General features: G+C 35.5%; 1 protein-coding gene and 1 pseudogene across 1 annotated transcript; both read left to right on the plus strand.

The window, feature by feature from the left end:
• The first annotated feature begins 6,389 nt into the window (after positions 1-6,389).
• Positions 6,390-14,625, plus strand: LOC120084629 (annotated as a pseudogene).
• A 14,988-nt stretch (positions 14,626-29,613) lies between these two features.
• LOC120084476 (R3H domain-containing protein 4) lies at positions 29,614-33,753 on the plus strand. Its single transcript, XM_039040264.1, has 7 exons — positions 29,614-30,006; positions 30,137-30,204; positions 30,847-30,955; positions 31,922-32,004; positions 32,144-32,302; positions 32,540-32,638; positions 33,291-33,753. Exons 1-7 carry the CDS (start codon positions 29,934-29,936, stop codon positions 33,441-33,443), a joined length of 744 nt encoding a protein of 247 aa, XP_038896192.1. The 5' UTR covers positions 29,614-29,933; the 3' UTR covers positions 33,444-33,753.
• Positions 33,754-57,751: the final 23,998 nt, after the last annotated feature.

Raw genomic sequence — 57,751 nt, forward strand, 5'->3', positions numbered from 1 at the left:
CCTTAGCCGTGTTTTTTCTAAGTAAACTAAACCCTAGGTTATAAAATACTCAGTGGGAGGAAAAGATATATATGATATGTCAATTCAACTCACGTTTCTCCCTGAATGTTCACGTCGTGAGATTCATGCTTGGCCTCGTGGTTAGGAGCATCCCCCTTCATGTTTGCATGAGTCAATATCAAGGTGGACGGAGAGAGTATTTATAGTAAGTGGGAGAAGGATGTGTGTCAACATGTCCTGCGGTCTCCTTCATTGGTTTGCACCATGAGATCTTCTTGCACGGCCTCGTGGCACCTTGGAAGCATCCCCCTTAAGATGGTTTGTGTGGTTGGTCAATATCAAGGTGAACTCCAGAAATGGATAGGGTCGCTTTAAATTTTGCCCTAATCGAATTTTTTCCCTTCGGAGTGACTGCTTGGGGTGGAACTCTAGGATCTAAAATGAAAGGTCACATTTATGAGAAATTGTTAAGCAAGCTAATGATTTCTTGACCAAATCAATGATGACTAGTCATTATAAGAAGAGTTGTTCTGGTATTAATGACTGATTGAGAATGTCTCAATTCAGAGAGGGATAAATTGACTACCTTCAGTGGCTTTTGTCCTAAACCACTGAAGCGTCATTGCAAAACTAGATGTGACATGGGGTTCATTTAGATTTTGCTAAACCAAATTGGATTATGTTTAAAGAGTATTTGCTAAAATCTAATGTAGATCAATGTGTTCTTTTTTCAGCAACATGTATGATTTTCCGCAAGTTTCCTCTTTTAATTTTACCAATTACATACATTGGAAAGAGTCTCTTAAGACATGTTTCATGGTAAACGACCTCGAATTTGTCATGATTGAGGAGTGTCCTCAAGTCCGACCCTTGATGCACTGTGAAATGTTCATAATGAATATGAGGTATGGATGAAGGCTAACTCGTTGGCCCGACTTCACATCTTGGCTAGCATACCTGATGTATTGGCCAAAAGGGTTGAAAACATGGTCATTGCACGTGAGATCATGGAATCATTGCAAGAATTGTTTGAACGAAAGTTCTCATTTTTTGAGCAAAAGGGGATGGATGACAAAGAAAGCAGTAGTGTCAGTTCCCAAGATAACCTCTAGTCTTTCTTGAATGTCAAGGGACTAAGAGAGAAAGCAAGTGTTGCTGACTCAGATAAAATTCATCGACGAGAATTGTTTTCTGAAATGGAACTTGGAGCTTATTTGGATTTTGATACTGATCCCACTACTCTTTAGAAGAGGAAGAAGTCTAAAGACAGTAAATGTGATTCATTTGTCTTGAAGACGTGTTTGGTGGAGAATGATGATTCTGCCTAGATACTTGATTCAGATGCTACTAATCACGTAAGTTCTTCCTACCAAGGATTTAGTTCCTGGAAAACATTGGAAGATGGAGAGTTGACTCTTCGAGTCGGTACTGGTGAGGTTGTTTTAACTATTGCTGTAGGTAGGCTAAAATTATTTTAGGACAAGAAACGTTATCTATTACTGGATAATCTTTTTATAGTTCCTCATATCAAGAGGAACTTAATCTCGGTTTCTTGTATTATTGAATAAGGTTATATTGTCTTCTTTTCTGAGAGTAAAGTGGTTTATTTTCAAGAATGGTATGGAGATTGGTTTTGGTTCAGTGGAAAATAACTTATATGTACCAAGGCTGTTAATCATAAAGGTCTTGCTTAATACTGAAATGTTCAAAAAGGCAACAACTGCAAAAAGACCGAAGGTTTCTCCTAAGGAAAATCCCCATCTTTGGAATCTAAGGTTAGGTCACATCAACCTCAATAGGATTGAGAAGTTGGTGAAATGTGGACTTCTAAAAGGTTTAGAAGAAAACTCCTTATCGGTATGTGAATCATGTCTTAAAGGCAAGATGGCTAAATGACCTTTTACTGGAAAAGGTTATAGAGCCAAGGAAACCTTGGAACTTGTACATCAGACCTCTATGGTCCGATGAGTGTTAGAACTCGAGGGGGGTATGAATATTTCATCTCTTTCATAAATGATTATTCAAGATACGGGTATCTATACCTAATGCAACGTAAGTCTGACACTCTTGAAAAGTTCAAGGAGTATAAGGCTGAAGTTGAAAACTTGTTAGGTAAGTAGATAAAAACACTACGATCTGATCGTGGTAGAGAGTATATGAACTTAAAATTCCAGAACTATATGATAGAACATGGAATCACGTCCCAACTCTCGGCTCTAGGTACACCTGAGCAAAATGGTGTATCAGAAAGGAGAAACAAAACCCTATTGGACATGGTTTGGTCTATGATGAGTTATGCTCATCTTCCAAACTCGTTTTGGGGATTTGCAGTGGAGACTACATGTTATATTTTGAACAACGTTCCCTCGAAAGTGTTTCTGAAACACCTTTTGAGTTGTGGAGAGGCCGTAAAGGTAGTTTACGCCACTTCAAAATTTGGGGATGTCCGGCCTACGTACTTGTGGCTAACCCTAAAAAGTTGGAACTGCATTCAAAAGTTTGCCTCTTTGTAGGCCACCCCAAGGAAACGAGGGGTGGATACTTCTATGATCCAAGTGAGAACAAAGTGTTTGTGTCGACAAATGCTATCTTCTTGGAAGAAGACCACATCAGGGATCATAAACCACGAAGTCATCTTGTTTTACATGAGATTTCTAGTGAGACTACTGAGAGTTCAATAACATTTGTTGAACAAACTGGTAGATCAACAAGAGTTGTTGATGTCGATTCATCTAGTTAACCATCTCAAGAGTTGAGACTACCTCGACGTAGTGGGAGGGTTGCGAACCCACCGAAACACTACATGTGTTTAACTGAATCCCAAAACATCATGTCTGATGATGGAGTTGAGGATCCATTGTCTTATAAGCAAGCAATGAAGGATGTTGACAAAGATGAGTGGATTAAAGCCATGAGTCAAGAAATGGAGTCTATATACTTCAATTCTGTCTGGGAACTTGTGGATCAGCCTGATGAGGCAAAACCTATAGGGTGTAAGTGGATCTACAAGAGAAAATGAGATGTAAATGGAAATGTGCAGACCTTTAAGGCTAGACTCGTGGCAAAATGTTATATCCAGGTTAAGGGAATGGACTATGAGGAAACTTCCTCACTTGTTGTCATGTTGAAGTCTATTAGGATTCTCTTGTCCATAGCCACATTTTATGATTATGAGATATGTCAAATGGACGTCAAGACCTCCTTTCTGAATGGTAATATTGAGGAGACCATCTACATGGCTCAACCAGAGGGATTCATTGTTCTAGATCAAGAGCAAAGAGTTTCAAGCTTAATAGGTCCATTTATGGGCTGAAACAAGCGTCTAGATCATGGAATATTAGATTTGATAGTGCAATCAAATCATTTGGCTTTGATCAGATTGTTGATGAACCTTGTGTTTACAAGAAAATCATCAAACCATCAACAGCTCAGTAGCTTTCCTAGTATTGTATGTAGATGATATTCTACTCATTGGGAATGATGTAGGTTTTCTAACTAACATTAAAAAGTGGCTAGCCGCCCAATTCCAAATGAAATATTTAGGAGAGACGCAGTATATTCTAGGGATCTAGATCATTTGGGATTGTAAGAACAAGAGGTTGGCCTTGTCTCAGGCATCATACATTGACAAGTTGTTGATCAGGTACTCAATGCAGAATTTCAAGAGAGGTTTATTACCTAGGCATGGAATTATTTTGTCTAAGGAACAGTGTCCTAAGATACCTTAAGAGGTTGTGGAAATGAGAGGGATTCCCTATGCTTCGATTGTTGGAAGCCTCATGTATGTAATGTTATGTACTAGACCTGACATTTACTATGTAGTAGGGATTGTCAGTCGATATCAGTCCAATCGAGGATTAGATCACTGGACGGCAGTAAAAAAGACTACATGTTCGTGTGTGGATATAAGGATTTGATCCTTACAAGATACACAGACTCTGACTTTCAGACTAATGGAGATTCTCAAAAATTGACATCAAGGTCAGTGTTCACTCTGAATGGAGAGGTTGTAGTTTGGCGAAGTATCAAGTGAGGATGCATCGCGGACTCCACTATAGAAGTCGAATACATAGCTGCTTGTGAAGATGTTAAAAAGGTTGTTTGGTTTAAGAAGTTCCTTACAGATTTGAAAGTTGTTCCAAATATTTCTTTGTCGATTACTCTCTATTGTGATAACAGCGGGGCTATGGAAAATTCTAAGGAACCTCGAAGTCACCGAAGAGGCAAGCATATTGAACGAAAGTATCATTTGATCAAGGAGATTGTGCATCGCGGTGATGTGATAGTCACGAAAATCGCGTCAGAGCACAACGTTATTGATCCGTTTACAAAGGCTCTCACGGCTAGAGTGTTCGAGAGTCATCTGTAGAGTCTGGGTCTACGGGACATGCGGCACCTTGTCTAGGACAAGTGGGAGATGATACTGGGGTATAGAATATGCCCTAGTTTATTGTATATTGTATTATTTTATGTATTGCACATTAGTGTCCCGAGGCATTAGGACAAGTGGGAGATTGTTGGGACTGGTATTCTAATTCTCCTGGTGGTCTCATAGTTTGTAAACACCTCTATAAACACATTGTTATTAATAAAATAAGTGTTATTTTATTTGTATTTACTCATATCTAATAAACTAAGATCCATGGTTATTTCATGTAACTTAAGCATGTATGTGAGACATAAAAGTCGATCATGCCTTAAGTAATAACCTAAATGGTCTGTAGTATAAGGATAAAAGAGGGATACTTTATCCTGGTGACACTACAGATATAACCCGCTTTGTAGATATTTACAAGTGTTGTAAAGTGCTACAAATGGTCTGATCTTGACCACTGATGTGAAGACATGCGAGTGGAGGTGTCCTATACAAAGAGTTTGTATAAGACCGAACCACGAGATGATTAGTCTCTTTATATAACGTCGTTGATAATTGAGACTTACATTTCACTAATATGATCATAGGTGGCATGACTTTAATCCTGAGTGTTTTGGGAACTCCTTCTTATGAAGGCGGTCCTTTGATTAGTATGGGTGAGAATGGCCAGATTTCCAACTCAACAAGCCTGTCTTTTTGGGAATTCGTCTGATTGGAGAGCTGGAAACTTTGTTACACAAGACGGAATTCACTTATTTCCCAAAGTAGGGGTAAGTATATAAATTGCTCCCTTAAGGGCTAATTCCGGGTCTTAAACATAGTGGTCATACCCTCTCTTTGGAAGAGATGACTCAGTTATAGTAGGACTACGACTTATTGTTCATTAGAGAAATCAATTGTACTTAAGGAGTTAGATGAAACTATAGGGGGAAAATGGTAAATTGGCCCAACTGTACTTACGAGCGATTTGTGAAGGATTATCGCACTGTTGATTGGTTATATGGACATATAAATATATCTGTAGTGAGAAAAATGCAGTTGTCAGCCTTTAATGGAGTGCCCGACAGTTAATGGATGGTGGATCTCGTGACTAAAAAGTTTAGTCAGCTATTCACATACCGTTAGAGCTTCAAGTTGCAGGTCCATGGGGTCTTCTTGGTAGCTCAATGTGTTCAAGTTGAGAATCATATTTTGGGTTAGTTTGAATTGTTCAAATTAACAAGAGAAAATTCAATTATATGTGATATAATTGATATGATGTATTAGATACATTAATTGGAGAAATTAATATAAATATGATTTATATTAAGTACCATAAAATAGAAAAAGAATTATGGTTTATATGTTTCATATAATGAAATATTAAAACTATAGGTTATAAATATAATATGATAAGTTGGTTATCATATTTATTTATAATATATTGATTATATGATAATTAATTCTTTTTCTCTAATAACCGAATTGAGTGGGAGGCTATTGGAAGTTTATGGTAACCGTGAGATAAAAGAAAATTTGTTTTCCAAAATTAGAAGTTGGTTCCATTCGGAAAAATTCTCACGGGAAAAGGCTATCAAGTAAAATTGTTTTTACTAAACGATAGACGTTGAGAGCATACATGATCGCTTAGAATTGACTGTACAATAGTTACTCGTTGATCGTTACTACATGATCAAGTAGAAAAGTCTATGTGATAGGCTTCCGTTTACTAAATGATCGAGTACATCGTCTATGCAACAGACAGTGTTCATATCTCCCACTTACTCAATCATCTACTCGATTGTATACCTCTTGTCTTCCTCAAGCCAAGATCATATAGAGCTTACAACTTCTGGATTCTCACACCGAGAATACTAAGATAACACTTGTGGTGGTGTTCTAACTTAGTTCGTGAATCGAGTTGGACTCGATTGGGTTCGAGGAGCATTCAGACGTTCGTGGAGGTCGTGTGTTGTTCGTTGCGTTCGAGTGCTAATTTAGACGCATTGGATTCTGATCAAGGGATACTTGACGAATGGTTCTTCAAAGGTATGCATACTCTATCCTATGTATCCCCTTGTAGCATGCTGTAATTTTTATTGATGCATAATCTGTTCTTTTCTGGTTAGATTATAATTGTTGTGTTCAATCTGAATGAGATTTGGAACGATCCACTTCCGCTGCTCATGGAGATCTCTAGTTTAGATTTCCTTCAAATTCAACTTTGCACCCCAAACACAAACTTTCTGACTCAACTTAATTCAACTCAGCACCCCAAATACAAACATTTCATCTTAACTCAATTCAACTCTGCAAACCAAACACAGACAATCTAACTCCACAAATAATTTAACATCCCAGATAATATTACCAATACAACTTTGTTTTGTTCGTCAAACGCCCCTTTAATGTGAAATCCCTAACATTTGAAAAGTAAGACTATGCTATCAAAGAAAATATGAATATGCCTTTAAAAGAAATATGCTCTTCATAAATACTTTTCTATTATAAATATGCTAAATTAGGTGTAATAAATGACCATTATTAGTGTCTATTGGTCATGTGTCACTTATCCATTACACCATGTGTTGTCCATATATCTCAAGATTACACACTATTAGTATCCACATAATGCACCTTCTACTTGTCAACTTGCCTATAAATAATGACATTTGGTGGGTTTTGAAAGATACACACATATTGGTGATCAATTCAAAAAGACTGAAGAAAGTGAAGAAATTCATTCTTTGTTATTTTATTTACTTTTTGTTATTTATTTATTTATCTTATATATTTATAAATTATATTATATTATATTTATTTTATTATATTTTCTCCATATGCATTTTCTCCTTGTGCGCTGTTGTGTTCCTTAAATTCACATTACGTTATCACCATCAGCTCCTATCATTTTCCTCGCTAAAGATAGGTCCTAAATGTATGTTGGTTTTTCTCTCTTCGTTATAATTAATAAATTGAATGTTATTTTTCATATTTAATATCTATTAAATTTCTAATATAAATAAAATATTTTATGATAATGCTGCCATGACAAATATCACAAAATTAGAATTTGTCGCCCTTGATATTAACGGCAGTAATTATTTGTCATGGGTACTTGATGTCGAAATTCACCTGAATGCTATGAATCTTAGAGTGACTATTAAAGAAGAAAATACGACATACAGTCAGGAAAAAGCAAAACTATGATTTTCCTTTGTCATCATCTCCACGAGGGATTAAAAATCAAGTATCTTACAATAAAAGATCCTCGTTCTTGTGGAAAATTTTGACAAAGAGTTATGATCATAAAAAATCAGTTATTCTTTCTAAAGTTTATTATGAGTGGATACACTTGAGGCTACAAGATTTCAAATCAGTAAGTGATTACAACTCAACATTATTTAAAATTAGTTCGAAATTGGAGAGAAAATTATTGATGCTAATATGTTAGAGAAGACATTTTCTACATTTCATGTAGCAGTAATATCGAGAAAAAGGTTTTAAACAATATTCTGAACTAATTTCATGTCTTCTCGTGACCGAACAAAATAATGAGTTATTAATGAAAAATCATGAATCTCGACCAACCAGGATGACATCATTACCTGAAGTGAATACTGTGAATTTTAATAATAATCGTCAAGGTCGTGGTCGTGGTCGAGGCTGTGATCGTGGCAGAGGAAGAAATAATTATTGTTTTCATGGTGGCACTACAAGCAAAGGGGATTTTTATAGCCTTTGAATATAACCTTTTTCATTTTAGGCTATAGAATAGAAAGGGGAAAAAAATGAGAAGGCAGAGGCAGAAGATGGGAAAAAGAGATAGGCAGGATTTGAAAAGTGTCTTCCCCTCTTTTTCTTCATTTTCATTTTTCCATTTACTTTCTTACTCATTTCTTTCAATTTTCTTCCTCCTTTCCCGTTTCTTTTCTTTTCCTCTTGCTTTTCTTCCTTCACTTCTTTATCTATAGCCAAACACCAACTCAAGATTCTTAAGCTCGTTTGCAAAGAAAATGTTCTTCCTTCTTCCTCCGTTTGCAAAGATCGGTGGTAGAAAAGAAAATTGGCATTGAAATCTATATATTTGCACAAGCAGGACCGTAGCGGCAAAGCACGACTCCTGCAAGGGTGACTATTGATTCTGACTATTGCTTAATGTAGTGTTTTAAACTAGTTGATTCTGACTATTGCTTAATGTAGTGTTTATCTTTTGATCGTTGCTTTGATTTTCTTGTTAAATTTTCTTATTCCTTTGTAGGTTGACTGTTGATTCTAACTATTGCTTAATGTAGTGTTTTAAACTAGTTTCTTAGTTTTGCTAATCTGTTTAGACATCGAATTGTTGATAGGACGTGTGCCAGAGAAGAGCTTAGACAGGAAAACGCAGAATTGGAGTCCAGAACTTTGAAACTGGAGAAAGAGAAAATTGAGTTGCAGGTAGGACTAGAGAAAGAACTAGACAGGTGGTCAAGTGACTGGTCATTCAAGCTTGAGAAATACCAATTAGAGGAGGAGAGGCTAAGGGGGCGAGTTAGAGAGCTAGCTGAACAGAGTGTCTCATTACAAAGAGAGGTTTCTTCTTTAAACAAGATGGAAGCAGAGAACAAAAGCATGACAACTAATCTCGAGCAAAACATCCTGGATCTAACAGCTAGAATTGATGAAAAAAATGAACAAAATAAATATTTACAGCTAAACCTTTCTAAATTAGAATAACGTTATAGGGGAGCAATAGAAGGCATAGATTGCATCAGAAAGAATTTTGAGGAGAAAGAGAAGGAGTGTGGAGGGTTACATAAATCAATCACAAGGTTATCGAGGACCTACAACGAACAATAGAAGACTATTGATGGTTTATGGGAAAGATTAAGTGAGCAATTTGGCAATATTCAACCAGTGGAGAAACTTAATAAGCAATTTGAAAGATTGAAGATGGAACAGGTGAGATTAACGGAAGTGGAACTGGCTTTGAGAAAAGAGTTGGAATCTTATAGAGTTGAAGTTGATTCTCTTCGACATGAGAATATAAAAATATTAACTCGTTTAAAAGAACATGGAAATGATGTTGGGATTGGTGTCTTAATTCTCCCAGAATCTCGTAGTTTGTAGTCTATACACATTGTTATGAATAAAATAAGAGTTATTTTATTTGGCTTTTACTCATATCCATTAAACAAAGCTCCATGGTCATTGTATGTAAACTTAAGTATGTATATGAGATATACAAGTGGATCATGTCTTAAGTGATAACCTAAATAGGTTTGTAGTATAAGGATTAAGGAGAGATATCTGATCCTAGTGATACTACGGATACTGCCCGCTTTGTAGAGGTATGCAAGTGTTGTGAACTACTACAAATTGTAGAACCTGACCATTCATGTGAAGACATGCGAGCGGGGGTGTCCTATATAAAGAATTTGTATAAGACCGGACCATGAGATGACTAGTCTCTATATATAATGTCGTTGATACTGGAGACTTACATCTCATCTAAACGACCATAGGTGACATGACCTCAATCCTGAGTGTTTTGGAAACTTCTACCTTTGAGGGCGGTCCTTTGATTAGTATGGGTAAGAGTGGCCAGATTGCCAACTCAACATGCCTACCTTTCTGGGGATTTGTCTGATTTGGGAGCTGGGAACTCAGTTATACAAGATGGAATTCACTCATTCCACGAAGCAGGGGTAAGTAGAAAGATTGCTCCCTTAAGGGTTGATTCTGGGTCTTGAATATAATGGCCACAGCTTTTCTTTGGAAGAGAGAACTCAGTTATAGTAGGACTATGACTTATGTGTTGAGGATGATGCCCTAAACTATCGTGTACTGTAGTTTGTAAACACAGTTTTGAACAAACGCTTGTGATGTATAATATATGATATTTTCTTCACTTATTGTCTATAAACATTGGATGTTTTATTTGCTTCACCAAAACCAATAAACTAAGATCCCTGGTTGTCGTTTGTAACTTAAGCATGTATGTGGAGACATACAAGTGGATCATGTCTTAAGTGATAACCAAAATGGTCTGCAGTATATGGATATAGGAGGGAAACCTTATCCTGGTAACACTATGGATGCGGCCTGCTTTGTAGAATAGTTATAAGTGTTGTGATTTGCTACAGATGGTATGATCCCGATCATTCATGTGAGGACATGCAAGCGGGGGCGTCCTATACAAAGAGTTTGTATAAGACCGAACCACGAAGTGTTAACGTCTCGTTATATAACGTTGTTCATGACAGAGACTTCACTTCATTAGAATGACCATAGGTAACATGATCTTAATCCTGAGTGAGTTGGGAACTCCTACCTTTGAGGGTGGTTCTTTGATTTGCATGGGTGCGAGTGGCCAGATCGTTGATTCAAACCTACCACTTTGGGGATTTGTCTGATTTGGGAGCTGGGAACTTAGCTACACAAAATGAAATTCACTTCTTCCCCGAAGCAGAAGTAAGTAGATAGATTGCTCCCTTAAGAGTTGATTTCAGGGCTTGAACAATGTGGTGCCACACACCTTCTCATGGCCCAAAAGGTGTTCACACATAGTAGGACTATGTTGTATTGTTCATTAAAGGGATCAGTGGTACTTAAGAAGTTAGATGTAACTACAGGGGCAAAACGGTAAATTGGCCCAGCTGTACTTATGAGCATTTGTGAAGGGTTATCGTACTGTTGATTGGTTATATCTGATAGACATAGAAATATATCTGTGGTGAGAAGAGTGCAGCTGTCGGTCTCTAGTGGAATGTCTAACAGTTAACAGATGTTGGATCTCGTGGCTAAAGAGTTTAGTCATTCACGTACCGTTGGAGCTTCAAGCCATAGGTCCATAAGGTCCCCCTGGTAGCACAATGGATTATTGACAAGAGGGAGTTCAATTATATATGATATGATTAAACTGGTTAATTATATATGATATGATTGACATTATGTATGAGATACATTATTTGGAGGAAAATTGATATAAATATGATTTATATCTAGTAGAGGAGAAAAGACTATGGATAATGTATTGCATATGATGTGATATTAAACCATAGGTTAATGAACATAATATGATTATATTTATTATTTTTTAGTTGGACAATTATGGGATAATTGTGCCGACATTTTCTCCGTAACCGTGTGATAGTAGGAGGTTGCTTTCAGTTTTCGCTAATTGAAGAATAAAATGAAAGTAGTTTTCATTTTGCAAGAGATCGGTCATTTGCTTACGTATTGTGTATACAGCCTATCGCATAGCAAACCAAGAGCCTACACAATAGCTCAACATTTCTACATGATCGTATACACGCACGCAACTTACTAAACGATCATATAGGATTTGCTAAATGATCGTCTAGCTTTTTCCTAAACGATCGAGTACCTGAGCGTTTATTAAATGATCCTCTATACGATTGTAGCCTATTTACTAAACAATCGTGTACCTCTTCCTAAACGATCAAGCATCGTCTATACAATAGACATCAGCCTTCTCCCACTTGCTTGGTCGTGGTATACGATCTTCTCTTCGTCCTTCTCTCTGCCAAATCCAATAGAGCCCACACCTCTTGGATTCTCACACAAGAATACCGAGGATTCTAAGTGTTGGTGTCCTCCTCATTGTTGTGTTTGTGTGGAGGCCGTTCGTGGGTAGACGACTGTGATTTGGTGAACGACTGAAGTGGACGTTTTCAGCAAGAGCGAGAGGAGCAGTTCATTTAGAGAGAATGAGTTTTCTATGAAGAAGGGTTCTTCAACTGGTACGTTTCTTGTTTTCTTTGTCATTTAAGTTTCAAAGCATGCCGGTAATTTGTTATTAAATACATATCTATTATGTTTGATTGTGAATGCGTTAATTCTGTCACAATAAGTTTGGAACAATCTCGCTTCTGCTCAAAGGTACTCTTTGTAAAATAATTTTATTTATCTTACAGATTAGGGTAATTCTAGAAGTTTTTTGATTGAATTATGATACAAAGAGCAAAAAGAATCGAATAATTATTCTATGATTCATAAATTTTAACTAGATCTATGTATGGGATAAACAGTTGTTGGTGAAAAATTGAAAATTGTAAAAGTCGAATTTTTATAAAAAAAATGGAATCATAAAGTTCCTTCATTATGCTCATTAGAGGGATCAATGGTACTTAAGGAGTTAGATGTAACTATAGGGGCATAACGGCTATTGGCTCAGTTGTACTTACAAGTGATCTGTGAAGGGTTATCGCACTGTTGATTAGTTGATATGGACACAGAATATATCTGTAGTAAGGAGAGTTCAGCTGTCGATCTTTAATGGAGTGCTTGGTAGTTAACGAATGGTGGATCTCGTGACTAAAGAGTTTAGTCAGTTATTCATATACCGTTGGAGCTTCGAGCTACAGGTCCATAAGGTCCCCTTGGTAACACAATGGATTCAAGTTGAGAATCAATTCTTGGTGTTGATTTGAAATGTTCAAATTGACAAAAGAAAATTCGATTATATATGATATAATCGGTGTGATGTATGAGATACATCAAGTGGAGGATTAATGTAAATGAGATTTACATTAAGTACCATGAAATAGAACAAAAACTATGGTTTATATGTTTAATGAGGTGAAATATTAAAACCATAGGTTATAAATATAATATGGTAAGTTGGTTATCATATATATTTATAATAATATTAATTATCGGATAATTATACATTTTTCTCTAATAACCAATTGAGTGGGAGGTTATGGTGGTTTCATGGTAACCGTGAGATAAAAGGAAAAATGTTTTCCTAAATTTAATAGTTGTTGGATTGAGATTTTCTATTCTCGGAAAGACTCATGGTTGGCTGTCAAGTGAATAGGATTCACTAAATGATAGCTGAAGAGAGACTAAACGATCGTGGAGTGACACTATACGATAGTTCACTTAGTTGGCCATTAGCTAAACGATTGCGAAGCTTTTGCTAAACAATCACATAACATTTGTTAAATGATTAGGTATCGTCTATACGATAGACCTTTGTCATCTCCCACTTGCTCAATCGTTTACACGATTGTTATTCCTCCGGTCTCTTCCTCTAACCAAGGCCATACAGAGTCCACACTTTTGGATTCTCACATCAAGAATACCAAGATAGCCATTGTGGTGGTGTTGTACTCAACTCGACGTAGTTCGAGGATTTTGGAGGCCGTTCGTGTGGTGGTTTCTGATTGATCGTGTTGTGTTGCGGTCGCTGAGTTCGAGCATTCGTGTATTGCAGTCTTGGAGATTGAACGAGCATTCGTGATCTAGGGAGGTTGAAAATGAGTCTTTAAAGGTATGTATATTTTATCCCTTGATCTTATTAAAAGCATGTTGTAATTTCGTATGTTTCATGACCAGTAAGTTTCCGTTTCTTGATTGTAATTGTGAATGTTCAAATACAAATGGAATTTGGAACGATCATTCCGCTGCTCATGAAAATCCTCATATCCGATTTCCTTCAAATGAGAGTGGTTCTATAACCTTCAAGTTGGATAATGAAATGTTAGCTCGTGTTTACCATCTTCAAAGTCAAGATTTGGTATTACTAAATGAGAGTACTCAATTTTGTTCCAAGTTACTTGAGTTCATTAAAGAGAAAGTTGGTGAGTTTCATCCAACTAAGCATAGAATGGAGCATATCAAGAATGGTTTAGATGGAAAATTTTATCTTGAACCTAAAATGAAAATTTGGGGCCTCAAGCATGGGATTGAGAGCCTGACAATGAGTTTAAAGAAAATATCTATGTTGTTGCAAGCAAAGTCTAACCCCACTTCTCAAAGTTCGTGTAGACAATGCACTACAACTCAATTGTCAATATCCAAAGGTGAGTAATTTCTGATTTTATCTCTGGAAATGGGACATTATACTGAATCCAAACTCTCGCCTTTGGTTTTCCTCCAAAAAACAAACAAAAAAACAAAAAAACAAAAACCTAAATGTAAACCATAGAGTTGATTTTTAGTTCTTCCCTTTTGTGGGGAAAATATTTCTAAATGATAAATCCATATGGCTTATTCTGGTTTTATAATTTGTTTTTTTTACTATGGCTGCGACGTTTACAGTTTTGTGTTACTTTGTAGGATGGTTTAAGATCTGAACTAAAAGCAGAAACTTTATTTTCAAGCCTATTGAGAGAGAAACTATACTCTAAGAGCTGGAAGTAGAGCAATTGCAAGCTGAACTGGTGACAGTAGTAAGAGGGAATGATATACTAAAATGCGAAGTCCAGAATGGAACGGATAGCCTTTCCTGCCTTACCCATAAAGATGAAAGATTTTGAACTTCACTTAGTTTTTTTAATTTCAACTTGATCTTGAAGATAAATTTTGTTGAATATGATGGCTTCATCATCATTATGCATGACTCATACTTTATGAAATTTTAGGAATGTTCTAGCATGTGTTATTTTCTACCTATCATGTCTAATATCAGTTCTGTTTGATTATTATGGTTCCACATAACTAGTTTTGACCATTAAAAATTTGGAAAATATATAATCTATTGTCTTTTTCTCTATATTTTTCTGCTTCTATCCCCTACATTCATCATCAATTTGTGGTCGATGTGCTCAGAATTATCTTTCACATTACAATTTCTTACAGTCTTCTACTTGATTTTATCCTAGTTTGTTTGAGATATGCAGCTTATAATGACATCAATTTGTGATGTCTTTTCGGCTTATTTTTAGTTTTAATTTATTCACATATCTGTCGGTATGTTCTTATATTTTGAACATTTTTTCGGTGGGTGTGAAAATGATTAGAGAGGAATAAATTGTAATGAAGCCTGAGAAACATAAAAATACAAAGAATATATATGTAGGCTTCAATGGCCAAACTACTATAATCTTTCTTGTTCTTCTTCTTCTTCTTACTTCTCTACTTCTTCTTCTGATATTGAATAATTTATATTTGGATATGTTAGCAATTTGAAAGAGTAAATATAGAGTTTTAGTAAAGAATACGTGTAAAGTCTGAAGTTCTGCCATTTACTTTCATTTAACAATTGTTTTGTTTGAAAAATGAGCTATTTGTGTTGAGTTTATCTCTATTTCTAAGACTTTTATAAATATTTAAAGTTATCTCTATTTCTAAGACTTTTATAAATGAGCTATCAAAATGTTTCAAGTTTGATAATAACAATTACAAATAGTCATTATTTGGTATTACTAGTCTAGATTAGGATTATTAAGGAAAATTTTCAATTTTGACTTTTGTCTCATTAAGTAACTTCATGAGACAAAGTTCAGGATCACGAGACAAAGTTTGTGAAGACATCTCATGAAGTTTGTCTTGTGAAGTTACTTCACGAAATAAAAGACAGAAATTAGCCATTTTTAATTCAATTATTAGGGGGAAACGTGTTCTCTGTAAAGTAAATCTCAATAATAGTATAACATTGTTTACTTTTATTAATTTGTGGATTTTGTTACTAAATAACCTTTCATTATTTGTAGACTTCTTTCCTCGAACAATTTTAACCCTTTTTAATAAATGAGAAATATTTATAGGTTGCTTGGGTAATATGCAATTTGTGGTGTCAAATTGAATTAAGAATAGGATAGGAGTTTCTATCTTTTATTTATGAATCAATTATACTATTGTATGAAGTTAGTTGTCTGTCTAGAAGAAGTTTGTGGTGTTGTTGTTTCTAGTACTCGTTTCTTATATACTTATTTTGCTATATCTTTCTTATTATTAGTTAACTTTATTTTGTTTCATATGAAATTATCGTAGGTTGAACCAAGTGATGAACTTTCAAATGCTATTGCAAGTGATTATTGATATGTTATTTTATAAGCTTATTTATCTACATTTATTAAAGATTTTCTATATTTGATTAATGTACACTATTATTGGTTTGTACAAAGTCATACATTGATATAAATTTATGTAGGTGAATGAAATGATACCTTACCAGAGGAAAAGAGAACTAACGATAACAACTCAACTATGTGATAATATAATCTTGAATACTTGGTGAATTTTGTATTTCGAGGGCTAACTAATGTCGTTGGTACATTCACTAACTACTTTATCTAGCTTGTATCATTTAGATGACGACTTTATTCTAGAAAATTATTGAATACTTTATTTTGTAATGTTAATAGATTATGAATGGAAGTTATTAGTATTTATTGTGCTATGAAGTATTTTATGTGTGTCGATTTTAACTGAAGTAAAAGTTATCAAAATCTAATTAATTCAAAAAATATTTTTGAGAAAAAAGTTACCTCTTTTGTAGCCATGAGTTAAAGCTATAGAAAGATTTATATAGTAAAAACGAAATGCTATCAAAAGGTTATTATAATAATTATAATAATTGAAAATGATTAAATAACATTGTTATAACATACAATTAAAGCTATAAATACTATATTATAGCGTTGAGAAAAGGTTATTATATGTTAAAGATAACACATTATTTTAGCTATATAAACATATTATAACTTTAATTAAAAAAAACGCTATCAAATGCTTTTGTAGCAACGTATATAAACTATATCTTCATACTTTATAATAGCATCCATTATAGTTTTAGAAAAACACTATAAAAAGTCACATACGTTTAATACCATGGGTTGTCAGGACTTTTAAAAAATGCTATAAAAAGTTTACTATAGCTTTTTTCATTAGCTATCGTATATGTCATTTCTTATATTATGGTCATTCTAATCATTCAAATTTCAAAAGAACCACACAAAATGATGATCAAAAAAGAAAAGCTACATAAGATAAAAGTTCAAAAAGTGTTGAAAATAAATGTTTCTGATATGGAATGACTAAGTATTGGTCACATACCTGTTGTACGTCAAACCACTTAGTTGATCTCTATATAGCATCCCTAAAGGAAAAAGAGAAAAATGTGGAAATAAATTTTTCATACCAAGATAATGACATATTTGACCCATCCCATATGACAAATTTGGATGTGGCAGACTTCTTTGAATCTTCTAAAGAGAAAATCGGCATAATTGATGGAACGTCAAGTGTTTCCTTTGACTTTGAAAATATCTAGACTTAATGTTTTTTTTTTTATTCATCTCCATGTTTTTTTTCCTCGATGTTAACATTTGTATATTTCAAATATTGTTTTTCTCATTGTAATTATTTCTTTTAATAAAGAAATTTGGATCATTTTCATATGTTGGGTGACTAAAACATGAGTAAAGAATATCTATATTTGGCAAGCAGTGCAACTACACTTACAATATTTACAAATAGAAAATATTTTTCCAAACTGACAATACTGGAAGCAAAAGTCAATACAATATAAGGTTCTACAAATCTAATTGAAGGGTTTGGAAAAGCAAATATTATTTTGCCTAGAGGAACAAAATTTACAATTGACAATGCTTTGTTCTCTAGTCAATCAAAGAAAAATCTACTTAGTTTTAAAGATATAAGTTGCAATGGTTATTATATTGAGACTGAGAAAGAATAATATGGAGTATTTTTATATCATATCTACTGTCTCATATGAAAAACTTATACTAGAAGAGTTGTCTGCTTTATTTTCTCGATTATAATATACTCATATACAAGTAATTGAAACATATGCAACAATGAACCTGAAGTTCATGAATCCTGACATATTTACAATTTGGCATGATAAATTAAGTCATCCAGGGTCGATAATGATGAGAAAAATTATTGAGAATTCAAATGGACATTCATTGAAGAGCCAGAAGATTCTTCAATCTAATGAATTATCATGTGATGCTTGCTCTCAAGTCAAATTAATCATCAGACCATCACTTATCAAAGTGGAGACTAAATTGCCTACTTTTTTAGAATAAATTCATGGTGATATATGTGGATCTATTAACCCACAAAGTGGACCATTTAGATATTTTATGGTATTAATAGACATATCTAGCAGATGGTCACACGTGTACTTAGTATCAAGTCGAAATCTTGCGTTTACAAGATTTCTTGCTCAAATAATTAAGTTTAGAGTACAATTTTCTGTTAACAATTAAGACTATTTGTCTTGATAATGCTGGTGAATTTACATCCCAAGCTTTTGAAAATTATTGTATGTCAATTGGGATAAGTGTTGAACATCTTGTAGCTCATGTTCATACACAAAATGATTTAGCATAAACATTCATAAAACGTTTGCAGTTAATTTCTAGACCATTGCTTATGAGAGCTAAGCTTCCTACATCTATATGGGGACAAGCTATTTTGCATGCAGTGTCATTTGTACGCATTAGGCCAGTATTTTATCATATGTACTTGCCATTACAATTAGCTTATGGTCATGAGTCAAATATTTCACATCTGAGATTTTTTGGATATGCAGTATATGTTCCAATTGCTCCACCACAACGTACTAAGATGAGTCCTCAAAAGAGATTAGAAATATATATTCGATATAATTTCCCATCAATTATCAAATATCTTGAACCCCTGACGAGTGATGTATTTACTGTACGATTTGCTGATTGTCATTTTAATGAGACAAATTTTCCAACATTAGAGGGAGGAATTAAGAAGTTTGAAAAAGAAATTATATGGAATACATCGTTATTGTCTCATTTAGATTCCCGTAAAGATCAATGTGAACTTAAAGTTCAGAAAATAATTCATTTGCAAAATATAGTAAATCAGTTACTAGATACATTTATAGATGCAAAGAAAGTAACTAAATCACATATATCAGCTGCAAATATTATAAAATTGATATCCTAACATAGCAAATTGTCACTAATAAGTCTGGAACATGTAGAAGCATGGTAGACCAATGTGTTCCGAAGATAAAAATCCTCGAAAAAGAAAAATAATTAATAGGTAAGAAGACTTGGTTGAGGATGTAAATACCATGAAGAAATTTATGACATGACTAATGAAGAAGGTGGAATACATAAATATAATAATGAGATTTCAAAAATTATGTCATGATAGGAAAAAGATGAAACCAAACTCATGTAGTTATTGACATCATTTTTGCGTATATTACTTTTGATATTATATCTAAAAATGAGGATTCTGAACCAAAATCTGTTGAAGAGTGTCAACATAGAAAAAATTGGCTTAAATGGAAAGAAGCGATCGAGGCAGAATTAAACTCACTCTCAAAATGTTAGGTTTTTGGACCAATAGTCCAAACACCAGAAGATGTCAAATCTGTGGAATACAAATGGATATTTGTGAGGAAGAGAAACAAAAATAATGAAATCCCAAGATATAAAGCAAGACTAGTTGCATAAGGTTTTTCACAAACACCTAATATTGATTATGATGAGACGTATTCTCTGATGGTGGATGCAATTACACTAAGATATTTAATTGGTCCGATTATGTATGAAAGTCTGGACATGCATCTTATGGATGTAGTCACAATATATTTATATGAACCTCTTAATAATGATATTTATATGGATCTCTTAATAATGATGTTTATATGAGAATCCCATAAGGATTTAAGATACCTGAAACATATAAACAAATTCCTGGGAATTGTAATCAATAAAGTTATAAAGATCGCTATATGGACTGAAACAATCAGGACGAATGTGATACAATCGCCTGAGTGAATATTTGTTGAAAAAATGATATCAAAATAATTCAATATGTCCATATGTTTTCACAAAAAAATCATAGTAATGATATCAAAACAATTCAATATGTCCATATGTTTTCATAAATAAATCACAGTAAGGATTTATTATTATAACTGTATATGTTGATGACTTAAATATGATTAGAACTCCTAAAGAGTTTTTAAAGACAATAGAATATCTTAAGAAAAAAATTGAGATGAAAGATCTTGGAAGAACAAAATTTTGCCTTGGCTTGCAAATTGAGCATTTAGCAGATGAGATATTTGTTCATCGGTCAACTTATACAAGAAAATTTTTGAAAATGTTCTATATGGACAAAACACATCCATTGAACATTCCAATGGAAGTTCGTTTACTAGATGTGAAGAAAGATATATTTCGACCTCGAGATGATGATAATGAAGAACTTCTTGACCCTGAAGTACTATATCTTACTACAATTGGTGCATTTATGTATCTTGCTAATAATACAAGACTAGATATTACATTTTCAGTAAATTTATTGGCAAGATATAGTTCTTTTTCAACAAAAAAAACATTGGAATGGAATTAAGCATATACTCTATTATCTCCAATGAACGATCGACATGGGTTTGCTTTATTTAAATAAATCAAATTTTGATCTAGTTGGTTATGCAGATTCTGGATATTTATCTGATTTACACAAAGTCTCAAATAGGTTATTTGTTTCTATGTGGAGGAACTGCTATATTATTACGATCGGTGAAACAAACCAAAACAACCACTTCTTCATATCATGCTGAAATTCTTGCAATTCACGATGCAAGTCGAGAATGTATATGGCCAAGATCAATGATTCAACACATTCGTGGAATATGTGATTTGTCTTCTAGTAAAAATATTCCAACGATATTATACGAAGATAACACAACATGTATATCCCAAATAAAAAGATGATATATTAAAGGAGATAGAACAAAACATATTTCACTGAAGCTTTTCTACATTCACGATCTTGAAGAAAATGATGACATCACTGTACAACAAATTTGTTCGAAAGATAACCTAGCAGACTTATTTATAAAGACATTACCTACCGCAAACTTTGAAAAACTGGTGCATAACATTGAAATGCGGCGACTCAAAGATCTCAAGTGATGTTTCCATGAGTGAAAGTAAATATATTTTTTAAGAGTATTAGATTATGTGAAATATGTTTTTCCTTCACTAAGATTTTTTTCCAGTGGATTTTTTCCTAATAAGGTTTTAAGAAGCATATTTTATATATAATGGGCATCTAAGAGGGAGTATTATAAATATGTTAAATTAGATGTAAAAGTGTAATGACCATGTGTCACTTATCCATTATCTCATGTGTTGTCCATGTGTCTCAAGATTACATACTATTAGTGTCCATGTAATCCACCTCCTACTTGCTAAATTTCCATAAATCGTGAAATTTGGTGGATTTTGAAAGATACGCACATATTGGTGATCAATCTAAAAAGATTGGAGAAAGTGGAGAAATCTTATTCTTTGTTATTTTATTTACTTTTTGTTATTTATTTATCTTATACATTAATATATTATCTTATATTTATTTTCTTATATATTATTATTAAATTATATTTTCTCTATACCCGTGTTCTTGTTGTGTGCCATTGTGCTCCTCAAATTTACAACATTTTCAAAATATTACTTTTTACACCCCATTACTTTTTAATTAATAATTTTGAACAACCTATATTTGTTTTTTTTTTTTTTTAGTATAACTAAGCATGAGGATATGAACTCATGATCTCAAAAGAATAAATTATGTCAATTACTAGTAAATACTCATGCTAATACTGAATTTTTTTACAAACTTGAAACTCGACGTATTATATGTGACGTTAAATTCTGATATTTTCATTATAATTATATTTTGTAACAACTAAACGTAACAAGTTGCCATTTTATAGGTGAAATTTTTCGATTTCTTTCAACAGTATATGAGGTGGGGATCAAACACTAGACTTCGAAATTGATAATATGCCGGTTGAGCTAAAGGCACTAGCTTAACTTTGAGTTCGGAATGAAAATGATTTGATTTAAACGTGTTCTGTGTTTCTTTCTCTCTGGCCTTCCAAAAAAGTATCCAAAATGGTGAATGATTTTTTTTTTAACCTAATGGAACTAAAAACTATCCAAAATGTGTGATAACCATTGTTTGGGTTTTTTTTTTTTAATTTTAATTTTTAAAAAATTAAATTTAGAAAGTATACATAAAATAGTTTTCTTGCTTTTTTTTTTTTTTTTTTTAATAAAGCCGAATTTTAATTAAAAGCTACTTTGAACTAAACAAACTTTATACTTGGGACTATACACAATTTTTTTTTTTTTTTTTTTTTTTAACTTCAGAACTAAAAAGCACATTTAAAAATTTAGGTATCAAATATACCTATTCATATAAGAATATATATTTTGAAAATTCAGGAATGCAATATGTCACAATCATAATTGAAGATAGTAGATTGTGACCCCGTTAGTACAGACAATGTAGTAGCGACATGCTATTGTCGACACATCAGATAAAGACAGAGGGATGAGAGAAATATCGTGATGTGACTAAAAAGGACGGTACACCATTCAACACACCAAGATAAGTTGGCAAGCAAGCCATGTTGAGCAACAAGCAAGAAGACAAACATTAATGCCATCAGAAGTGTCGGTGACAAGCTCATTGAGGACCAGATAGGTCCTCGGGCCATGGTTTTGAAAACTGGGGTTCTATCTGGAATTTGGATGAGCGACTCTGGAGTTTGGTGCATATTGATGAAATATGCAAACACGTCAAAATTTTGTATGAATCAAAGTTCAAACGAGCACTCTAAGCTGGCAAGGGACGTTTCGTCACATTCCATTTGTAAGGGCGTCAAAGAAGATTTTGCTTAGAATGTATTATAAGGGAAGGCATGGTGTCAACTTTTTACCACCCCTAGGCCTCATGAAGCTATCACATGGCACATGCGTGTGTCATAACGTGGGCAAGTATTACAAGACAAGTGTCTTGACATCTTCCATCAAGAATGGGATCTCGTGAACAATGTTGGATTGCACTCGTGTACTGGGATGACGGCCATGCCCATGGGTCGAAGGTTTTGGTATAGCACCGAACAAGCACATGGTATGTAGTTTTTTACTCAACATGGACAAAGGAAGGTGAAGGAAACTTGATATGAGGAGATCCTTGAGCAAAAGCGGATCGTCCAAATTTCATTAATTATTGAATACAAAATTTATAGTAAACAACAAGAGATATGCATTCAATAATTAAATTACTACATGATTTTAGAAAGAAAATTAGGTTTCAAGAAACCTCACCTTTAAAGAACTTTTCTTCAAGTAATCCCCCGTACAAGCCACGAACAGACCTCCTTCCTCGCAAATCTCCTTCTTCACACACGGACGCTACCAAGCGAAAACCCTTTGTATCTCTTTTGGGATTCAAAGACTCAAGCAGAAGTTGTGGGTTTTGCTTGAGTCCTAGGAAGAGGGAAGGAGATGGAGAGGATGAGAGGGAAGATTTCTCAGAGAACTTTTCTCTTAGATTGTAAAATCGATAAAGAAGATGATCCCCTTCAACTTCTTTTATCACTTGTTAGTTTTCTTTGAGAGAATGTGAGGAGAGAGTTATAACTCCATCCCTTTTATTATTTTCAAATGAATTAATAAAATAGAATATATAATAACGTAGTTATTATATGTACACTATATGTTATATCAAATATAATATATAGCCTATAATTTTATATTGCATCATACAACATAAACTATAGATTTTATTCTCTCTTAACTATACATGACATTTAATATAAATCACATTTATATTAAATCCATTTATAGGAATTTCATCCATAGAAATGATATTTGGACCATATCCAAATATTTTATTCCTCTCAATATAAATCATATTTATATTTAATTACATGAATCTCATTCATATAATTGGTATTTGAATCATATTCAAATTCCTCTCATAATGTATCAAATATATTAGAATTAATTATATCATATATAATTAATTTCCTCAATTAATTTGAACACTTCAAATTAATCCAAATAATAAATCCCTGTTGAGCTACAGTGGGGACCATATAGACCGGTAGATTGAGGCTTCAACGATACTCAGATAATCAACTAAACTCTTTAATTAAATTACCCAACATCTGTTAACTGCTGATCACTCCACTAAAAACCAACAACTGCACTCTATGCACTACAGATAAATTTTTATGTCCATTGGATATAATTAATCAATAGGGTGATGACCCTTCACAAATTGCTCTTAAATATAGCTGTGCCAAAATACCATTTTGCCTCTGTAGTTACATCTAACTCCTTATGTACTACTGATTTCTCTATGAACAATAAGTCATAGTCACACTATGACCAAGTCCTCTCAGGCCAGGAGAGGGTGTGGCCACTATGTTCAAGACCCGGAATCAGCCTTTAAGGGAGCAATTTATCTACTTGTCCCTACATCGAGGAATGAGTGAATTCCGTCTTGTGTAGCTGAGTTCCCAGCTCCCTAGTTAGGAAAATCCTCAAAATGATAGGCTTGTTAAGTTGACAATCTAGTTACTCTCACCCATACAAATCAAAGGGTCGTCTTCATGAGCAGGAGTTCACAACTCACTCAAGATTCAGGTCATGTCACCTATGGTCATCCTAGTGAAATGTAAGCTTCTATTATTAACGATGTTATATAAAGAGACTAATCATTTCGTGATCCAGTCTTATACAAACTCTTTGCATAGGATACCCCCGCTGGCATGTCTCCACATGAATGATCAAGATTAGATCATTTGTAGCACTTTACAACACTTATAACACCTACAAAGTGAGTCGTATCCGTAGTGTCATAAGGATAAGATACCCAACCTTATTCATCTACTACAAACCATTTAGTTTATTATTTAAACAAAATTCACTTGTATGTCCCTACATACTTGTTTAAATTACATGAAATAATCTCGGATCTTAGTTTATTGGATTGAGTATATCTTACAAAATAACACTTATTTTATTAACAACAATATGCTTATACAGAGTTTACAAACTACGAGATTACAAGGAGATTTAGGACACCATTCCCAACAGAAGGTTCATGCCTCAATATGTCTGGATGGATGAATGTCCGGGAAGTCTCGATTTAGAAAGTTGCCCATGGGTTAGTTTACGACAGTCCTCAATAAGTGTGTCTGAGTAGGAGAGAGAAAGTTGATGACATCCCGACACCCGGGATGACATCCAAAAGCATTAGTGAGACTTGATAGTTCCCAATTGGTGCAGTACTTATTCGAGTTATCCTAATAAGCATCATGTGGCCTGGTAAAGCTTGGTAGGTGAACATTTAGCCGATAGGAACCCGATAGACATGGAAATAGGTCGGTAGGGCCTGGTAAGCGTTATTATGCCCCGACAAGTCCCGATAAGTGCTCAAATAACCTAAAAAGCCATGGTGAAGCATTTAAGCCTATTTTGACCCAACAGAGGGTCTGAACTCATTTCAGTGAAGTATCGAAGTTATTTAGAGGTATGTGGGTCATGTTGTTGGGAATCAATATGGTAAAGAGAGATGCGACGTTGCATTTTGATGATCTTAGTCTCGCATATGGGTAAAGTCGAGTGTAGGACTTGGCCTAGAGTAAAGATAAGCTGATTAGAGTTGTATATGAGAGAAAATACACATATGGACAACATGTATGGCGGAATGAAGTTCAGTTCTGCATGAGTTTAGTTTAGTTGAGGATGAAAGAACCTTACCTAAGGTTCGGCGAAAGTAGATCAGAACTTGAGTTTTTATTAAGGCTAACCATGATCGTGTATTAATCATGGTGTCATACGGTTGGAGAAGTATATGACCGTGACAAGACATATCCTTCTTTCTACAAAACTTAGAGATAAAAAGGTAATTTTATTCTAAAATATAATATTTAACAGTTTAGAAATCAAAGTAAATTAAATTTATGATGGTCAGTTTAGGATGGATGGCTTGGGCTCGGTTTTAATTGGATTATCTTAACTTTTAAAGTTGAGAATATAATAAAAACTGACTATTCGATTTAGAAAAAGAAAGAAACCGACTCTATTTATTTATTTATAATTTTTTGTAAAGGAAAACAACTTTACTCTATAGGTCAATTTTGATTATTAATTGAAAAGGCTTTACATTTGAAAACATACATATATATTAAAATATTACACAGATGCTTCTAAATCAAATCTAACTGATTTAAGATTCAAATGAATATTTAAATCAAATCCACACCCCTAATTAAAATCTAAACTAATGAGAGAAATATATTTAAATTTTAGGAAGAAAAAAACATTGAATGGAATTTTTCACTTAATTAAAATATTATTTATCTGTATAGATTTGAATGGCATATCTTCAAGATATGTTATATTATGTTTCATTTTAAAATATTGTGTAGTGTCTTCCAACAAACAAATGAGGGATAGTTCATTAAGGTTTAAAATATTGATTTGGACGAAAAAAATGACAGATAGTTTATTAAGGTTTAAAATATTGATTTGGACGAAAATATTAATATCGTAATTATATGATAATTTAATTAGAAATATCGATAAAATATCGATTTTGATAAATATTTCTTAAAAACCATAAAAACAAAAATATTAAAAAAAATAAATTAATAAATAAACACTTATAATTTTTAAACAAATTAACATGTTTATTATTTATATTATATTTACATTAATAACATTTTGTTGTTTATTTTCTTTTTATATTTTATGTCGATATCAAACTTATATAAACATAGAAATATTGATGAAAATATTGATACGTTGATGAAAATCTAATCGTATGTTGATAACATATGATACAAATGGAATATTTCATATTTAAAATATTGTTTTTATGATAAATTTGAATGACTTCTTTCAATATATATATATCACCCATTTGAATATTTTAGATACGTAAATCACCATCTCAAAAGTTGATAGTTCAATTTTCTTACTTCACATGAATAAACACTTGGGGGGTGTTTGACAATCAAGGAGAGTTGGTTTAGTTGGTATTTTTTACCAACTCAATGTTTGATAACCAACTTTAAATGTTGATGGGGTTAAGCCAAACTTATTAACTCTCCCAAATTCTCTCTCCGTCCAATGTTTTTAATGGTTCCACCCATCGGTCTCCATTAGCGATTACCGCTACCACATTCTGACGACATACTCCGATGACCACCTTTAGGTGGCAAACTCCGATGACCAACTTCGAGTTCCGGCAACCACCTCTGACAACACTCCGACAACTAATTCCGCCACCTCCGACAACACTCCGACAACCAATTCCGACAACCATCTTGGTAAAGAAAACTACTTCCAGATTCACACGACCAACTTCAACGAAGAAGTTTTGGCTCCACCAACCACCTCCGACGACAACTCTAACGACTACCTTCGCACAAGCAACTTCGGCGACATATTCTGCCTACCACCTTCGTGTACCCAACTTCGACAACTACTGATAAAAATAAGACGGTGGGTTTAATTACCCACCATTTTATCACTCTCACTCCCACCCATTTTCCCACTTGTTTTCATTACTTTCCTAACTCCTTCAATTACTTTGTCGTTTTTCTCTCTCTCATGCTCACTTTACATTTACTCCCCTTCTCTCATCTTCTCTCTTCTTTCGTCGTCCGGTTCGTTCTCATTTTCTCTCTTCTTTCTCTTTCGCTCGTATGAGTTTTATTTTCTCTTTTCTTTCTCAACTCTTCCTTTCTCTTTTTTTATTTTCTTTCTATGACTATTCTTTTAGATCTAATTATTCTTCTTCTATTTCATTTTTTTCTTAGATCTAAAAAAAATTACATACGACATCTTATTATTGTTTCACTAAACAAAAGTTCAACGATACGTTTTAAACAACTTATCCCTTGATTTTTTAAATATTAAATAATTCTAATGAAATAGTGGAATTTAAAATTATGGCTCAAGGGTTATTTATTTATTTATTTTATTTTTATTAAAAAAAGATAGTTTGTACATTGATGCAACATAATAGTAGAAAAAAAGACATCAATATTTCTAGCATCATTTCACCGGATTTAGAAAAAAGGTAAATCCATATTCCACAAATTGGTAAAAAAAATATCTAATAGTTGATTTTATGATTTAAATTATAAGATTTGATTTTTTTTTCAAGATTAACATTTAAGTGTCATCCCATCTATCTAAAACAATGTCAGTAGTTTCATTTGATGACACTAATCCTTTCTGTTCTTTTTAATTTTTACGGTAATTAATGATTAAGTTAGGTTTTTGAATTGAATAACCACTTCTATTTGAGTGTTTAAAAAATTGAATTCAAAATTTTGTGTTCTGTATATGAGTACTTTGTAGAGAATTTGTTATGTTTTGAGAATGGAAAAGAATCGAAAGTTTTTTTTGTTTTTATCTTAGAAAAGTTAGAAAAATGTGTATAGTTGAAAATTATAATCAACAATAGAAAAAAAAAAAACAAATTCATTGACAAAAACAACACCAGATACCAACTTAACTTAGCTCTGCATTCAAATACAATCAATAATTACCAATTCAACTTAACTTTGCATACCAAACACAGACGATATAACTCTCTAGATAATTTAATTCTCTAGATAATAGTTATTAACTCAACTCAACACTTTGCTTTTATCGTGCGTCAAACGGTCTTTTATAAAAATTTATAACACCTCCAAAAACCAAATAGGGTGAAGAAATTTATAACATTACAATTTAAGAGGAGTAGAATATTTTGGGATTCTCAATATAAAAAGAATACATCATAGAATGACTTTAATAATATAATAATTTTTTCTCTAATACCATATCAAATTACTATGAATTCGGAGACTTAAACTAATAAGTTACACTAAATTTAATGTGCTAACAATATCTGAACAATTATTAACCTCTTTTTTTAATTATCCCATTTATTATTCAGGTCTTATTTGATAACGATTTAGACTATTCTAATTTTTTATTATTTAATACAATGTCTTATTTCGAAATTACTGTCTAGTAATGATAAGTTTTAAAATTACTATATTATTAAAAAGAACATCCTTATAAACATTAATAAAAATTGTTGATACTAAAAAAAAAGTAATAAAAAAAATAAAGGCTAAATTATAAAAAAAATGTTTCTAAACTTTTTACTTTATGTGAAAAAAATATACCTGAACTTTAAAAGTTTTAAAAAATACCTTTAAACTTTCAACAAGAAAAGGCTAAAAATAAGTTTTGGATGGAAATCGTAAAAGTTTTGTTTAAAAAATACCCTAAAACTTTAAAAAGATCCTTAACTTAAAAAGAAAATTTTAAAAATACCTTCACCGTTAGTATATTAACAAAAACCATTAATATTTTGTTGGAAAAATAACTTTAAAATTAAACATTTTTAAAGTAAGAATATTTTAAAAACATATTTAAAGTTTATGGATAATTTATGATACTTTTGGTGCAGAACACTAATTTCCGTATAAAATTAACGATAAAGTATTTTTAAATTTATTTTGGAATTTTAAGAATATTTTTAAAATTTTTAAAAATTCAAAAGTGTTTCTGACACAAGGTAGAAAATTTAGGTGTATTTTATATAATTTAGGATAAAATAAAATTTGTTGAAGCTAAGGTCGGATGGGGTCGGGTCTCCAAGGGTAGTTTTGTCATTTCAGGAATCAGTCTCGGTGGCGGTGTGCGGCGGAGAAAGACGTCGTCTCTCAATCCCATCTGAAACAGAATATTCTTCCCAATCTAATCCTTCTCTCTGTTCCTCTTTGCAATTTCCAAGGTCCTGTTTCTTCCTTCTTTCCCAAGCCTTGGATTCGATTTTGCCCTACTTTTTCCGATCACCATCTCCCTCATCTTCACCTTTCGCCGATTCTCCCCTTTCCATCAGCTCAACCACCTCAAATCACCCTCCGATCAAGATTTCCAATCCCATCCATCCACAGGGAAAAACCACGACTTCGGATTCTCTGTTTTCCTCTCCAATCATGGCGTCCACTGATGTTCTTAAACGAGAAGCGAATCGCTTCACCTTTTCCCCTCTTAACGATCCACTCAATGGTACTTCTTATCTTTTATTTAGATTTAGTAATACCTCATTTGAATGATTTTTCTGTTTCTGTTATAAGATTTTGAAAATTTCTTTTGGGATTTATATCTCTTGGTTGTCTTATTGGGTTAATTTTCACAGGTGATACGGATTCTCGGAGTATGTCAATCGAGAAGAAGATAGAATTTTTGGAGAGCTTGACTGGGAAGGTGGGGTGTTTGGAAATGTTATGTTCTTTTTGGGTCATTAATGGTTTCCATCAGGACTGGTCTGTGATCTGCTTACTTGTATTGATTGTAGTTCTGTTAATGCGATGCGATGCTTTTGCAATGTGCTTTGGACGAAATGGAAGTGTACCTTCTTAATTGGAATATCGGTAGTTTACTACTTGATTATCTGATGAGGAATAATTACTAAAACATATGGATGTCAATCTAGGTTTTTGTTTTGTTCTGATTTGTTTTGCATGCTAATGTCATTGGCTTCATTTTAATGGAGAACTAGTAACCATCTGGTCATTTTTTCAGTGCTCACCTTTTCAATATTATTTGGAGTAGTTTTGATGTGGTAAAGTTGTCTAGCATTTACTCTCTTTTCTCTAATTGGAAACTGGAATTCCATTGAGAATATCCATCTCAATGCTATAATGTGCTACCTGAGTGATACAAATGACTACTCTCTTATTATATGAATCACCTCCCAAAATTTTACTCAAATGCTCCAGTTTAAGTAAATTAACTTTTCCTCGAGGATAAATTAATACTGTACTTTCCTATTTAATTTTTGCCAATATTTGTCCACGGCACTTCTCTTTTTTGTTAACTCTTAATTTTCTCCCCAACTCTTTTCAGGTTACCAATAGGAAGTCTCGCAGATGGTTAAATGATCGTCTTTTGATGGAGCTTGTTCCTCGTTTAAATGCTGAAGAAATTAGAGGCTTGTTTGCTCCACCACCTTGGGGTGTGATACTTCTAAAGACTTTGTCCTTTTTGTAATCATGCGAGCTATGATAAGAGTTATTTCTGAGTAATATAAATGCTAGATGTTTTAGAAGGTAGAGCCTTCTTGTGTTCATCATCTTGTGTTATGTTATGCTATACAACTCTAGGTAAGACATCAAAGTAGCTGTTCTTCTGATAAGCCCCCTAAAGAATGTATATTAGGAAAGGAAAGGAAAGGAGTGATTAGGGGAAAGAGAGAGCTGTGAGAGGTACATTTTAGAATAAGTCTGTAATTTGGGCGTCCTTGGGAGAGAGGGAAGCTTTTCAAGTCTTCTCTCCATATTGTACCTTATTGATAAATAAAATCTAGCTCTTGTCATCTTTCATATGCCCTCAAGCATCTCCTTAAGACTGAGGAGAATTCAAGAGCTCCTCCTGTCTTTGAAGACCACCAGAACCTTTCTATCTATGCTTTTTCTAATAGGAAATAGAAACCATTTCATTGATATGGTGAAATGCATTATAAAAACCCTATAATTATGGTGATCTAGACTATGATGTTTGGTGTAATTCGTTTTTTATTTCTTTTAGAAGAATGATGTTTAGGATGATTGGATACTGGAAAGTGATCTAGACTATAGTCTCATAGATATCTAAACCTAGGAGTTTGCTGTAAATGTCCACTTTATCGGTTATTAAACTTGGCACCAGTTAGAATTAGTAGCTTGTTTGAATTGTTTAGCAATCTAAGTTTTGCATTTGCCAAGTCATATGCTGTTTTAAATTAATTTATTTTTGGTGTTATTCTGGCCATGATCATGCTGTTTGTGCAAGGTTTTCTTCGGTTGTATCTAGTGGCTTTATTGTTCATTCTTAGAGGGATGATGCCCATCTCTCATGCTAATGTTTACTGATCCTTTTACCCGAGCCTAGAAATTCCTCACACCGGTGAAAGGATTCATCATGGTTTGAGGTTTATTTGCAGGTGATGATGTACGGCCCACAACATTCTCCATGACTAATGCAGGAGACTGGGACAAGTTCAGGAGTATTGACATGGATAAAGAGGTCTTTCTACTTTTCACTTTAATGTTACCATTTTGGTATTTTTTGAACTTCAAGACAGCCAAATGTCTTGGACATTGAAGAATGGCAAAGCAGATGTCTAATTTAAGAACATAATCCAACTACGTAATTTTCTTGTTAGGCTAAGATCATTGGAGTCTTCGAGAACTCATCCGCTAAGAGAAAGGGTCATATTGATGCAGACAAAATGGCTTTCTTGAATGCCTGGCACAGAATTGAGTGTCGAACGAGAGAGGCACTTCGCCGTAGCTTTCTTCCGGAGCTTATTGAAGGTTTTGAGGTATGTATGTGCAGAAAAATTCAGATCCATTCCGTTCATTTCCTAAATGTGGTTTAATTACAAGTTTCAAATCTCTTCCTCTGCATTTACTGGATGATTAACATGGTAGGTTAAGCTTTTCCTCCATCTGTAGAAGTAGATCATTGTTTTTACTTAATCACAAAGCTGAATGGCATCAATCAGCTTAACTTATATTATAACTTGATATGAAGTTTCTTTGCATTTGTGTTATTTCAGGAGTGCATAAGATCATTCATTTCAGAAACTGGTAAAGATGTCTTAATGTTGCGGGTTCAAGATCCGTTTCACAGATTATTGCTACATGGAGTTTGTGAGGTATTTCCTCCGGTTTTAATTCAAGGAAATAAACTTGCTCAATCATAAACTTCTATAGTTTACACAACCTGCTTTTATATACATCAATACATTAAAGGAGGAATAGGTTAAAATACCACTTTGGTTATTGTACTTTGGTCTTTTTAAATGTCTAAATTTAGCCATTGCACTTTCAATAAATCCTAGCATTAGTCCTTATAGTTTGTTTGAAGTTACTTTTTATTTATTTATTTATTTATTTTATTATTATTATCATCAAACTTAGTAAAATAATAAGAATAATAATAATCTTCATTCAAGTAAAGATATAATGTGAGTATGTTTCTCAAATGTATAGATGCGAAACTAACAGAAATGAGATGTTTTTGAAGAAGTTAATGATAAACTAAGGGTATGAACTAATTTTATGACTTTTTGAAAGTATAAGGACTAAATTTAGACATTTAAAGGAACAGGACTAAAGTAGAACAATCCTTAAAATACAGGAATCAAAACCAATTCAATATATAAAGGTGAAATTGCAACTTTCACAAGAATAGAGATGAAATTGAAGTGACTCAAATATTAAAAACTAGATTGTACATTTTACTCAAAATTAAGCTGCATATTTTGCTGACTTCTTTTGACATAATACGAATTGTTTTCTTGGTAGTTCTACAATTTGGATTCTGTGACTGTTCCCGAGTCGAAGAACGGTGGCTCTATAAAGATGACTCGGATAACAAGGAAGAAGAAGGCCATGGTTGAGGTCCCAAATATAACTCTGACCCATTTCCTTAAAATGTCCAAAGAAGGAACATGGTAACTTCAATTCATTAGATGAAGAAACTTGATAGGACTATATTTCATTAATGTTCGTTACAATAATATCAAGGATTCAATATAGGGTAAAATATCTAGTGTGTAGGTACTGTACAGTTGCTCAAATCCGGCTGCTGGACTGATGTACTGTAAATTGTTATCTCGTTTCCTCCCTTTAGAACCAACTGTACCATTTGTATCATTTGAACAAGGAAATGCCCTGTTTACATTATTCAACAAATGTCTTCCTTTTCTAAGTTTGATTGGATTTCAACCGTGTATTATCGTGTTGATCAATAAGTCTCTTCTCGATCTGCTTGATCATGGTTAGGTGAAATTGTGGATAAATGATGATAAGTTTTTGTAATGAAAGATTGTAACAAATTTAGTAGACGAGATGGAATTGTCATGAAGTTTTATTATTTCAAGCTAATCTAATTTATATGGCCAAAACGCTATTTATATAGTGGGAATGTGACATCAAATTTGTCAATTTATTTTGTTTGTCTTGATAAATATGACCATTAGATAGTTATTGATATCTTTCTGAGTGATTCTCGAGTATTTAAGGCCATTTTTTTTTGTTTTATAACAAAATGTCATTTGGGAAAAAATTGGTGAATACCTTTAGATCATGAGATTTTTTCATGGTGAAGTGAGCAGAGCTCAGCTTTTCTATTGAGAGTTATTCACATCTATATTGTAAAATATGGTAAAAATGTGTATTCTTTAAAAGCCCTAGACTTTGCTCCTTTGAACAAATTTCAGCCTAAAATTGTGTGCAAATCAACCATCTGCCTTCTATTGTTTCCCTGTTCTGAATAACTTTCGCCCACCCCTGTAACAAGTTATTATGTCATAATTTTATTCCACTTCGGCAACGCGTCGAGGATTCCTATTTTTACCAAGAAGCCGTGCTTTCTTGGATAGAAATGAAAGAATGCAAAAGGGCCCACAAAAGGCTGGCCTACAAAAATGGAGGATCCAAATATCACCAAATAAGAAAGAGAAAAAAAAAAAGGCTCAATCCAAAAGAATATGGCCTAACGAATACTTTCGAAGTCTTTAGGGACATGTCTCCAAAGAGAGCCATTAAATCGGTAGGAATCAAATCTCCTTCAAAGACCTCTTTAACACCAAAAGATTTTGTTGTTTCTCTTAATCATGATACTTGGTCGTGGCCGTTAGGACATTGTGAAAATCTCACGATTCGAATCAAATAAATTCTCTGTCTTACTTTACTAAATATAGTAAAGGAAAGTACAAAGTCGATCCACAGGGAGACGACAAGATTTCTAGACCACAAAGTTTGTCGGAAGTAACTCGGAGGGGGAAGGGGGGTGGTTGTGATTGGTGATGCTAAATAAATGTAAATTGTACAAAATAAAATAATGTGGAGTAAATTAATGCATGGAGTGTGAGTTGAGTGAATTGAGTGTGAATTAATCAATTAAACAAACACCTAGCTTGGGTCGGTCTAGTTTTTCCCATTTCTTATAATTCTATCATAGACTTGATCATAGAATGAGCATGAGACCTTCCAATTAAAACTTAACCAACTCACTTAGAATCCTAAGTGATAGTCGGTAAGATCGAATTAATTTAAAGTTTAAGCAAGAATTCTCATCTAAACAATAAAATAACAAGCATAAGCTTAAGAGCATGCTAAGTTGAATAATCAATTTCCATCGTCTAATTGATTACTCAAGGTGAGATTCATCTAGATTAGAAAAAGAATGCTTATTAATTGGAACCCCAAATTAACATCACGACTTACTTAATCTTTGCTTCTATGTGATTAAGTAACTAACGATTACAAATTAGGGCTAATTGAAAGCAATCAATCAAACTAACACGACCAATTTGTTAGATATTCCCATGAAAGAAAGATTGAAGAATAATTGTAAGATGAATTCTCTATTATATCAGAAAATCTCAGCAAAATACAAACCCAAGTCTCAAGAATCCTAAAGGAATGGACATAAACCAAAAGACCCAAGCTAAGTTCTTACCTCTTAGCCCTTAATCATCTTCAAAGTCAAGTTCTTCAAGTTCAATCTTCCCAAAAAATGGAATAAACTAACGTTTATAGTGAAGAGGTGGAGATTACAAGTGAAAAAAAATGGAAAAATGGCGTGTTAACACTTAAAATCGACCAAAATGATGATATAAAGCAGCCCCACAGTGCAATGCTATGCAAGAGCGTTGCAATACTGGGCGAGGAGTTGTCGTAGCGTTGCGACACAACGTTGTGATGCTGCCGCAACGTTTGCTTGTGCATGACGTTCCTTAAAATCCAAAACATCGCAATGTTGCATGCAGCGTTGGGATGCTATCCTATTTTGCCTAAAAAGCATTACTTTTGTCTTCAAGCGTTGCACAACGCTTCTTTTGAGCGTTGCAATGCTACGCCTAGGGGCAGAATGGTAATTTTCTTGATCTTCTTTTATCCTTAATGCATTTTAGCTCCAAACTTGGCCATTTTGACATCTTTTTGCACCGAACGCCTCACTCTACCTCTTATGCGTCCAAGACTTATAAAAACATCAATTAAACTCATTAAAATGGACCAACGATCTCGAATTAGGAAGAGAAAGATAACACATTTTTGGTGTTATCAAACACCCCCAACTTAATTCTTGATCATCCTCGAGCAAGGTAGAACATGCAATCACTCAAATATTTGCTTGCTAAGTTGCCTAGTTCCCTACTCAAGCCTTAATGGTCAAGCAAAGTTATGCACACAATCGAATGGATAATCGAAAAGCATTCAACCAATTTAAGGCAAATTTGAAGATTCTATTCAAACTTTATCATGCATGGATGAGTACAAGCCTATCAATTTCAAGCACAAGCAGACTCAAAAAAACCTTTATGAAGCCTCAATTCATTTTCCCCTACTTTGGCTCAAAAGGTCAAGAATTAGATTTCCTAAACTCAAAGTGGTGATACCATGTAATTAGAGTAATCAAAATCGTTAACACTCAATCCTTGCTTCTTTTTCTTTAGCTCTTTCTCCTTTTTTTTTTCTTTTTTTAAAGATAATGGAGAGAAAATTTTATCAAGAAAGACTACTTTTGTTTTGGCTTGCCTACACGGTTTACGTGAATGACATTCAACTACGGACCAACTTTCTTTAAAAAATTCCTAAGCTTACTAATTTCTTTAGAGTGCTTTAGCTCAGAGGAAAACTACGGGTGTCATAGATGCCCTAGGTTAATCACACCCTTTGAAAAAGAGGAGTAAACTTCTCCTTAAACTTTCTAACCATTATTTTTAGATAAGTGCCAACTTCAATCGATTGGTTCTTAAAGTATGCATCATTTAATTGACTTTCTGAAATTATAATGTTTATCCTTAAGGCCTTTGGGAGTGACAACAATCTTATGGCCTGATAATTAGATTCAAGATGAGAAACGAGTGAGATAAATAGACAAAGAATTTAAAGATACATGATAGAGATGAAGAAATTTTTTCAAAAATGTCTTAAAAATTGCAAATCATTTTCTTTCACCCTATCTCATGCACACACAACTCAAAGGAGTGCATCATAGACCGATCATAGTAGGGAACACAACAAAGAAGCAAATGACAAGCAAACATACAACATTATCCGAGCTCAGCACTCAAGGACCCCAAACTAAATTTTCATGCAAAAAAAAGTGCCAAATTCGAACACCTCCCCTAATTTTTAAAGCTCACGTTGTCCCAATGTGACTGAAAATAAAGCACGATGGACCAGAAGACTTCCCTGAATTAGGGGGATGAAGGGATGATTTGGCTCACTTGAATCAAGCTTCTCTCCACTAAGCAACCTAGTAGAAACAAGAATGATAGAAAATATTATTCTCAATGATAAAGAAAAAATTGTGGAAATGAAATATAATCTAGGAAAACATGTAAATTTAAAGCTTGGTTGCCTCAAGGAAGTGCAAATTTTTAGGTTCCATTGCTCGACCATGGTGACTCGTTTTTTAGACATAAACCGGTGAGTCAACCGGTAGGCGGGATCAAAGCATTCGAGTGAATCTCCCTCACGGAAGACCTTCAAACGATGCCCATTCACCTTTAACATTTTTCCTATCTCAAGATTCAAAATGTCCACTGCACCATAGGGATAGACGTGAGAAACACCAGGGGGTCCAATCCAGTTGGACCAAAGTTTTCCAGGCATAAATTTTAAATGAGAATTGTATAGAAGAACTTTCTGGCCTATCTGGGATTCTTTAGGTGCAATCATTTTGTCATGGAATTCCTTCTTCCTCTCTTTGTAAATTAAAGAATTCTCAAAGCACTCCAACATTAGCTCTTCAAGCTCCTGAAGGTTCATAAGTGTAGCCTCGTCTGTGCCTCGAGATCCCTATTGCATTTCTTTACTGCCCAGTATGCATGGTGCTGGATCTCCACAGGAAGGTGGCAGGCCTTTCAATAGATCATCCTATTCGGGGACATTCAGATAGAAATCCTAAAGGTCATTCTATAAGCCTACAATGCATCATCGAGTCAAAGACTCCAATCCTTTCTCCCAGGGTTGACCACTTTCTCAAGAATGGTCTTCACCTTTTTGTTTGAGACTTCTATCTGCCCATTCGTCTAGGGATGATATGGAGTAGCGATACGGTACTGCATGTCGTATTTCTTTAACAGGGAGGCGATGATTCTATTATAGAAATGAGTCCCCTGGTCATTGATGATAGCTTCGAAAAAGCCAAATTTTCTCAAGATGTTAGACTTTAGAAATCTTGCAACAGTCGTAGCATTGTCAGTAACAATGAGCTTTGCTTCCACCAATTTGGAAACATAGTCCACAACTAACAAAATATACTTAAATCCACACCTAGAAGGAAAAGGTCCCATGAAATCTATCCTCCATACATCAAATATTTCACAAAAAAGAATAGAGACCTAAGACATTTCATTTTCACGGGACAGACCTCTAGATTTTTTATAATGCTCGCAAGTTTTACAAAAGATGTATGCATCTCTAAAGAGAGTATCCCAATACAATCCAGAATCCAAGACTTTTTTAGCGGTTCGCATATGACTAAAGTGCCCCCCACAAGCATGCTTGTGACAAAAAGCTAAGACAGAAAAGAATTCATTGTTTGGGACACAACTCCTATTCATTTGATCTGAGCAAAATTTCTACAGATAAGGATCTTCCCATTCATAGTATTTTGATTCACTTTTAATCTTATCAAGTTTACACTTTTTGAGATCAGAGGGAAGATCACCCGAGATCAAATAATTTACCAGATCTGCATACCATGGGGTCATGGGAAGACCATCTGCTGACATCAATGTATGGTCTAAGAAGTCTCCATCAGAATGATGACACCTCTCAGTTGTAGTCAGTCTGCTTAGATGATAGGCAACAACATTTTCAGACCATTTTCTTGATGAAGTTGACATTCAACATGCGGAAGCAAAATGATCTAAGCACTCTAACTACATCAATTTTAGTTAATCAACATGCATGTTCATAGTTTTTCAGTATATTAGGGTTTCAAAAAGTTATCTTTGAAGAACTCTTTAATTGCTCTAAATGACCACAAATTTTTTCTTGTAATCTTGAAGTAGACTACCACAAGATCTTCTCTACTAATTTCAGGCCTTAGATTGAGTGGTGGAACTCAAATTGAGAGGGAATTTATGTGATTTTTAGTTTAAAGTGAAGAGAAAAAAATTCCAGAAATTTTCTCTTTAAAATTTCAGATTGCATGGCTTGAAAATGAATTCAAAACCTCATATTATGTTATTTAGCATGAAAATCAAACTTCACATGAAATTGCCACTTCATTTTTCATTCAAATAAGTGGCATGAGGTGTTTTTGATAATGAAAAATGTGGGATTTTCCCACTTTCCATTTAATCCAAATATTAATTCATGAAATTGAATTAATTTAAATATAAAAATTATTTTAAAACTAAATTTCAAAGTCAATTTAAATTAAATAAATTTTATAATTTTGAATTTCATAAATTCAAAATTTAATCAACTAATTTCATAATTTTGAATTTCATAAATTCAAAATTTAATAAATTAATTTGGATAATTAATTAATCTAATTTAATCATTTAATTTAATATCGAATATTAAATTAATATGACACTTCATTAAAATATTTAAATCATATTTAAATATTACCATTCTCTAAAACTGTAATGTTTAATTCGATAATTAAATATCAATTATATCAAATATAATAATCCAAACTCTAAACCGAGTTTGAACATTTCAAATTCTGTCAACAGGCTATTCTAAGATTTAATTCTTTTATTAGCTAGTAAAGGGATCTAATGGACCTATAGATCATGAGCTCCAACGATTTGAGACTAATTGGCTAAACTCTTTAAACCAAATTAATCAATATTTGTTAACGACCGAGACATACCATTATAGCTCAATAGTTGCACTCTCCTCACTGTAAATATATTTTTGTCCACTTGATTTAACCATAATCAGTAAGTCGATCCTTCACAGATCGTTCGTATTGACAGCTAGGTTAAATTTACCGTTTTATCCCTATAATACATCTTGCTCATTAAATCTCCACTGATCCTCTAATGAACAATTGGTTTATGATACTACTGAAAGAAATCGAAATCGAGATTTCCATGAGCAGTGAAACAAGATTATTCCAAATTACAATCATGAATAAACAATGCATTTACAATCGACTTCAATACAAACAGTTATACACTTCATACAGAGAAATTACAACATGAATAAACTCAAATGAACAGAGATCAAACTCTACGCACATATGAGGATGCGTCTCCACGCTTCGTTGCGCGACCGCTCAAACAATCAGCGACCACGAACGCTCGATCTACACGACCCCAACACAGCAGCAACACAGCACGAACACTTTGCACTCGTCCTCAATGATCTCCTCGATCACGAACTCCTCTGCAACAGCACGAACTCCTCCACAGCACCACGAACGGCCTCCAAAAAACCTCGACGGTGTCGAGTTGAGTCTGACACCACTAACAAGGCGACCTTAGTATTCTCGGTGTGAGAATTCAGAGGGTGGGCTCTGTTTAGACTTGGTGTGAGGCAGACGAAAGAGGAAACACCGATCATGTACACGACTGGGTAAGTGGGAGATGGCGGAGACCTATCGCATAGGTCGATGCCCAATCGTTTAGATAAAGCTAAGCGATCGTCTAGCAAAAACTATGCGATCGTTTAGCTCATCGTTTAGCTCGGTCTGTCGCCTATAGACTCTACACGATTGTTTATCTTGGGCCAGCGATCGTTTAGCAAAACTATGTGATCGTTTAGTAAATACTGTACGATCGTTTAGCTCTACTATCACGATCGTTCAGCTAGCCCAGCCGTCGTTTAGTAAATCCAAATTTACTTGATGATTTTGTGAGTTTCTTTACGCAAGAGAGAAAACTAAAAAAACCTTTTCAATCTTTTGTAAAACTTCTTTTTAAAATAGAAAACTATTTTCCTTTTAAATTCACGGTTACCATGATCCAATAACCACCCACTCATATGGTTATTTAAAAGAAAAAGAATTAATTTCCAATAATTAATATTATTATAAACATAAATGATAATCAACTTATCATACTATATTTATAACCTATAGTTTTAATATTTCATCTCATGAAAGATATAAACCATAGTTCTTTTTCTATTCCATGGTATTTAATGTAAATCTCATTTACATCAATCCTTCACTAGATGTATCTCATACATCAATCCAATTATATCATATATAATCAAAATACCTCTTGTCAATTTGAACATTTCAAATGAATACCAAGAACTGATCCTCAACTGAACCCATTGAGCTACCAAGGGGACCTCATGGACCTGTACCGAAACTCCAACGGTACGTGAATAAATGAATAAACTCTTTAGTCAGAGTCACCATTCGTTAACTGCCAGCACTCCACTAAAGACCGACAGTGAACTCTTCTTATCACAGATATATTATGTATCCGTCTTAACAATCAATAGTGTGACAACCTTCACAGATTGTTCGTAAGTAAGCTGGGTCAATAACCGTTATGCCCTGTAGTTACATCTTCTCTTAAGTAACCATTGATCCCTCTATGAACATAAGTCATAGTCCTACTATGTTGAGTCTTCTCTTCCAAAGAGAAGCTGTGGCCACTATGTTCAAGCCCCAGAATCAGTCCTTAAGGGAGCAATCTCTCTACTTATCCCGCTTCGGACAAGAAGTGAATTTCATCTTGTGGATTGAGTTCCCAGCTCCCAGATCGGACAAGTCCCAAAAGATATGGCATGTTGAGTTGGCAATTTGGCCACTCTCACCCATACTAATCAAAGAACCTCCCTTAAGGCAGGAGTTCCAAAACACTCAGAATTGAGGTCGTGTCACTATGGTCGTTTAGGTGATATGCAAGTCTCTAGTATCAACGACATTATATCAGATTAGTCATCGTCATTGTGGTCCGGGTGGTCTTATACAATTCTTTGTATAGGACACCCTCGTTCCATGTCTCCACACGATGGTTAAGATCTACCATCTGATAGTAGTTAAATATTTTGCAAACCTCTACACAGTAAGGCGTATCGTAGTGGTCACTAGATCAGGTACCCACCTTAATCCTTATTACTACAGATTGATTTATTATCACTTTAAGCATGATCACTTGTATATCACATATACACGTTAATTTCACATAAGTTAATCAAGGAGCTTTGTTTATTGGATATGAGTAAATGCCAGAATTAAATAACACTTATTTTATTCATTGAACAATGTGCAATCTTTAACAAACACGAGACTCCGGAGAATTAGGCACCAATCACAATCTCCCCATTGTTTAATGACTCGAGAGACTAAGTACAATACATATAAATGTACAATATACAATATAAACTAGGGCATAACCCTAGTATCCATTCTCCCACTTGCCCTAGACAAGATGCCAACGTTCCCTGACCCAACCTCCAGGTGACCCTCGAAACTTTAAGCCGTGAGGGTTTTGTAAACGGGATCAACCGTTGTATCCTACACTCACTTTTAGGATCAGATTCGTTGATGTCCATAACACAAGCATGTAGCCTCGTTCTCCGAAGATACTTGAGGATTGTCTTGATCGTCGGTCAGGGATCAATATCTGGTTGGACTGATACGGACTGAAAATCCCTACTGCATAGCAATGTCGGTCTGGTAACAAAACATGATCATCAAGCTTCTTACCGCAGAAGCATAGGGAAAAGTCTCATCTCCTCAACTTCTTGAGGTGTCTTAGGATATTGATCCTTAGACAAAACGATTCCATGCCTGAAGGGTAACAAACCCCTCTTGGAATCCTGCATCCTGTACTTGATCAACATTTGATCAATGTATGATGCCTGAGACAGGGCTAACCGTTTGTTCTTGCAATTCCGAATGATCTGGATCCTGAGAACATACTGTGCCTCACCCAAATCTTTCATTTAGGACTGGGCAGGTAGCCACTTCTTAATGTCAGTCAAATACCCTACATCATTCCCAATGAGTAGGATATCATCCACATACAGTACCAGGAAAGTTACTGAGCTGTTAATGATCTTCTTGTAAACACAAGACTCATCAACGTTCTAGTCAAAGCCAAACGACATGACAACAATGTCAAATCTGATGTGTCCAAGATCTAGATGCTTGTTTCAGCCCATAAATGGACCTATTAAGCTTGCAAACTCTTTTCTCTTGATCTGGAACTCCGAACCCCTCTGGTTGAGTCATATAGATGGTCTCCTCAAGATTACCATTAAGAAAGGCAGTCTTGACATCCATTTTCCATATCTCATAATCATAAAATGTGGCTATGGACAGGAGAATTCGGATAGACATCAGCATGACAATAGGTTAGAAAGTTTCCTCATAGTCAACTCCCTCAAACTGAGTATAACCATTTGCCACGAGTTTAGCCTTAAAGGTTTGTACCTTCCATCTACACCTCTCTTTCGCTTATAGATCCACTTACACCCAATAGGTCTTACCCCATCAGGTGGATCAACAAGCTTCCAGACATTATTGAAGTACATAGACTCCATTTCCTGGTTCATGGTCTTAACCCATTCATCTTTGTCAACATCCTCCATTGCTTTCTTAAAAGACAATTGATCCTCGACCCCATCATTCGTAATGACATTTGGGCTTCAGTCAACCCATGTAGCGATCCAGTGGGTTCATAACCCTCCCATTACGTCGAGGTAGTCTCAACTCTTGAGCTGGTTGATTAGACGTTTCAACCTCAACAACTCTTGTTGATCTGTTGGCTTGTTCAACAACTCTTATTGAACCCTTAGCAGTCTCAGTCTCACTTGAGATCTCATGTAAAACGAGCTTACTTCGTGGCTTATGATCCCTCATGTGATCTTCTTCCAAGAAAATAGCATTTGTGGAAACAAACACTTTATTCTCACTCGGATCATAGAAGTATCCTCCTCTCGTTTCCTTGGGGTAACCTACAAAGAGGCAAACCTTCGAACGCGGTTCCAACTTCTTTGGGTTAGTCACTACCACATGTGCCGGACAACCCCAAATTTTAAAGTGGCATAAACTACCTTTAAGACCTCTCCATAACTCAAAAGATGTTTTATAAACACTTTTCGAGGGAACATTGTTCAGAATATAACATGCATTTTGCACTGCATAACCCCAAAACGAGTCTGAAAGAAGAGCATAACTCATCATAGACCGAACCATATCCAACAAGGCCCTGTTTCTCCTTTCTGATTGATAACTGGCAGAAATGCCAGTTATTATAAGCCTTTTATTTAGAATCATGAGGGTTAATAAGTAGAAAATGCAGTGATAATACTTAGAATTTGTGAAAAATTGAGTTTTGCGTCGATTAGCACCTAAATCCTCACTGACCCCAATATTATGCGTTACTCCATGCCAAAGTGTCTATTTTTGTAGCTATCGCAGGAATCAAACGCATGCGTTTGAAATAAGCAATTGCAAAAAAACGCATGCACTGAAGCCAGGTGATCACGAAGACAAATTCATGCGCTGAAAGTTGGATCGCATGCGTCCATTGCATGGAAGTTGTGGTGATCGAATGCGTCCATCACATGGAAGTTGCGGTGATCGAATGCGTCCATCGCATGGAAGTTGCGATGATCGAATGCGTCCATCGTATGGAAGTTGCAGCGATCAAGCGAATGCGGTGATCGATTGGAAATTGCGGCCATGGAGTGACAACCATAATAGAAGAACGATGGCAAGATGGGTAGAACACGTTGATACTTCAGTTGAATCAATCTCGGACGCATACCTTGGGAGTATCAACAAGATAAGACGATGTGACATTGCCCATACCACGACAAAAGCAGCAGTGAGCCATAACACAATAATGATAGTTGTCGGCATTTAGACTCTATAAATAGCCTTTTGGACCTTCATTTTAAGACATCTGAACTTCTGCCTCAAGACAGATGTTTGCGATCACAGATGAGAGCTTGAACAAGATTTTCAGTGAGAATTTTTCACCTCTACAAACCAGACCGAGTGACGACCATGGAACCACCGGCAGCCTTGACGCAGAGTTCTTCATTTCTCTTCTAACCTCTGTATTGTATTACATTTTAGCTTAAGATATTAAGATATTTTGTGATCAATGCAAATCTTGATTCCTTCATTGTCGTCTTTTTCATCATCTTTATCTCTATCATTGTTTATATTTAGCGTTTATTTATCAAAGGCGATCGCATACTTAATCGTGTAGCCTAGAGATAGGATGCATGTAGCAACCCATCAAGAGGTGTGCGTTGTGCAAGTATAGTAAGTTAATCTTATTTTCTTGGTGAAACGCTATAGCAATGCTTATCTATGCGATGTTGCAATACTTGTCTATAAGTTAAATAGCCGCGTCTAACTGCCTAAGAAGGTAAGAGATGGAACGCACTAAAGCAAAGTATGTATTGTTCCTAGAGATAGGCACAATCTTATGCTCGACGCAACCATGCACTATAGAGATATAGTCATGCGGCTGACCACTGAGAGGTGTGCGATGCGTTAGTGTGATGATCTGGGATTACTCGGGCGATTTAAGATAATAAACATTACTATGCGTTAATGGTTGTTGTGTATTTACCTATTCTAATCGCAAGTCTTCTATTGCTAAATCTGTTTAGTTAAAAGTAGGAGTAGTATGTAAATCCATTAAACTTCTTCTTTTTATTTTTATTCATTGCCTCAAACGCATTGCTTCACAAGCATTATTGAGTGACAAGTCCCTGTGTTTGACCTCAGATTACCCGAGAAACTTGCGTTCGCGTTATACTTGGCGCGAGCGTAAGAAAAATTGTGATAGGAATGCATGGTCATTGCATACTAGATTAACACATTTTCATTCTGACGCATGACCTCAGACGCATGGGCGTAAATGCATAGCTTAAGCCATGTCTAACGCATGACTGTATTTACAACCCCATCTATCCCCTAATAATTTTTCCTAACCCAAACAAGTTTTTGGCGCCGTTGCCGGGGACTTGATAGCTAATGTTTTGTGAAGTTTTTTATTTTCGTAGGCACTCTTTCAATTTTAGGCATATTATAGATTGTGCGACCAAGCTGCAAACAATATTTGAAGTATAGGCGATGCGTCGAAAGTCAAATATTGACCCCGAGATAGAAAGACTATCTGTCACATGAGCTGGAAGTAGTTTTAGGTGCATTTCAACCATCATGCATCCAACAATTGCTAGAAGCTCCAATGATCAGGGCGAGCCCCTTGACCTAAGCAGTTGAGAGCCATCTTCTACATCGGAGACTTCTTGCGGTGACAACACTCCAATTTCTCCAGGGACGTCTTCCACTCTATCTTTACGTTGCTTTCTTAGTTTAGTTTATTATCTTTATTTATTGTTATTTTGGATATGTGGCTGCTTCCTTGGTTGTGGTGCATTTGCTCCTTGTAAATGCGACAATAACTCTCCTCGGTGCGTAATTACAATGGAAGAATCCTCCACATCCTTCAACGCATGGCTTCAATCGCATGAATTTCAACGCATTGTTGCATGCGTTATTCTACTTAAGGTTTTGTTCTTGTTATCTTTTATGCCTTATCCTTTTGAAATTCTCTTTGTCTGACTGCAGTTCTTTGCGATGCATCTATAATGATTACAAATAAATTCACCGATCCTCTAACTAGTATGGCAGGCGTTTCTACTTTTAATAGCTCTTCAAATTGTGAAGTCTAGCGAGTTTTATTGTGTGCAAACACTTGCTTAAACATTTTATTTATTCCACATTCCTCATTGAGTTGTTTTTAGCTTGTAGTGAGAACGCTACCACCCTTCTAAGCCTTGGGGTTGCAGTGGTCGTCGGAGAATTGACATTCATCACAATTGCGGTCATTTCCTTAAAAAAAAAGAAACTTTTGAAAATAACATACCCATAGCGAAGCAATGGGGGAAACCCATGTTGATAAGAGTTGAGGTGTCGAAGCACTTACTCGTAGTTAAATGTTCGCACTGACACCGTAGGGGAAGCCAAAACGAAGGTAAGTCAGCCAGGAGTCAACGCATAAGTTGCAACTCCTCTGCTCTCGGGTAAGCCAATTAAGCAAGACATGAGTTGAGTGAATATGAATAACCGGAAGTGGAATGCCTGCATTGACAACGTGGGTAAGCCAAAAGAAGAGCGTAACTAGGTTCAACGCCTATTCGACATAAAGTAATCGCCTTAATCTGGGAATTGTTTTGAACGGAACTCATTTCTCAAGAGCTGAACACAAAGTTGCGATGAATGAATAAAAATTTTTGAGTAAAGGCCTTGCCAAATTTTAACTTAGAAAAGATTTTTTTTGAGAAGTAGCCGATGTGTGAGGAGGAAAATTTGTGTCCATAGTTAGAGGCACGAGTAATTATATTCTGAGAGATGTGTCATCGCAAAGAGATGCTGGTAAGGTGAGTTAAGAATTTCTGAGATATAACGCATGCTTCGAGCAAGCATGACTTCTAAGTTGTGACGGGGGTTGATAACTGGCCAGATAATGCCGTTAATTAATAAGCCTTTTATTTAGAATCATGAGGGCTAATAAGTAGAAAATGTGGTGATAATACTTAGAATTTGCGAAAAATTGAGTTTTGCGTCGATTAGCACCTAAATCCTCACTGACCTCAATATTATGCATTACTCCATGCCAAAGTGTCTATTTTTGTAGCTATCGCAGTAACCAAACGCATGCGTTTGAAATAAGCAATCACAGACAAACACATGCGTCGAAGCCAGACGATCGCGAAGAAAAATGCATGCGCTGAAAGTTGGATCGCATGCGTCCATCGCATGGAAGTTGCGGTGATCGAATGCGTCCATCGCATGGAAGTTGCAGTGATCAAATGCGTCCATCGCATGGAAGTTGCGGCGATCAAGCGAATGTAGTGATCAATTGGAAATTGCGGCCACGGAATGACAACCATAATAGAAGAACGATCGCAAGATGGGTAGAACGCGTTGATATTTCAGCTGAATCAAGCTCGGACGCATATCTTGGGAGTATCAATAAGATAAGACGATGTGACATTGTCCATACTGCGATAAAAGCAGTAGTGAGCCATAACGCAATCATGATAGCTATCGGCGTTTAAACTCTATAAATAGCCTTTTGGACCATCATTTTAAGACATCCGAACTTCTACCTCAAGGCAGAGGTTTGCGATCGCAGATGGGAGCTTGAACAAGATTTTCAGTGAGAATTCTTCACCTCCACAAACCAAACCGAGTGACAACCGGAGCTTTCGCCAGAGATAGAGCTCGAGAGAGATATCTCCACCATTCATCCATGGAACCACCAGCAGCCTTGACGCAGAGTCCTTCATTTCTCTTCTAACCTCTGTATTGTATTACATTTTAGCTTAAGATATTAAGATATTTTGTGATCAATGAAAATCTTGATTCCTTCATTACTGTCTTCTTCATCATCTTTATTTCTATCATTGTTTATATTCAGCGTTTATTTATCAAAGGCGATCGCATACTTAATCGTATAGCCTAGAGTTAGGACGCATGTAGCAACCCACCGAGAGGTGTGCGTTGTGCAAGTATAGTGAGTTAATCCTCTTTGCTTGGTAAAAAGCTGTAGCAACGCTTGTCTATGGGATGTTGCAATGCTTGTCTATAAGTTAAATAGCCGCGTCTAACTACCTGAGAAGGTAAGAGATGAAACGCACTAAAGCAAAGTATGCATTGTTCCTAGAGATAGGCACAATCTTATGCTCGATGCAACCATGCACTATAAAGATATAGTCATGCAGTTGACCACCGAGAGGTATGCGATGCGTTAGTGTGACGAGCTGGGATTATTCGGGCGATTTAAGATAATAAACATTACTATGCGTTAATGGTTGTTGTGTATCTACCTATTCTCATCGCAAGTCTTCTATTGCTGAATCTGTTTAGTTAGGAGTAGGAGTAGTGTGTAAATTCATTAAACTTCTTCTTTTTATTTTTATTCATCGCCTCAAACGCATTGTTTCACAAGCATTATTGAGTGACAAGTCCCTGTGTTCGACCTCGGATTACTCGAGAAACTTGCGTTCGCGTTATACTTGGCGCAAGCATAAGAAAACTTGTGATAGGAACGCATGGTCATTGCATACTAGATTAACGCATTTTCATTCTGACGCATGCTTAAGCCATGTCTAACGCATGACTGTATGTACAACTCCATCCATCCCCTAATATTTTTTTCCTAACCCAAACACTGATACACCATTCTGTTGACGTGTACCTTGGGCCGAGAGTTGGGACGAAATTCCATGTTCAATCATATAGTTCTGAAATTGGAGGTCCATATACTCTTCACCACGATCAGATCGTAGTTTTTTTATCTTCTTACTTAACAAGTTTTCAACTTCAGTCTTATACTCCTTGAACTTGTCAAGGGCTTCAGACTTACTTGCATTAGGAAGAGATACCCAAACCTTCAATAATCATCTATAAAAGAGATGAAATATTCATACCCACCTCGAACTCTAACATTCAACGGACCACAGAGGTCTGAATATACAAGCTCCAAGGTTTCCTTGGCTCTGTAACCTTTACCAGTAAAAGGGCATTTGATGATCTTGCCTTCGAGGCATGATTCACATACCGGCAAGGAGTTTTCTTCTAAACTCTTTAGAAGTTCACTTTGCACCAACTTCTCAATCCTATTGAGGTTGATGTGACCTAACCTAAGATGCAAAAGATGGGCGTTTTCCTTTAGAGAAACCTTTGGTCTTTTAGCTGTTGTTGTCGATACTGAACATTTCAGTGTTAAACAAGGCTTTATGACTACGACCTTAGTGCATATAAGTTATTTTCCATTGAACCATAACTAATCTTCATTCCATGCTTGAAAATAAATACTTTATTCTCAGAAAAGGAGACGGTATAGCCTTGTTCAATGAGACAAGAAATCGAGATTAAGTTTCTCTTAATATGAGGAACTACAAAAACATTATCCAGTAATAGATAATGTTTCTTGTCAACAAATAACTTCAGCCTGCCTACAGCAATAGTTGAAACCACCTCACCAGTACCGACTCGAAGAGTCATCTCTCCCTGTGGCAACGTTTGCCAGGAACTGAATCCTTGGTAAGAGGAACTGACATGATTGATAGCACCTGAATCAAGGATCCAGGCAGAATCATCATTCTCTACCAGACATGTCTCCAAGACCAATAAATCATATTTATTGTCTTGTCTCCTCTTTTGGAGAGTAGTAGGATGGAGGTCGTTTGCCATGAAATTCGTTTCACACGATTCTTTCCACTGTAAGTAATCAGTCATTATTAAAACTTTAAACAGAAATACTAATGAGTTGCTGAAAAGAAAAACACATTGACCTACGTTAGGTTTTAAGCAAATACCCGTTGTAAAACAAAACATCATACAATAAGGTTTTAGTAAAACTAACATGAACCCTGTTTGACATCTAGTTTCGCAATGATGCTTCAAAGGTTTAGGACAAAAGCTGCCGAAGGGAGGTTAGCTATCCCTCCTCTGAATTGAGAAGTTCTCAACCAGTCATTAATACCAGAACAACTCTTGCTCCTATAATGATAAGCCATCATTGATTTAGCCAAGATATCATTAACTTACTTAACAATCTCCCATAAGTGTGACTCGCAATTTTAAGCCCTAGTGGTCCGTCCCAAAAGGCCAATCTGAAGGGAAAAAATCCGATTGGGGAAAAACCTAAAGCGACCATATTCATTTCTGGAGTTCACCTTGATATTGACCAACTACACAAACCCATCTGAGGGGGGACACTCCGAAGGTGAACGGGGCTGTACAGAATGATCTCACGGTGTGAACCAATGACAGAGACGATAGGACGTGTTAACACACACCCTTCACCCACTTACTATAAACACTCTCTCTGTCCACCTTGATATCGACTCATGAAAACACAATCCGAAGGGAGATGCATCCTGGGCATCTCGAGACCAAACATGAATCTCACGGTGTGAACATAAAGGGAGGAACGCGAGAGGAATCATAGACATATCTGATATGACTCTTCCTCCCACTGAGTGTTTTATAACCTAGGGTTTAGCTTACTTAGAAAAAAACACGACTAAGGATTTTAAATAAGTGACTTTTAGGTTTTCCCAAGAGTAACTTTTACCTTGGATAGTGAAACAACTTTTGATCATCATCCATTAAATTCTTTAACGGAGTCTTTGACCAAAATGTCACATGCTTGTTGAAAATCTATCTAATTCACCTTTCCAGGTAGGTTCCCAGGTAGGGATGTTACGTTTTTGTCAACTTAAGAACCCCAACCTAGCCAGAACCCACCTTAGACAAAAGATCCCTTATAGATAGGTTTACAACAAATTTAATCTTTTATTCCAACCAATTTAATCCTATTAAACCGATTTTAAAAGATTAATCTAGGTTACTAAACTCTTTAGAATCACTTGAACTTAGGTCTATCTCAATCCAAATTTAAAACCTTTTTAAAAACTTGAGTTCACCCTAAGTCTGCATGCAACTCTGAATTATTGATTTTAGGTCTAATTTCCTTTATAATAGTTATAAATGGAAACAACCACAATGCTAAGCTAACACATGCAAGGCATTCATAACGCTTATAAACTGTTTAAGTGTCATGCTCAATGTATTGTCCATTCATTGCTACTTCTTTTATATAATACTTATACAAAACCGCAATGAAACAAGCAAAACATGCTTCCATTCACCCTTAGACTATAACATTTATAATAAAAGGATGATGCAGGATAATGCTCACTGCATGCATAATATAACTCTTATATTTCATGATGCACGCGCATGCTTTCAAGTAATTTCTTCGTGCAATATTATAACATTTATAATACATGATGCATGAAAATTGTACAAGCTAAGGTGGGTTTTAACTATATGACAAACACTTTAACATATAAGCACCATACATCACATGTATAAGCAATAAAAGTTAATGAACCGGGTAAAATTACCTTAAAATTCAAAAAGGAAAGCTAACTAATACAAAGACAAGGAGTCTCTGGTTTGAACAGGCGAACTGGGTCTTGAACCGCTCGGAAAAGCATCGCTTCTCCAACCATCGTATACAAAGCACCCCGCGATCGTCTACACGATATAACAAACACTTCGTTCTATCACTTATCAGCGCTCCCAGAGTTAAACGATTGTTTAGCAGTCACTATATGATCGTCTAGAAAAACCCAAGCGATCATTTAGCTATTACTACACGATCGTGTACCTGTAGAAAGCGATGAAGCCTGAAGTACACGATCGCTTAGCGCGCTCCGCAAAATGCCCGCCTTCTGTGATCGTCTAAGTGACTATGATGCCACGAAGCATTATAGCCTAAGCGATCGCTTAGCTAACATCTCTGTATTGCATACGTGCGATCGCATAGGTAGTAACTAAGCGATGAAGCTTGCTAACTACGCGATCGTCTAGCGCGCGCCTTATACTAAACGACGAGCATTGCATGCTCCCACTAGGATCGCCTACCTCCAGTGCCTACACGATCGTGCAACCAACGTTACGCGATATGGTAAACGATTTACCCCATCGCTTAGCATTAGCTAAATGATCGATTAGAAAATACTACACGATCATCTAGAAAAAAATATCTAAACGATCGTTTAGTTAAATCCCAACGATCGTTTACCCGAGGCTACACGATCCAACAATTGCTTGGTCATCTTCTTTGTTGAGAACTACATCGTAAATGTGCCGAAGCTTCATCACGAACGACTCGACGAACTCAAACCTTTTGAATTACAGACTCGATTGCGATGTTAATTTCGCCCAAAAACATAGTGGCCCTTACAATTAACACTTTGTAAAAACTAAAGCTTTAACAAAAAGGTAATTTAAGCCCGAAACATTCATCAAATGCATCCATAAATGCAGAAAACGGTTAACTACAAATGCAGAAACCCACCGCGATTGAAAAATGCGTTCAAATTCAGATCTGTAATTTTTAATATCAGAGAACCTAGTTCTGATACCAATTGAAGGAAATCGGAATCGAGATTTCCATGAGCAGCGAAACAAGATTATTCCAAATTACAATCATAAATAAACTGCATTTACAATCGACTCCAATACAAACGGTTATACAATTCATACAGAGAAATTACAGCATGAATAAACTCAAATGAACAGAGATTCCACGGTATTTAATGTATTATTATACTATATTTATAACCAACTTATCATACTATATTTATAACCTATAGTTTTAATATTTCATCTCATGAAACATATAAACCATAGTTCTTTTTCGATTCCATGGTATTTAATGTAAATCTCATTTACATCAATCCTCTACTAGATGTATCTCATACATCAAACCGATTATATCATATATAATCAAAATACCTCTTGTCAATTTGAACATTTCAAATCAACACCAAAAACTGATCCTCAACTGAATCCATTGAGCTACCAAGGGGACCTCATGAACCTATAGCTCGAAACTCTAACGGTACGTGAATAACTGACTAAAATCTTTAGTCACGGGATCCACCATTAGTTAACTGCCAGGCACTCTACTAAAGACCGACAGTTGAACTCTCCTTACCACAAATATATTATGTGTCCATCTTAACCAATTAGTAGTGCGTCAACCCTTCACAGATTGTTCGTAAGTACAGCTGGGTCAATAACCGTTATGCCCCTATAGTTACATCTGTCTCCTTAAGTACCATTGATCCCTCTAATGAACATAAGTCATAGTCCTACTATGACTGAGTCTTTTCTTCCAAAGAGAAGCTATGACCACTATGTTCAAGCCCCGGAATCAGCCCTTAAGGGAGCAATCTCTCTACTTATCCCTGTTTCGAGAAAGAAGTGAATTTCATCTTGTGGATTGAGTTCCCAGCTCCCAGATCAGACAAGTCCCTACAAAGGTAGGCTGTTGAGTTGACAATCTTGCCACTCTCACCCATACTAATCAAAGGACCGCCCTTAAAGGCAGGAGTTCCCAAAACACTTAGGATTGAGGTCGTGTCACCAATGATCGTGTAGGTGAGATGCAAGTCTCTAGTATCAACGACGTTATATATAGAGTCTAGTCATCTCGTGGTCCATGTCTTATACAAACTCTTTGTATAGGACACCTCCGCTCGCACGTCTCCACATGAATGGTTAGGATCTACCATCTGTAGTAGTTTACAACATTTGCAAACCTCTACAAAGCGGGTCGTATCCGTAGTGTCACCAGGATCAGGTATCTCACCTCAATCCTTATACTACAGACCTATTTAGGTTATCACTTAAGGCTGATCCACTTGTATATCACATATACATGCTTAAGTTTACATAAGATAACCAAGGAGCTTTGTTTATTGGATATGTGTAAATACCAGAATTAAATAACACTTATTTATTCATTAAACAATGTGTATTTTTACCAACGAGACTTCGGGAGAATTAGGACACCAATCCCAACAATCTCCCACTTGTCCTAATGACTCGGGCGACTAATGTACAATACAATGTAAAAATGTACAATATACAGTAAACTAAGGCATACCCCAGTATCAACTCCCATCTACCCTAGAGAAGACTCTCCAGGTGACCCTTGAACACTTTAGCTGTGAGGGCCTTTGTAAAGTGATTAACAACATTGTGCTCCGATGCGATCTTCGTGGCTATCACATTACCGCAATGCACAATCTCCCTGATCTGGTAATATTTTCGTTCTATGTGCTTACCCCGATGATGTCTCCAAGGCTCCTTCGAATTTTCCATAGCCCGCTGTTATCACAATAGAGAGTGATAGGCAAATCCATATTTGGAACAACTTCCAAATCTGAAAGGAACTTCCTCATCCAAAAAACCTCTTTAGCTGTTTCACAAGAGGCTACGTATTTGGATTCCATAGTGGAGTCCACGATGCATTCTTGCTTGATGCTTCGTCAGACTAATGCCCTTCCATTCAGAATAAACATTGACCCCGATGTTGATTTGCGAGAATCTCTATCGGTTTGAAAGTTAGAGTCCGTGTATCCTTGTAGGGATTCAGATCCTTATCTCCATACACGAGCATGTAGTCCCTCGTTTCTCCGAAGATACTTGAGGATCATCTTGAACTAGCCATCAGTGATCAATCTTGATTGGGGATTGATACCGATTGACAATCCTACTGCATAGCAATGTCGGGTCTGGTACACAACATTGTATAATCAAGCTTCCTACAACAGAAGCATTAGGGGAATTCGTCTAATCTCCTCAACCTCTTGAGGTGTCTTAGGACATGATCCTTAGACAATTGATTTCATGCCTAAGTAAAAAAAACGCCTCTAGGATCCTGCATCCTGTACCTGATCAACATTTGATCAATGTACTTGCCTGAGACAGGGCTAATCGTTTGTTCTTGCGATCCTTGAAAGATCTGGAATCAGAGAACATAATGCGCCTCACCCAAATCTTTCATTTGAAACTAGGCAGCTAGCCACTTATTAATGGTTAGTCAGATACCACTACATCATTCTCAATGAGTAGAATATCATCCATATAATAGTTACCAAGAAAGCTACTGAGCTATTGATGATCTTCTTGTAAACACAAAAGCTCATCAACAATTGGTTAAATGCCAAACGAACTTTGAACAGCAAGTGTTCAAATCTGATGTCAAGATCGAGATGTTGTTTTTAGCCTAAATGGACCTATAACATAAAAATAGTTTGCAGAAGCTGCTTTGCTCTTTGATCAGACGACGGAAAACGCTTTCTAGTTGAGTCATATAGTTGTGAACCACTGAATCCTAATTTTCTCTGATTAGTATGTTCCTCTAACTAAGACTGTTGTGTGTGAGTCAGGTTGATGTGGAAACTCTAGTGTGTCCAAGTGGTAGAGAAAAGAGTAAGATTTGAAGAAAAGAGAAATTTGGAAGTTTAACTTCTGGTGGATAAATTTGGAAAATTTGGCTAATGTAATATGAATTTTGTGTGGAATGTGTTTGGAAGGGACGCAATGCGTTGAAAGGTGTGTGTTGATGTGGCATGTCAGCTAAGAAGGAAAATGGAGTTGACGCGTTGATAGGGCAGCTCATTGCGTCGAGTAGCCTCGACCAAGCGCCCAATGCAATGCATCGAAGCAGCCTCGGCCGAGACAGCCGCTGTCAATGCGTCAAGCAACCCCGCCATGCGTGTGGGTGGGAAGCACCCTGTTACGAGCCAACCCATACCCGTGTGTTGAGTTGTGCCCTGCCATGCAGCCAAACACGTTAGCAACCATGTGGCCGATTGAGAGAGTGATGGCCAACCTATGTCGCACGCCCATGCGTCGAAGCAGCACGTCCATGCCAAGCAAGCTGTGCGATGCTGCCTAGTGAGCCAGGCGTCGAGGATGGACGGTCACCCTATGCGTTGGTGATGGTTAGCTCGTTGGGATGGCTAAATTGGATTGCTACGACTAAGTTGAATTATAATGGTAGTGAATTGGCTTGCTATGCATTGATGATAGGCTAGGCATTGAGTATGGACTATGCGTTGAACATCTAAGAGTTGGACGCATACAAAGGATGAGATCACCTGGGAAACGTCATCAAACCATGTGTCTTCTTGGGAGGAAAGCCTTAAGCCTTAAGAATTTGAGGTGGTGGCATCAGATTGGAAGCTCATGCGTTGGCTACACAGGAGGAAGACACTTAGGTTGCGCTGATCAAAATGATGTGTTGGTAGTGTGTTGGAGAAACACTTGGCCACGCAACCAAGTAGGTAGTGTCAACTCTGAGGAAGGTTTGGACGCCTATAAATAGAGCCAAGAGACTTCATTTTAGATCACAATTAAAAAATACCATAAAAAGGGTGGGAAAGTTGAGCAAACCTTGCGTTGGAGCCAAAATCCATGCGTTGGTCATAGTATTTCAAAGAGGACGCATTGGACAGTGAAATATGGAAAGCAGCATCAACTTGAGACGAGGAGTTATCCCAATTTACTCATGCGTTTGGAGTGATTTTAAAGCCACCTAAAAGCTCTGAGAGTCTAGTTTTCAGGTTAGGGCTGCCAGAGGAAAAGTGTGAAGGGATCGGGCTGGAAACTGAGAAGAATACAGAAGGGTTAGGCTGTCGGATAAGCTTGGGTTAGTCTTGAAGATTTTGTGATTTCGGTCAAACCACGAGAGGTTCGAAGCTCAAATTTTAGGGTAATCTGCCTGAGATATTTAGAATATGTTTGTAGAAGGAAGTATCTCAAAATAAGATTTAGAACTATGAGTAATTTAAGCTGTAAGTTGAATCTGGATTCTAGGGGTGAAAAGGGAGTCCGAGGTAGAAAAGGGAGCTACTAGAGTGAAAAGCTCCTAAGAAATCAAGGTGAGTGGCTAAAACGTTTTGACTAAAAAATTTGCTTAAAATGTTTGATTACAATATGTTATAGAAAGCATGTTTTAAAGAAGATTATTCTCATGCCAACTAGTTTTACAAAGTGATTTCCAAGCAAACCATGAGTTATGTTTTAAACGCATGCATGTGTGAGAAATTGTTAAAAAGCGATTTATATGTGTTAAATATACTCAGCATGTGTTAGTACCTTTAAAGCCATGTTTTTATATGTGTTATACTTTACATGCTTTAAAGAGAGAAAGTCATTTATGATAGTTTTACTTAAAACATGATACCGAAGGACATTTGAGAAGGTATCCGCCCAACTAGATACCGAAGGAATTTGAGAAGGTATCTATTGGTACTGAAGGACGTTTGAGAAGGTACCAAACCAACCAGATACTGAAGGACGTTTGAGAAGGTATCTGAATAGAAGTACCCAAGGTATGATGGTACTTAGTATGGCCACGTGCATGTAGGTAGAGTCAGAGATTGAGCAAAAGGGTTCTCTCTTGACTAGTAGT

Source organism: Benincasa hispida, chromosome 9, assembly GCF_009727055.1.
Source record: "Benincasa hispida cultivar B227 chromosome 9, ASM972705v1, whole genome shotgun sequence".
In the NCBI taxonomy this organism is placed as follows: Eukaryota; Viridiplantae; Streptophyta; class Magnoliopsida; order Cucurbitales; family Cucurbitaceae; genus Benincasa; species Benincasa hispida.

Bases quoted from the DNA above. Each gene is read 5' to 3' on its own strand.
- LOC120084476 (XM_039040264.1), top strand. From the start codon at position 29,934: ATGGCGTCCACTGATGTTCTTAAACGAGAAGCGAATCGCTTCACCTTT. The intron at 30,007-30,136 runs GTACTTCTTATC...TAATTTTCACAG, and splicing joins TCTTAACGATCCACTCAATG to GTGATACGGATTCTCGGAGT. The intron at 32,005-32,143 runs GTCTTTCTACTT...TTTTCTTGTTAG, and splicing joins GTATTGACATGGATAAAGAG to GCTAAGATCATTGGAGTCTT.